The 53,609-nt window shown below is 36.0% G+C and overlaps 3 protein-coding genes across 3 annotated transcripts; 2 read left to right on the top strand and 1 right to left on the bottom strand.

The window, feature by feature from the left end:
• The first annotated feature begins 1,909 nt into the window (after positions 1-1,909).
• On the top strand, positions 1,910-10,932 carry LOC131939756 (uncharacterized). Its single transcript, XM_059298275.1, has 16 exons — positions 1,910-1,991; positions 3,181-3,244; positions 3,609-3,774; positions 4,041-4,152; positions 4,235-4,414; positions 4,642-4,894; positions 5,272-5,445; positions 5,549-5,659; positions 6,108-6,224; positions 6,692-6,743; positions 7,394-7,527; positions 8,005-8,243; positions 8,999-9,172; positions 9,747-9,879; positions 10,304-10,380; positions 10,618-10,932. Exons 2-16 carry the CDS (start codon positions 3,187-3,189, stop codon positions 10,663-10,665), a joined length of 2,028 nt encoding a protein of 675 aa, XP_059154258.1. The 5' UTR covers positions 1,910-1,991; positions 3,181-3,186; the 3' UTR covers positions 10,666-10,932.
• Positions 10,933-31,737: 20,805 nt separating this feature from the next.
• Positions 31,738-38,135, top strand: LOC131939625 (uncharacterized). Its single transcript, XM_059298090.1, has 6 exons — positions 31,738-31,845; positions 33,189-33,224; positions 34,775-34,883; positions 35,203-35,279; positions 36,879-37,399; positions 37,910-38,135. Exons 1-5 carry the CDS (start codon positions 31,791-31,793, stop codon positions 36,968-36,970), a joined length of 369 nt encoding a protein of 122 aa, XP_059154073.1. The 5' UTR covers positions 31,738-31,790; the 3' UTR covers positions 36,971-37,399; positions 37,910-38,135.
• Positions 38,136-39,113: 978 nt separating this feature from the next.
• Positions 39,114-47,111, bottom strand: LOC131938686 (uncharacterized). Its single transcript, XM_059296851.1, has 10 exons — positions 47,088-47,111; positions 46,841-46,928; positions 46,460-46,631; positions 44,756-44,864; positions 44,506-44,685; positions 42,719-42,983; positions 42,109-42,268; positions 41,757-41,856; positions 41,171-41,353; positions 39,114-39,895 (listed from the first exon to the last, which is right to left on the bottom strand). Exons 2-10 carry the CDS (start codon positions 46,899-46,901, stop codon positions 39,704-39,706), a joined length of 1,422 nt encoding a protein of 473 aa, XP_059152834.1. The 5' UTR covers positions 46,902-46,928; positions 47,088-47,111; the 3' UTR covers positions 39,114-39,703.
• Positions 47,112-53,609: the final 6,498 nt, after the last annotated feature.

The following is a 53,609-nucleotide window of genomic DNA, read 5'->3' as shown; positions in this document are numbered from 1 at the left end:
TAGGTCTCAGCGGTTCTTAAAGTGTATGCAATATTTTATGTGAATTGAAGATAAGTAATCAAAATAAAATACTTAAAAAAAACTTTTTAAAAAACCACGTTTTTCTTGTGGACTAAAAAGTAGAAAATAAATTTTCATACATTTGATGACAAAAAACGTGGGTCGGGCAGATGGGTCGGGAAATTTGATGGTGAACGTACCCACGTTTTTTGTCATCAAATGTATGAAAATTTATTTTCTACTTTTTAGTCCACAAGAAAAACGTGGTTTTTTAAAAAGTTTTTTTTAAGTATTTTATTTTCTCCTTTTTAGTCCGTTGCTACACATGAAAAACGTGTTTTTTAAAAAAGTTTTTTATATAGTTTATTTTCTACTTTATCTAATGACTTGATTAAGTATGAATTGACTAAGTGTTTATAAATACACGGACTAAAAAAATCTTGAGCGACCAGGATTCGAACCTGGGTTGTCGCGGCCACAACGCGAAGTACTAACCACTATACGATCACGGCCAGCGCGCTCACATCGATTGGGGCCGAAGTAACTGTGTCAACAAGCCTCCAGTCTTGTCGGTATCTTTAGAAATCATGTCCTCAATTTTATGGTCCTTTGGGCGTAATTAAATTAAACTAATTACGGTCTCTAATTGCTAGTTTTTATGATTGCATCTGAAATTGTTAGGCGAAAGTAACCTGCATGCCAAATTTCAGATCTATAGAGCAATCAGAAGTGGGCTAATTTTCGATGTCAATTTTAACAACAAACACATCCACGCGAAGCTGAGTTAATAAAAACGTGTTAATAAAAACGATGTAAAGGATAACGCTTTTTATTAAATTACAGGACTTTAACAAATTTTGTTTTCTATTACATTCAAGAAAATACATAATATAATAAAATTAGCAGATGAAATAAATGATTATTTTAACATGTGAAAACAACGAATATATTTTTATTTTAACTGATAAATTAGCTTATAAATTTAACACACATTATAATTTTTTTTTTTTAATTTTTGAAAAGACAATATTTATTTCAAGTAAGTCAATTACAGCTCAAACAAATGCACTTGTATCCTGGTCAGATCATAGTAGAAACCAGAAAATTATTATATTTTAAATAATGTACATTAAATTCACTCTGTCATTCTAAGCATTAAATATACATTCTTTTATCATTTTCACATGTAAAATCAAGCGCATAATGAAAAATAACAGAAAAGGGCATTAAATCCTTAATTTGAATACAATTTACCTGATAACTACATGTGGTAGGCCTAGGTTTTTATAATGAAAATAGTTTTTAAGAAATAAATCTTAAAGAAAATGAGTAGACATACATGCTAATTTAAACTGCAAATAATGAACAGTAGAAAAATAAATCTTGGTTGAAATTTTGTGTAATTCTGCAAGTTCATTTCTCCATTTTTAGCTCATGCATCACAATCACAGCGCTGTTTTGTAAATTCTTCATTCTGGGACTTTATCAAAAGCTTCCATCAATTTTGTTTGCTTTACTGACAACATTGTATATGCATAAATTCCAATTAAATAAATAAACCATCTTATTTTTTTTTTTTACACACATTATAATCACTTAGCTAACAAAAGGGTCACTGAAAATAAATTTATTCGAAAAATTATTGTTGAGACATCAATAAAAATGCATTTAAAAAACATACAGCCTAAAGAGCCGAGAGCCCGACTAATTTTAACATACATTTAATATTGTGTGAAATGATTTAGCCAACTTATTTTTAAAAATTACATAGTTCATGTGTGCATGTTAATTTAGAATTTTTGCTCTTAATATTGTATCCATTTGATGACTTATGAGGACACTTGCAAGAATCAAAAATCGTGCAGATTATCCCCCTTAAGGAAAAACATTATGTAAATACCAAGAGAAGAGCACCCACGTATAAATTCGCGAACGGCAACTCGAGCTGTGAAAAGGGGACACGACCGGTGGATTGTTTTGATAACGAGTGGGTGAGTGTTTGTACGTGCGCACCTTAAAGTATTGTAAGTAGTTTTGGTGCGGTGTATTATGCATATGTTGTAAGCCCAGGTTCACTTAGGGTAAACAGGGTAGGTCGTATATAAAGCTTAATTTGGGCCTGGTCTCTTTAAGCTAGCGTGGAACTTTTGGGCACCAAGTCCAATAAGAACTATCAGAAAAATAGAAGGATTTTACAAGTGAATTTCTTAAATCTAGTTAATAAGTTAAAGATATATTTTATTTTGAAAGTTTTATTAAATTTAGTTCAATAACTCATTTTCTAAATCGGATACAATCCAAAGTAAGTAGTTACGTTATTCAATCTATAAGTTGTAAACAATGTGTTCTTTTAATGCCAAAAATATAACTAAAAATCGGTCATATTCTATGCTAATCTAAAGAAATTTAAGTAAATAAAATAAAATAATTCTTTTGTGACACAAGCTATAATGAAAATAATATAATTAGAAATACACATAAATTGTTTTCAACTACTACTCTGTTTATCTGTATTGTTGGATTTGTGTGATCCACTAATTTCAACAAAATGAGGACAATAAAGAATTTATTTTTCATTTTGTTGAAGAAATATTTTCGCAATAAATTAACAAAGAGTAGGCCTATTAATATTTGCGTTTAATGCGATAAAACATGGTGTTGTGTAAGCTTGTATAAAAATGCACGGATAAGTTGTCTTCATTTATTATTTTGGAATACTTTGTAACTTTACGTTACATCTGCGGGGGTACATTATGTTTTAACTTTGTTTTACATACGATCTGAAAACAACATAACCGTGGAAAACACCTTAAAAATAATTTGTTTTCAAGAAATAAAGTTAAAATACCTATATTTTCATAAGGAAAATAAAAGTAGTATTTGAGCAATTAGTAAACATATATTTTAAAAGGATCATTTATAATTTTAAAAGGGCTAGAAATACATTTTTTCCTAATCTACTAGAAAATCACTGAAGTATTTAAATTATTTTCTGCTTATATCATATTTTCCATTTTAATCATGTACAACTAAATGTATAATATTAAAAGGGTTGAAAAAATATTTTTTTCAGTTTCTAATCTATTAGAAATCATTAAGTTTTTAAATTATTATACCGATATATATTGTATTTTCCATTTTAATAATGTAAAAAATTAATTATCTTGTGGGACCTTTCAGACCGAGATGCATCTCCTGCACATCCTAACGTTCGCCTGCATCGCGGCAACATCCCTAGCCCAAGGTAAAACGACTTATTTAAACTATTGTAGTGTACACATTTGTAAGGGAATGGCTAATTTTGATATAGCAAGATCTGAAGACAGGTCATCCAATAGTTTACTGGCAGCAGTAGGCTACTAAATCAATGAGCAATCGTAAAATTTAAAATGGCAATGACAAAAAATGGCCGATCTTTATTAGGATTTAAAGTAAAATTAAGAATTTACAGTACAGCTTTTGAGAAAAGCTAATACGTCCTTACCCTAAGGTAACTTTATGCCGTCAGTTCTGTTGTGCAACAAAATAAAATAGATTTAGTTTTTCTCATATTTCAAAAAACTATAGAAAATTAATTGTATAATTTCTAAAATCGGTTAATCTTACAGTCTGCCAAAATGGAGAAATTGTTTTCCTCATCGACCAGTCCGAGAACGCCAAGTTCGCCGCGTCCTCTAGTGATACCCCTACAGATAACGACAAATTTGATTTATTGAGAAGTGCTCTCAACACAGCCTTGTCGGATCAGCTGATTGCTACGTCAAACACCTTTAGGTTCGAGCAGAAGCTCTTTAATTATATAAATTGAAGTTTTTATATAGTTAAGTTTTAATATTCAGTCGCTAAAGAATACGATTATTTAGATCTACTTGAAAGTAAAAAACGACAAATGAGAAACATTGTTCAAAACCATAAGATCTGTCTGTGGGAGCTAATGTTAAATTTAATAAGTGCTTTTATCCTGCAATAACACACTCAGTATTGTTTGTATCAGCATAAAACTTTGCTATCAAATCTACAATTTACATCTATCATTACAGGATCGGAGCCTTTGGCTACAGTAGCTCCGACCCCCAGACGACCGTTATACCAATAGGGACAACCCCAGCTAACGCAAGAAACAACCTGGATAACCTTTTACTGAGCTCCAATGTAAGTTTTTATTTTAGTACTCACGGTCAAGTTTTAACGTCCAAGTTCAATATTTTATCTTTCAAAATTTTGCGCATTCCAGGCTGGCTCCTGGACCTTCAGAGGTCTGGAAATGGTACAAACTACCCCAGCATACGCCAACAACAGGCTGGTCATCTTGTCAACTCAAGGATCTGGGTCGGTTTCCAGAAGGACGCAGGCTCTAACTAGTTACAACAGAGTTAAAGGCCTTGGCTGGAACCCTTACGTCATAGTTTTAAAGGTGAGCGTGTCTTGGGTGTAAAACCTAAATAGTAAAATAGTCACGACTGTTTTAATTGGCTCTGTCAAATATATTTATTTAAATTGAATTTATATCAAAATTAGAAAGCGGGAGTGATTATCATACAATTTCGTGTATAATCAGTGCAATAGAGCTATTAAAATATAGATACAATATACTTACTATTTAAGCAGTTGTTTTAACGCATATGATTTTACCATTTCCAGGGAAAGAACGATGTCGACTACGAAGAGCTTTACTTTGGCACTGGCAGTGTTAATGCTACCATAACAGACCCCTTCAGCACAACAAACCCAAAGAGCTACAGGTATCTGGCCGCAGAGCTCGCCAAGGTCATCCTAGCCCTGTGTCCGGCAATCAGCACCACAACCCCTACAACCACTAGCACCACCACAACAACTACCACGACGACCACCACCACATCAACACCCCGACCACCAACACAAAAACCAACCGGATGTAAGTGCTCTTTAAACGTGTTGTATTTTTTAATTTTTTAAAAAGAGTTTTAAATTTATATATTTAACTCTATCGTTTTTTTTCACATTAAATGATAATATAATATATTAAAAATTCGCCTCTTAGATTTTTATTTAAACATCAGATTATACTATGGAAGATGACGGCTTTTTAACAGTCTGTACCTCTTTAAGATTTCTGAAGTTGCCAGTTCTGGCAAAATCTGTATAATAAGAGCGATAAAAAGATAACTGAGCTTCACATCAAATAATATAAATACTCTGGCCAAATGTTGCTTGCAATAAATAAATACATAATCTGTAGCTTTTAACCAACCGATTAAAAAACCTCTGACATTTTCTCAACCATCCCCGCAGTGTGCAGCCAGTGTCTGTTTGAGGGCGGCTACGGGTTCGACTTTGACCCCCAGTACTGCGACTCTTTCTACCAGTGCATGCCAGACCTGACCCCCATCAGGAAAATGTGTCCTTCTGGAACCTTCTGGGACGGTGCTCAGTGCAACTTTATCGACTTCGTCAAGTGCTCCTATGGTAAGTGCCACTCAACAAGGGCAGGTAACAAGACAATGGTGGTTATTTCCCTTGTATTTCCCTTGTGTCACTTAGTTCCAGCCCGTGTTTTGTTTGCTTCCAGCCGTGTGTAATGCTGGGACACCAAGAGGAACGAGGTACCCCAGTGGCAGGTGCTGCAACAAGTACTTTGAGTGTGCCAACGGAAAACTCTACGAGATGAACTGCCCAATAGGCGAGTTAAAAGATTTAATGTGTTTTTAGATCACTTAAAACGTCGACATCGACACCTGTAATACATTTAAAATTTGAACGTTGGCTGATGAATTTGGACACTGTTTATTTGGACAGTGACAAGTAGGCATAGACTTCAGTCTGATCATTTCGACAGACTATTGGACTTTTGCAATAAGCAACATTGGGAATTTACCTTCGGACAAAAATATTTGGGCATTTACGTTTCGATAAAGACATTTGGGCATTAACCTTTGGCCAAAGACATTTGTATTATGACGTTTAGAATTTCAAATCACCTAATGTTTTTATTAATTACGTTATTATTGAGGTATGCTTTAAGCGCTTCAGTTCTAGTTTTCAATCTATTACGTAATGTTCCGGTCCTAGTTTTCAATCTATTATTCAATGTTTTAGTTCTAGTTTTTAACCTTTCTCTAACTATTCAGGCCAAGTTTTCAACAACGTGTCCAGACTGTGTGTTACTGTCTCCGCCGCCGAGAAGATGGCCGCTTGTGACTTTACCGGCAGATTCGAATGTGAGGTCAGCAGGCAGGGACCTGTAGGTGAGTACTGTCTTATCACACACACACACACACACACACACACACACACACACACACACACACACACACACACACACACACACACTGTGAAGTAATCAGAATAGAGCTGATTCTAAAACCTCGCAATTTAAATAACATAGTTTTTAAAATAACAGATTTACTATCTACGTTTTGGGGTGTTTTGTACTACTAGATTTTTTGTGTGAGTGACATGTGATTCTGTTTACAATATGATGCGTCGGGCATTAAATGATGGCTACCTTTTCTCTCGTTTGGCATTAAGAGATAATTGTTTTTTAAATATATCGAAATCTTAATATATTGATTCTGGAAGTTTTCTAGGGTTTTATTGGTATACATCAGCTAAGATAAAGCCTACGCAGGATCATTTTAAACATCTTTACCATGCATGATTTTAAAATCAATGCTTGATTTCAAACACTGTTTTACAATGATCTTGACCTCAGGGCCTGCCGCTTGTGCTGGATACGCCCCTGACCCTGTTGGAAACCCATGCAAGTACGTTCAGATTTTCTCATAACGTTTTTCTCATGTATGTGGTCTTAGATTCCTTTCGGTACTGATCACATTTTGCGAACACGAGAGCCAGAGTAATATATAATGAACGAGAAGTGGACATTCACAATATGTAGTGGATCTATGATCAAATAACGTAAAAAGTAAAACATAAGCAAGGTATGTAAAACATTACATAATGTAGAGTGCACTTTCGGTCCTCGCGGGCCATGGGGCAGGTGAAGTTGAGTTCACCTGTTTCAGTGCCATCGGAACATGAAGTGATTTTGTTGTTAGCACTACCCCCACTCCCACTGCCTTTACTTTCCGTAACGCAAGCCTAAAACCCATCTGAGCTGAGTGGACTCATGGGCGTTTCACTGGCCAGAACAATTTCATTGACACAGAAAGAGACTGGTTGCAGCTATTAAATGTGTAAAAAAAAGCAGATATTATATGTCTAAATAGGTTTAATTTCAAGAGGTGAATTGGTTAATGTTAAAACCAACTGCATGAATAGGATATTTAATGTTCGCAATTAGTAGTTTGAATAAGTACGCTCCTACATGTACTGCTATTAATGTTCCAATAGTTCCATGTACATAAATAAAGCTTTAATAGGCGGCTATGTTACGAGTGTAATTTTACCTTAGGTTCATGTTCAATGGGGAGTCTCTGCAAGTTGCCCGTGGAACATTCTGGAACCAAACCAAATGTTCTCTGGACTTCTCCGCTACTGACCGTTGCTACACAACCACACTGAACGACAGAGACTACCTGGGCCCAAGTGAGTTGAGACGATTAAAGATTAATAAGGATTAACTTACTGTAATATCTTAGAGATTAAGACACGATAAGAGGTCAATTAGTGACTGTTGCACACACATGCACACACACACACACACACACATATATATATATATATATATATATATATATATATATATATATATATATATATATATATATATATATATATATATATATATATATATATAATGTTTATAAGTTAGTTATTGAAAATTTTTAATTTTCATTACTCAATATTCTATTTTGTTGTTGTTACAGGAATTAGTGGATATTTCACATTTCCCTACACAAATCATAACATAGCATCCCGCCTTACTTTTTGTTTCCAAATTTTACAGCTACTCATCACCAATCATAAATATAACATCATGCCTTTCCTTTTGTTTCAAAGGTTACCAGCTACCCAACACAGATAATAACCTTAACATCACACGTTCCTTGTTGTTCTCGCTAGATCCAGCATCAACCTGTAACGCCGTCTTCAGCGCCAACTTCAACGGAGGCAGCAGGAGAGTCTTCAGCGAGAGGCTCAACGCCGACCTTGACGTGTACTCCTTCTCCCAGGAGGTCGCCTACAGCAACGATGCCCTGACCTTCACCTCTAGCATGGTCAAGCCCTTCACCTATTACTATTACTTCAACAACATGGACATGGGCCTCAATGTGGCTTTCAGGATCCGATTCAGACTGGATGTAAGTTTTATGCGTAGCGTCTTTAGGGCTGGCAGTCTTCAACTAGACCACGTAGGTCCTTAAGGAAAACATGGGCATTTAACTAGTTCCATATATATTAACCCTATTCCTAACGTATACTCTTGTCTTAATCCAAACTGTTACCTTAGACAATGTACTAATTAGTCCCAATCACAACTGAATGTGCAAACCCTATTATGATGCCATATAACCTAGAAGTTCTAATCTATTATTGACTTTTACATACAAACCTTAATAAGTTAACCATCTATTACTCTGTACATATTTTGTTACATAAACATCTAATGTTGTTGACTCTCCATGTAACCAACTGTAACCCTGTACATTTTTCCGGCACCCAACCCTCACCCTCTGCATATTTCCGGTACTCAACCATCGCCTGTGTATGTTTCCCGACCACCAACCTATACATATTTCCGGTACCCAACCATCACCCTGTACATATTTCCGGTACCCAACCATCACCCTGTGCATGTTTCCGGTACCCAACCATCACACTGTACATATTTCCGTTACGCAACCATTACCCTATACATATTTCCGTTACCCAACCATCACCCTGTACATATTTCTGGTACCCAACCATCACACTGTATATAGTTCAGTACCCAACCATCACCCTGTACATATTTCCGGTACCCAACCATAACCCTGTACATATTACCGGTACCCAACCATCACCCTGTACATGTTTCCGATACCCAACATCTAACGTTGCTTATTTCCTATCCTAGAACCCCGAGTTCAACAAGGAGTACGACATCCTCTCCAACAACTACTGCGCCCTGTGTCCTGACACCATCCGTTTCTCCGTGGCCGCTACGTCATCAACCAACCGTGTCGTCACCGCCATGTTTGTCACCACTGACCTCACGACCATCACCACCTCCGCGCTAATGGACAAAAGGGTGAGTACTTGTGCTGATATTTGAGACTTTCTGTAGCTTGAATAGAAATAAGCATGAAAAACATGTTAGGTACCTCCACAGATATTTGAGACTTACTGTAGCTTGAATAGAAATAAGCACTGAAAAATGTGTTAGTTACTTCCACAGATATATGAGCGTTACTGTTCCTAATACAGAAAAATATGATGTAAAACATTTTTGTCCCCTTTAACAGATTTATGAGAGCTCTGTTACTTGAATAGAACAATTGACACCTTGACTAATATTTGAGAGTTTTAGTTCCTTGAATGCAAAATTTAAGCTACGCTATTATGATAGCTATGATACATTTTATATATATATATATATATATATATATATATATATATATATATATATATATATATATATAATTCTATAGAACAGTTAGTTTGGGAATTATGTTGTAGGCAGAAGGTTAACAGCATGACAAGTATATGAAAGTTAACGTTGCTTAAATTGGAAGAATCTAATTTTGACGAACATAATTTGCTTTACTAACAAACACAACAACGCAGCATGTATTAACGTCACCCTATGCCTTGTTGGTCCACAGAACGCCAACGAAATCATGGAACTGATCGTCATCTTCGGCAGCACCGCCGTCTACGGACAGGTCAACTCCTTGACCTCCTCCAACACCGTCTCGCAGACTGCCAACTTCAACAGGATCTCCAAATCAGAGACAGGTACCTCATCCTTCACCTGTAGCTGACTACCTGTTTCACCTGATCTCGGCTATAACTTATCTTGAGAACCACACCTGACTTATACTATATACTACACCCTGTCTTGATTTCTCCTCTCTCTACCACACTCCACCCATTTAGAAATATAAGCCTTTTTCTGTTTCATTAAACACTAGTACTTTTCCGTCGATTCAGTTGAACACACTTCTGTTGTCTTAATATTTTTTTTCGTTTTTTCTCTATCTCCCCCCACTCTCTTTCTCTTTCTTGATATATATATATATATATATATATATATATATATATATATATATATATATATATATATATATATATATATATATATAAATGTGTATGTATGTGAGTGTGGGTATAAAGACAGCTGAGTCTTGAGATGGTACCTCTACTGCCCTATCTCCCACAGCCCGTATCGCTGTCAACAAATGTGGTATCCAGCTCGGTAGAGGTCCCAACAACCACTTCATTGGCATCATCGATGACGTAAGTTTTATTGTTATTTTATTTATGTGTTAACGCTAGTGTCCATTGGTTTTGACATTTTATAATTTATTAACGGTAAAATAATTACCTTGTTGCACTATTCTTTAACTGTCTCATGTTTTTACAGCTTGTAATGAATAGTCTTACAAATAAACAGCAGCTTTTACGAAGTTAGGTCTAGAAAGATGAACTAAATCTCGATAAAACACATTAATTACTTCCATACTCTCATTTCAGTTTGCCGTCTATCAGAACTGCAAAGACATCAACACTGTCCTCCGATAAATCCCAGTATCTACTTCAAGCCTAAAACCTTTGTAACTAACTTCTAACTTATTAACCCAAACCTTCCCATGAGAAATATTTACAGTCAGGAGATGTCAACCAAACTCTAAGCTGATGTGCCATGAAATGTTGTTTGAAGTGAGTGTTGTTGTTGTTGAACAGCGGTGAGGAATGACGTCAATGGTATAAAAAATTGGAATATCCGATGTGTCGGTTTTATTTTATTATCAAGAGAACAAAATTAAAATGAAAAATATTTCATTTAAACGTTGTGTTTATTACTTTGATTTATTTGAATCAGGATGTATGAATAATGTTGCTTTCAAATATGGCACTTGTAGGCTTGGCAATATCTGTATAGAAATGATAATTTAATGATTTTACGAAATATTTAAAGATCATTCTTGTAGAATGATTTTCTTGAATATTTTTGAAAATATTTTTTTTTCTAGAATGGTAGGACACTAACTAAATTAGTGTTAACAATTCTAAGTACTGAACTATGTATAAAATCGTGAATTCCAACAAGTCCATATTTAGCTCGGCTGAAATCTTAGTGTTTTTATTGATAACACAATTATACAGGTGAGCAAATAGCTTAAATTAATGAGTCAATAACTCGTATTTGCATAGGAGGTTTCGTTTCGTTTAAGCCACTACAAGTTACACTTTTGAGATAGTCAAGAATGTGGGGGGTAAGTCTAAGTAAATTTTATGAGTTAGCTTGGTAAACAAAGATTTAACTAACGTATTCTTATTGTTCAGTTCGATAGGTAGAATAAGGAAAAAACTAAGTAATAGATTAAAAACAAATATTAAATACTAAATACAGTTACCATTGGCTAAAAGCAAGCCAGAAAAAAATAAATTTCTCATACAAACCGTAACACAGGGCAGTTTGACCTAGTCATTTTGGAGACTTTAGTAAGCAACTCTAGAGAATATTTGTTTTGGTTTTTAACTTTTATAGGAATATACAGTTACGTATGTGAAAATAAACTATGTTTCCGAATAGCTATACACAGATTCATACATACACACACACACACCCATAAATATATATATATATATATATATATATATATATATATATATATATATATATATATATATATATATATATATATATATATATATATATATATATATATATATATTATTAATGTATATATATATATATATATATATATATATATATATATATATATATATATATATATATATATATATATATATATATATATATATATATATATATTTTTTTTTTATATATATATATATAAAGCGATGTGTGTATATATCATGGTCAAATATCGGTTAAATATTGTCAAATAGACATAAATGTATGCACCATATCAAAAGCGCCGTATGTACATAAGACCAAATGTGTACATACAGCCCACTGTGTACACAGTCCCGTGTGTACTTAGAGTCGAAAGTTTGCTCATTACGTTCTGAAAGGAAGTGTTTCAAACAGCGCAGGTAGCTTGGCAGGTACCCATCCTTTAGTGCGTCTCGCCCTGTCAAGTGCACCTTTCTGTCACATCTCGCCCCGTCAAGTGCACCTTTCTGTCACATCTCGCCCCGTCAAGTGCACCTTTCTGTCACATCTCGCCCCGTCAAGTGCACCTTCTGTCATGAAGGGACGTATGACTTAGCTTAAAAGATGGGGAGGGGGGATGGTGTTTTATTAAGTATGTTTGTCTTGTGAGCTCAAACAGATAACTAGTGAATCAGTCTCTTTGCTTATGTTCAGCCGTCCGCAGCTAATGAAAGGTCGATTAATATTTGCTGTATGCAGAAGAGCAACGCTTCACTTGCTCAAAAGTTATAGTTTGACTATGACAGGTAAAGTGCTGCTATGACAGGTACAGCATCATAAAAGACAGGTATTTGAGGTATGCATAACGCGTTCATTATAGTGAACGGCTCTGACGCGTATAACGTCTTATCATGTAAAGCTATATCAATATGGGTGCGGTGTCATCATTACTAGTGTAGTATCACCATTATAGGTGCAGTATTACCATTACAGGTGCAGTGTCACCATTACAGGTGCAGTGTCACCATTAGACGTGCAATGTCACCATTACAGGTGCAGTAACACCATTGCAGTTTCACCATTACAGGTGTAGTGTCACTATTAAATCTGTAGTATCATTATTACAGGTAGTTTTATAACATTTCAGAATTCTATGGCTCCAGTATAGCAAGTCTAATGTTGATTGCCCACCATTAGCACTCAATAGGTCAACAGGTCTCTGCCTGGTTTACTGACATGACCTAATCATAATTGGTAACCTGGACCAAACGGGTTTTTTTTTTAATTTAGTCCTCTAAATACCTTATTTTACACTTAGGAAAAAATTGGAAAAATAGAAAATTTACAAATGAACAGCAACAACTGTAAATACAAAGAACTTTGAGATTTTCTGTTTACTTTATAACATCCCACTGTAAACTTGCTAGTTTTTGGTCGTAACACCTATGGAATAGTCTTTCAATGTTTAATCTTATCAATTGCTTAAACTCTCCTTTAAGAAGCAACATATCTTAGTGCCAATTTAACACAACATTTTGATGGGTCTGGTGTACCAATACTATTGCGCATTTATCAAATAACAATCAATACTGATTGGTCTCAGTTAGCACAATTAATGTATTATCAATATGGATTGTCCACGTTAGACACTGTTAATACGAAAGATTGATCTTTATTATTAAAAACTAATAGATAGGTCAAGATAAAAGGTCGTTTGTTTTTGCTGTAATTTGTGGTTTATTAAGCCAATCGAAAGAGCTAATAAAAAGTTAGTGTAAAATGAATGCACGTTTTGCCTGAAAATGAGGGAAGCTTGTGATTTTAAAAAAATTACCGACGTAAAAAACCTATCTGTGACCATCAAGTAGAGACACAACGAATATGCCAACTGCTTTAATTTTGTTCGAGCTAACTGTATATTACCAAATTTCAACAAAAATGTATTATAATATGTGCTCACACACCAAATGGCGGCCCATGCCGTTTAGGGGGCCTACAGCCGACCAAAATTATTTTTTTTTAAGTTACAAAAATTAAATTTTCTAGAAATTTTTGACTTGATGGTTGTTTTGTAACAAAGATATGGTAGCTGCGGTTGAATTATCTTTATTCTATTAAAACCATCCCACATTTGTGTATATACTTTTCCCTTTTGTTTTTTAACCATTGCGAAAGCCGAGTACTCTTTCTCCTACAATCAAACACACGCTGCTGTCGGCAAAATTCTTTTGAAAAAAAGAATCAAAGTTCATTGCGCGAGAGGCCGCTAGATATTAAGACTTTTGCTTCTTTATAGCGTTGGTTAGGGGTCCAAAATTCATTGTGATTTTACAATGTAAAATGAACGTTTGTTGTATTGGTAGAACTACTATTTTGTACTATCCTGTATTCTACAAATGATCAATATATATATATATATATATATATATATATATATACATTCACTTCAGTAGTGATGTTCTACAGTTGCGTAAAAGAAGAAACTAATATATACATGAGCTGTGGTGTGAAAGATAGACAACCGTTCAAACCACTTCCATGACTTATTTCCCTTTTTAAATAGTCAAATAGAGATTCTCAAAAACTTATTTAAAAAAAATTGTACTTAAAACATTAAAAAGCAATTTTTTCTCTAAATTTTTATTTTCCTAAAAATACTTAATAAAGAATGGCATAGTATAAAAAGGAAATGTATTTAAAATTAATAATATAATTACAAAACAAATTTAAAAAATAAACATAACGGGAAAATCCAATACACTTACAAAGCTTACATATTTTTATACTTTCGACCACCTTGATTATTGGAAGCATTACGGCAGACATAAAATGAAACATGTAAACGGTAAAATTAAATTGTACTGTGTTACAATATATATAATTCAAACCGTAAGGGTCTGAGCCACCCCTCTATTGTGAATACAGCACAACTGATATTAAAATAATAACAATAATAATCCATAAGAGTATCAATAGATTTATTACAGATTTTTTGTGTGTAATAAGTGTTGCTTTACTTATACATTTTTGTAATACGTATCGAATGTACACAACTTTATAATATCTTGGGATTCCAGCGCGTACACATGCGCTCGCCTTGTCTTAACATAAACAACATTACTAGAGTTACATGTGTCGGATAGAACAATGTTGTGGGATATAGTAATGAGAGATAATCATTAAAGACAACTCAAGTTGATGGAAAATTACAACCATATAGATAATAGTAAATAATTATCATTAAAAAAGTTTTTAAAAACCCACGTTTTCTGATTGAACTAAAAAGTAGAAAATAAATGCTATACATCGCAATAATGCAAGCGATCACTCTACTATAAGCGATCGCAAACTGCGTGCGCATTATGACAAAAAATGAAAAACGTGGGGCGCCGAAGTAAAAGTTTTTTTATCGGTCATTGTTAATATAAGATGTAAAAGTTATATTACTATTGATTAATTAATACTATTGAGTTTTATTAGGGAGCTTGTCAACAGTATTAAAAACTGTAAGAAAATCACGTGGGTTTTTAAAAACTTTTTTAATGATAATTATTTTCTACTTTTAAGTCTTTGTCTGCTTGTTTGCATTCAAATCTTGCTATCGATTTTATCTTCTCGCATTCACTTTTTTTTTGGGTAAACGAAGACAACTCGTAAACAAGTGAACGCCCAATAAAAAAGCGCATAATAGTGCGCAATATTATTAGTACTTTTAAAATTTACATTAGTTTTTTGAGAAATCGGAAGTAGCGTAAATTACTACTTCCAGTCAACGGAAATTACTCAAAATTTAACAGAAGGTAGAGAATTAGATCTTTTACTTACATGTGAAATGTCATTTATCTATCTGAAATAGTACTCAAGTTATAGGCTTTTGAAAAATTCAAAGTAGGAAAAGTACCACTTCCGGTTATCGGAAATCGCTCAAAAGTTGATACGGATCTACGATTTTGATATAATACTTATATATGAAATTTCATGAACCTAGCTGTAACGGTACTCAAGTTATCGTGTTTACACACGGACACACAGACAGACACACACACACACACACACACAGACATACGGACAAGATTGCAAAATTATGTTTTTCCGTATCAGTGAGGTGTAAAACGTCGAGATCTGTAAAAATCTCGATTTTTTTTTGCACGATTACAATACTTTCTCTATACTTCGTATATACGAGAAAGTAAAAAACATTTGCCTTTTCCAATCGACGTTTCTTCTGTGTTGCCGTTTCTTTCACCATTTTGCCCTCGCGTGCAAACCATTCGACCATCAACATTCTACTTCCTGATCAGTCAGATTTGCATAGGTTTGTACACAAACACCGCGTGACCACTACTCAGCCAATCGCGTGCTCGCCAGAAGAGGGAAAGTACCGAACCTTGTTTTATCAAATTACAATTACAATTACTAGGTTATGTCCCTTTTTGTACAAAACAATAAGGGTCTAAAATGATCAATAAAATTTTTCCATGGATCAATTTAGTAATAATAATAATTGAATATTGTATTGTCATCGGAAACAAAGCTTCCCTGAAAATTTCAGCGCGCTAGCTAACTGGGAAGTGCCCGAAATTTCGATCGCCAGATTTGATTGGAAAAACAAACAAATAAACAAATAAACAGACGCGAAAGCAAGTTAAAGAAAACGTGGGAAAATACATCAAATGCTGACAATAAATACATATGACACTAAAGTTCGATATTATAGATTTCTAGTTTCTTAAAATAATCAAAAACCTTCTGTTAAGAAGCGATCACTGCTAATTTCGTGGACGCAACTATACCCTGGGTGAGGGTTAGCGTGCAGGTGCGCTGAGCAAGGGCAGCGATCAGGGTAAAAAGTACCGAGTTTATCGGTAATCGGCCCGTTTATCGCACCAGCGACGGCGTGTCCCATAAGCCTTTTCAGCTTGGCGTGAGTCACAATGTAGATCTAGTGACTGACCAGTCTAACGGTCCTGTGATTCCAGCTGACCGGGGGGGGGGGGGGTGGGAGAGGGGAGGAAGAGGCGGAGCACAGGTAGGGTGGAGGTTGTAACGACGATGGCGGTAGAATAACATTACCGTTACAACACACATGACATGTTGTACGTATATATGTATATATATATATATATATATATATATATATATATATATATATATATATATATATATATATATATATATATATATATATATATATATATATATATATATATATATATATATATAGGGGTATGGGGAGGGAGGGGAGTGGTGGGGGGGGGGGGTGGGATGATGGCTAAAAATTTGTTTTTGCGAGGTGACCCTTTTATCCTAGTTCCGCCACTGCGTCAACAATATCATTGCATGGCCAACTTTTTACATCAGTTGTTTAATGCTATCCTCCAGGAGACACTCACTCTCAGATGACTGGATATTTAGAAAAACATTAAGAATACTATAAGTATTTGGTCATTATAATGAACGAGAACAAAATCATAACATCATACAACATAGTTTTGATTTTGATACAGGCTTAACTAACAGTATGCACCACAAAATATAGGCCTACTGAAAAAGAAGACCGAGTTATTCAGTACACCACTAATTAGAAAATAAATACCCTCATGGTATAGTATTACTAGTGGGGTATAATAAAACTAAGTGCCATGTTTACCTTTTAGTTGAAGGGCCAATTGTGTCATCCTCCTTGATAAGAAATACTATCATCAGTTGTGTCACTATTTGATGGTAAATCATCAAGAAGACGTTCAATCTCTTTTCCATAAAGGAACATCTAAGACGGCATGATACCTAGATAAAGATATGAATAACTTTTAGCATTTGTTCAAGAATGGGAAACATTTGGAGACAAAATAATGAAACAGTTCTTGTTAATATCAAACTAACCTTTAGTTTTAGTTGGGAAAAAAAGCCTAGTCATTCAGTACACTACTAGTTTGATTGTAGCCTACTAAAATGTTTGCCAGGCCTACACTAAAATGAAAAATTAAAATTGGAAGTTAGCTAAACTATGTGTAATTAAAACAGGTTTAGTAGCCTACTGTTTTAGGTCTACTGATTTGAAGTAACCGTAAGATCTATAACTTTTACCAGTCTCCGCCCCCCCCCCCCCGGAAAATGTTGATTTCCCCCCCCCCCCCAGCCCTAGAAAATATCAAGTGCCCCCCCCCCCCCCCCTCCGGATAAAATTTCAGGAAAAAACACTGCCTCTAACACAATTAAGTAATACAAGTCAACTGGTTATGCGCCATTTAGGCCGCTGACTCCGATTTCAGCCTGCTTTTCTTTTTGGATTTGCTTCCACAACCTTTATCCAACAAAGAACAAACTACAAGGCATCAGTTGTTTGATGTTGGATTTGTCTCTCCTAGAAGAGTAGCTGTTCCCAGCTATCGAGACTCATCTGCCCAAGGGTTCGAACTTTTCTGTTTAACAACCATAAGCTTTACCGACTCGACCACGCCCACTCCTACTCGACATCGAAAATTTTCAAGAAATCCTAAATTTAAAAAAAATGACTGGGTGCCCTGACGGTAAATAGAAGCTATACACACTTACCTGACAATGAAGATGCCAATTAAAAAATGTCGGCTTGAAAACTTGAATATTGAGGTAAAACGAAGGAAAATTAAGAAAAAACAAAATTCGATTCCGCCACCCACCATTGATTCAGGGGAGATAATACTAAACGTTTTAGCAATAAAAATAATACAAGCATTTAATTAAAGTGGCACTTATAAGTACCCTCAGTAGATAAAGGTTTAAGATTAACAGATTTAAATAAAAATATAGTTAGGTATCTTTTAGAAAAATTAGCAAAACTAAATGTGTGTGTTGCTGTTAAGTTATAAAAGCTAACATCAAGAGAGGTGAGTGGTAGAATAAATGTGCACTTGTCAAACTTTATACTAGTGTTACCATCGATTTCCATCATACTAAATTTTACAGTATTTCAGCTCCTAATTCTCTTGAGCATAAAGATCGGTCGTCGTTTGTCATTGTCATTTTTTAACCTTAAGATCACTCATTGTCTAAGTAGCCTGTTATTACTAGTAATTTAAAGATCTGCCATTCTAAATATTCTTGTGTCAAGATTAGCCGGATGAGTACGGTGCAATAGACGATAAAAAAGCCACAGTGAGCTGAATGTTCTTATTGTTAAAGAATTTACATACAAATTCTGATTTTTACTAAAACAAAAATAAAACAACCTTTATAAAAACAAACTTTTAAATGCACTAAAAATAAATTAAATTTTTTTTTCTTTTTAATAAAAGTTTTAGTCGCTAGAATTTGTAAGAGATCTTATGAGGTTTTATATTCCACTTTTTAGTCATTTATTCTAAATGAAATTCAAACTAGATCTGTATAAGCTTCGACTAGAAATAATTGTGTTTAAACCCGATAACTAATTTGCAATCTCTTTAAGACAGTTGTCTGCCCCTTCTTCGTAGTCAACCGTGGCAATAGTTCACCCTCTGTTGCGAGCTTATCGCTAGGTCGTCAGCAAGGATTGTTATCGCGCTATTGTTTTCTCCCCTTTAGTTTTGAATTAGTTTCATTAGATTTTCATGACTAATCTCATGTCTAATTACATTACAAAATTAGATATTCATGCATAGCCATTAAAGAAGAAGATATCTGGAAAATTTGAACGAAATCGTCGCATTAGAAGTTGGTCAAAATTGAGTTACAAGTTTTGCGAATAACCCACAAACAAACGGACGTTGAGAACTAAATTTAAGCTTGTGATAAAGATGAAACTAAAAAAAACAATTTACTTTCTTTATTAACAGCTTTTATGGCTAGTTATCCCTTTTGTTATTGAATATAGAAATCTATTTAGTGATTTACTTTTTGTTATCTCCCCTCAGTTTGGAAACCGTTTAATTAATCTTTTACGACTAACTAAAAATCTAATTAAACATCCAATTAAATTTAAAAATACATGTACTAATATTGTCATAGAGTGGAACATAACTGGAAAGTTTGAACGAAATCGCTGTACTAGAAAAGGGTCAACATTGAGTTACAAGATTTGCCGCAAACCTATAAACAGACTAATAAAGCAAAGGTAATAAAGCATATGCAGTTCTATAATTCAACATTAAAACAAATACAAATTCAATAATACTTGAAGAGCACTTACATAATTGGGCGAATTTTGTTATTAGTGGTTGTGGTAGGGATGTGGTGGTGGTCGTTTTGGTAGTTGTGGTTGTTGTGGTTGTAAGGGTGGTGGTGCTGATTGCCGGACACAGGGCTAGGATGACCTTGGCTAGCTCTGCGGCCAGATACATGTAGCTCTTTGGGTTTGTTGAGCTGAAGGGGTCTGTTATGGTAGCATCAACTCGGCCGGTGCCAAAGTTCAACTCTTCGTAGTCAACGTCGTTCTTTCCCTGGAGAATGCAACACCACATGCGTGAAAACGTTTGACCAATATGTATGTATATGCAAATTTATTACCTGGTATCTTAGGTTAAATAACAATTAGTTTTATTCTCGGTTTAGTACTAATTTGTAAGGGTACTCATTCTTATAACCCTGCTGTCTTTGACCGAACTAAGTATTTAAGTATGAAATATTCCAGACGAAATATATTAGGATAAACTGTCACTGAATATTTAACAATAGATATTTTATAATTTGAATCTGTTAAAAATCATCATGATTTTTAAATTTGTATCTAAATTCATTTTAAAAAATAATATATTTCACGAGACAAATTTAAATTGTCGTGTCTTTTGTAGCATTTTCATCTAAGAGGCGCTCACCTTTAAAACTATGATGTAAGGATTCCAACCAAGAGCTTTAACCCTGTTGTAACTAGTTTGAGCTAACTCCCTCTTGGGTACTGACCCAGATCCTTGCGATGTCAAGATGACCAGCCTGTTGTTGTTTGGGTATGTTGGGGGTGATGTGACCATATCCAGACCTCTGTAGGTCCAGGAGCCGGTCTGGAATAAGTTCAATTTTAAAAAGATTTAATGCTTCACCTGGAATGTAATTAAAAACTTAATTGTGAGTATGATAAGTCAAACTTACATTTGAGGCCAGTAAAATATTACCCAGGTTGTTCCTTGCGTTGGCTGGGGTTGTCCCTATTGGTATTACTGTCGTCTGGGGGTCGGAGCTGCTATAGCCAAAGGCACCAATTCTGTAATGGCAGTTGTAGATTTGATAGGTAAGCCATATAATAAGTTGTTTTTTTTTTTACTTAGAAGTCATACTAACACTGTTGATTCTAGAGCTACTGAAAGAAAACAGTTAATTTCATTAAAAAATTTTAATTAAAATAAAAAAAAAAAAACTCCTGCTTGAACCTAAAAGTTGCAATCAGCTGATTTCTGAAGGTTATGTCCAAGACACTTCTCAATAAATCAAATTTGTCAGTATCTGTAGGTGTATCACTAGAGGACGCGGCAAACTTGGCGTTCTCAGATTCGTCGATAAGGAAGAGAATTTCTCCATTTTCACAAACTGTAAGATATATTTAACTAATTATGTACTTAGTTATTAAAAGTTTACAAGCATTAGTAAAACTAAATCGTGTGTGTGTTGTTATGTAATCAAACTGACTGCAGTATGTCACGTGAGAATTAGGACACTTGTCAAATATTCTACCAGAGATTACATCCTTCTAAATAATACATTTTGCTATATTTTGCTCCCAATGTTGTTGAACATATAGATCGGCTTTAGTTTGTCTCTGTCATTTGACATCTTACTATCGATCATTGACTTAAAAGCCTATTGTTATGAATAAACTAAAGACCTACCAGTCTTCAAATATTGCATTGTCTAGACTTGCCGGATTATTACAGTGCAACAGATGATAAAAAGCCAACGTTAAATGAACTTTTTACTTTTTGTTTTTAAAACAATTTGTTTCTTAAAGTTGCATTTTTTTTGGAAATATATAGTTTTATAACTCAATATTAAACAAAACAAATATTTGAATGTATGCATTTAAAGTATTTTTATTCAATTTAATTTCGATATATTTGAAGAGCACTTACATCGTGACGATTTTGGTGTTGGTGACCGGGTTGTTGATGTGGTGCTGGTTATTTTTGTGGTGCTGGTGGTTGTGGGGGTGGTGGTGGTTGTGGGGGTGGTGGTGCTGATTGCAGGACACAGGGCTAGGATGACCTTGGCAAGCTCTGCGGCCAGATACCTGTAGCTCTTTGGGTTTGTTGAGCTGAAGGGGTCTGTTATGGTAGCATCCACTCGGCCGGTGCCAAAGTTCAACTCTTCGTAGTCAACGTCGTTCTTTCCCTGGAGAAAACAACATCACATACGTTAAAACACTTGACTTAAGTGTATGCATATTGTATCTAATAAATATATAGCCTGGTTTTTTATGTTAAATAACTATCATTTTTATGCTTGGTTAAGTACGTAAAGTACTTATTAATAAAGCATCTAGTTTATTAACCCTGCTGCCTTTTAGCTACTCCAAACGAAAAAATCAGGCGAAACTATCACAGAAAATGTAATAACAGAAGTAAGCCTTTATAAACAATATGACAAATCATAGTCCAAGCTGGAGCTATAAAAAAAGACTAAAAATAATATAAAGCTCCTACAGTAGAACTGTTTGTTCTACCAGTAATCTAACTTTCCTCAATTGAAACATAAATAAGCAAACCTAAGAAAATAATGTCGCGCTATGTTCGAAGAAGATGGATCAACTCTCACTAGCATGACAACGTGTTTACGCCTCAGTAATAAGCTGTCATGTAAGGGTTTGCTAATAATTTCTATAGTCCCAGTGAAAAACTTTTCAGTTTTGAAATTTTTATAATTTGAAACAATAAGTTTAACAAAAATCATCATTATTTTTACATTGTTATTTAAATTAAAATTGAAAAGGAAATATATGTCACGAGGCAAATATAAATCGTCGGTCGAGTCTTTTTTAACATTTACATATAGGAGGTGCTCACCTTTAAAACTATGACGTAAGGATTCCAGCCAAGAGCTTTCACCCTGTTGTAAATAGTTAGTGCAAGCCCCCGCCTGGTCGATGACCCAGATCCTTGTGTAGACAAGATGACCAGCCTGTTGTTGGCATATGTTGGGGCACTTGTGACCATATCCAGACCTCTGTAGGTCCAGGACCCGGCCTGGGATAAGTAGAGTTTTAAAAGATTTACTATTTCAATAGGACTTTACTTAAAAGCTTGACCATAATGATTAAAACACAAACTTACATTTGAGATCAGTAAAAGATTATTAAGGTTGTTCCTTGCGTTGGCTGGGGTTGTCCCTATTGGTATAATGGTCGTCTGGGGGTCGGGGCTACTGTAGCCAAAAGCTCCGATCCTGTTGAAAATTATAGATTTGGTAGATAAGTCTTAAGCTGGTACAAAAAAATTCTTAGAGTGTTATTGCAGGAAAAAAAAACTTCAAAATTTTCTCACACAGACCAAGCCTATGGTCTGGAGGATTGTTTCTCGTTAGTCTTATTTACAAGAGCCGTTCTAAATAAGTTAACTGAATCAAACTAAAACTTATGGCTTAATTTTAACTGATGTTTAAGTTGAATTAAAATATAAAAAACAAACAACCCGTCCTCTGACCAAACCTAAAGGTTGTTGAGGTTGAAATCAGCTGATCTGACAAGGCTGTGTTGAGAGCACTTCTCAATAAATCAAATTTGTCAGTATCTGTTGGTGTATCACTAGAGGACGCGGCAAACTTGGCGTTCTCGGACTGGTCGATGAGGAAAACAATTTCTCCATTTTGGCAGACTGTAAGTATTTTGAAAATAAAATGTCGATTTGACACAAGTTGATCGAATAATAATTATAGTATGAGTAACTTTACTCTTTAAATATAAAAAAACATATTAAAGTCATATACAATCAAAACCAGAAAAAAACACTAAGAATATTAGAGTTAAGTCAATGGCGTAACGAGGACGAGTGTCGCTCGGTGCGGCAACTGAGGGTACTACGCCACTCATCCTATACGTTTGTATTTTCAGTTTGGTGTCGCCCCTGCCCTCATCTGTTTTATTTTCAAATTGATTAAAAAAAAATTAACAGAAATTTATCAACCTAAAAACCTGGTGTCTTCACCTAAATGGTAAGTCATGTACAAATATCAGTTTCATAAACATGTTGTACTCTTATAACATTACGAGAAAAATGGCCCGTTGAGGAAGGGTACAACGGGCGCTAGGCTGATAGTGCTGTCTCTTTTCTCTAAACTAAAACCAACACCCCCCCCCCCACACACACCCCCCACCCCCCACACCACCCCCACCCCCCACACACACCCCCCACACACACCACCCCCTCCACACACCGCCCCCCACCCCCCACCCCTGCACCCCCCCCTCCACCTCCCCCCCCAAAAAAAACATGTCTACCGTCCCATTCAACGAAATATAATTATATACTTTTTCCAGTGTCCGCCCCCTCCCAGAAAATTCTACCCCCGCCCCCGAAAATTTCAAGTACCCCCACCCCTCTCCGGGGAGGAAAAAGTCTGAAAGAAACACTGAAACCAACCCACCCCCCCCCCCCACACACACCACCCCCCACCCCCCCCACCCCTCCACCCCCCCCCCACCCCTCCACCCCCCCCACCCCCACACACCCCCCACCCCTCCCCCCCCATCCCTCCACCCCCCCCCTCCACCCCCCCCCAAAAAAAAAACATGTCTACCGTCCCATTGCAAGAAAACCACTTTTTAGATTAGACACATTAATTAGGCGGTAATTTTATTATAGAGTATCAATAAAGAAATTTCTTTTGAGTTAGGGAGGGGGGGTGGGCTCAGACGTTCTTACACGGGGGTGGGGCTTCGCCCCTACCCAAAGAATTCTATGAAAGAAACTCTTCACGCAAACCACTTAGATTAGATAAAATTTGCTTTTTTCAATGTTTACGCGATAATCAATGACGTCATATTACTGTGTGCACTCTCTGGTTTGAGATTATGTTCTACTCTACGCTAAATGTGTCGACGTCATACTTCGTTTTTCGAATTACTGTGCATGTTTTTATTTTGCTTGTGTTTTCTCTAGAGCGTTCTTGTCAGACAGAGCGTTCTTGTCAGATAGACAGACAGCGAAACTATATATTAGTATTAACGAGAAAAATGGCCCGTTGAGGAAGGGTACAACGGGCGCTAGGCTGATAGTGCTGTCTCTTTTCTCTAAACTAAAACCAACCCACCCCCCCACACACCACCCCCACCCCACCCCCACACACCACCCCCACCCCCACCCCCACCACACACCACCCCCAACCCAACCCCTCAACCCCACACACCACCCCCACCCCCCACCACACACCACCCCCACCCCTCACCCCCACACACCACCCCCTCCACACACCGCCCCCCCACCCCCCACCCCCCCCCCCCCAAAAAAAAACATGTCTACCGTCCCATTCAACGAAATATAATTATATACTTTTTCCAGTGTCCGCCCCCTCCCAGAAAATTCTACCCCCGCCCCCGAAAATTTCAAGTACCCCCCACCCCTCTCCGGGGAGGAAAAAGTCTGAAAGAAACACTGAAACCAACCCACCCCCCCACACACCACCCCCCACCCCCCCCCACACACACCACCCCCCCCCCACACACCACCCCCCCACCCCCCCCCCCACACACCACCCCCCCCACACACCACCCCCCACCCCCACCCCCCCCCCCACACACCACCCCCCCCACCCCTCCACCACCCCCCACCCCCAAAAAAAACATGTCTACCGTCCCATTCAACGAAATATAATTATATACTTTTTCCAGTGTCCGCCCCCTCCCAGAAAATTCTACCCCCGCCCCCGAAAATTTCAAGTACCCCCACCCCTCTCCGGGGAGGAAAAAGTCTGAAAGAAACACTGAAACCAACCCACACACCACACACCACCCCCAACCCCCCCCACCCCCACACACCACCCCAACCCCCCCCCCCCCCCCCACACCCACCCCCACACCCACCCCTCCACCCCCCCCCCCCCCCCCAAAAAAAAAACATGTCTACCGTCCCATTGCAAGAAAACCACTTTTTAGATTAGACACATTAATTAGGCGGTAATTTTATTATAGAGTATCGATGAGGAAATTTCTTTTGAGTTGTGGAGGGGGGGGGGGCTCAGACGTTCTTACGCGGGGGGTGGGGCTTCGCCCCTACCCGAAGAATTGTATGCAAGAAACTCTTCACGCAAACCATTTAGATTAGACAAAATTTCCTTTTTTTCAATGTTTACGCGATAATCAATGACGTCATTTTACTGTGTGCACTCTCTGGTTTGAGATTATGTTCTACTCTACGCTAAATGTGTCGACGTCATATTTCGTTTTTCGAATTACTGTGCATGTTTTTATTTTGCTTGTGTTTTCTCTAGAGCGTTCTTGTCAGACAAAGCGTTCTTGTCAGACAGAGCGTTCTTGACAGACAGCGAAACTATTATTATAGACTAGATAAATGGCCCGTTGAGGAAGGGTACAACGGGCGCTAGGCTGATAGTGCTGTCTCTTTTCTCTAAACTAAAACCATCCCACCCCTCCCACACACACCCCCCCACCCCCACCCCCACACACCACCCCCCACCCCCCACACACACCTCCACCCCCCACACACCACCCACCCCCACCCCCACACACACCACCCCCACCCCCCACACACCACCCCCCACCCACCCCCACCCACCCACCCCCACCCCCCAAAAAAACATGTCTACCGTCCCATTCAACGAAATATAATTATATACTTTTTCCAGTGTCCGCCCCCTTCCCGAAAATTCTACCCCCGCCCCCGAAAACCTCAAGTACCCCCACCCCTCTCCGGGGAGGAAAAAGTCTGAAAGAAACACTGGTGTCGCGCTTAGCCACTACGCGAAGAATTGCATTAAAGAAATTGCGAGAAAACCACTTTTTAGATTAGACACATTAATTAGGCGGTAATTTTATTATAGAGTATCGATGAGGAAACCACCCCACCCCACCCCCCCCACACACACACCTCCACACACCACCCACCCCCACCCCCACACACACCACCCCCACCCCCCCCCACACCACCCCCCAACCCCCCCCCCCCCACACCCCCCCCCACCCCCCGCCACCCCCCACCTCCCACACCCCACCCCCCACTCTCAAAAAAATCATGTCTACCGTCCCATTCAACGAAATATAATTATATACTTTTTCCAGTGTCCGCCCCCCTTCCCGAAAATTCTACCCCCGTCCCCGAAAATTTCAATTACCCCCACCCCTCTCCGGGGAGGAAAAAGTCTGAAAGAAACACTGGTGTCGCGCTTAGCCACTACCCGAACGGGCGCTAGGCTGAAAGTGCTGTCTCTTATCTCTAAACTAAAACCAACCCACCCCCCCACACACCACCCTCACCCCACCCCCCACCCCCACACACCACCCCCACCCTCACCCCCCACCACACACCACCCCCACCCCCACCCCTCACCCCCACACACCACCCCCTCCACACACCGCCCCCCCACCCCCCACCCCCCCCCCCCCCCCCAAAAACATGTCTACCGTCCCATTCAACGAAATATAATTATATTTTTTCCAGTGTCCGCCCCCTCCCAGAAAATTCTACCCCCGCCCCCAAAAATTTCAAGTACCCCCACCCCTCTCCGGGGAGGAAAAAGTCTGAAAGAAACACTGAAACCAACCCACCCCCCCCACACACCACCCCCCCCCCCCCACACACCCCCCCCCACCCCCCCACACACACCCCCCACCCCCCCCCCCACACACACCACCCCCCCACCCCTCCACCACCCCCCACCCCCAAAAAAAAACATGTCTACCGTCCCATTCAACGAAATATAATTATATACTTTTTCCAGTGTCCGCCCCCTCCCAGAAAATTCTACCCCCGCCCCCGAAAATTTCAAGTACCCCCGCCCCTCTCCGGGGAGGAAAAAGTCTGAAAGAAACACTGAAACCAACCCACCCCCCCACACACCACCCCCCACCCCCCCACCCCCACACCCCCCCCCCCCACCCCCACACCCCACCCGGGGGGTGGGGCTTCGCCCCTACCCGAAGAATTGTATGCAAGAAACTCTTCACGCAAACCATTTAGATTAAACAACATTTCCTTTTTATTCAATGTTTACGCGATAATCAATGACGTCATTATATTACTGTGTGCACTTTCCGCCTTGAGATTATTTTCTACTCTGTGCTAAATGTGTCGACGTCATACTTCGTTTTTCGAAATACTATGCATGTTTTTAAATTGCTTGTGTTTTCTCTAGAGCGTTCTTGTCAGACAGAGCGTTCTTGTCAGACAGACAGCGAAACTATTATTATAGATGGTTAGACTGGCATTAGAATTGTTTTTAATTTGGATTATTAAACATATTTACTGTTTTGCAGTTTCAAAGTTGAAAAAAATAATGATCAATTTAAGCTTAGCTGTATTTAAGTAGTATAATTCTAAACTAAAATTCAATGCGAAAAATGTGTATTTTGTTTAAAAAGATAGTTAAAAACATATTTTCAGCTAGTCATAACTAAACGTTGATTATTATCAAAGTAAAAATAATGATCAACTTAAGGTTAGCTGTAGTTTATTAGTTTATTAATCAAACTTCAATACATAGGTGTTAATACATGTGTATGCTTACCTTGTGAAATACAAGTTGTAATAATACTAAATAAAATCACCAGCAGTACATTAGTCATCATGGTAGTTGTATTTTTATTTGGCGTCAGGTACTTTAAACAAAAGGGTGAAAATAAGGTTAATTGATACATATAACCTACAAAAACATACTATCACTTTAGACACAGTGTATATATATAGACTTTAAATATATGAATATGCTTATTTATATATATACCTATATGTATGTATATGTATAAGTTTATATATATGTATATATATATTTACAAATATATATATATATAAGTATATATATATATATATATATATATATATATATATATATATTTATATATATAAGTATATATATATATATATATATATATATATATATATATATATATATATATATATATATAAATTTGTATAACAGCACTTGCCCCAATACGAATATGCCAACAAAAATCTTAAAATTGTGCAAGACTAAATTGGAAGATCCAACTCCTCATTTACCGACTGTAACATCGTCTTTATTTTACTTGCGTTTATCTTAAGCCTCTTTAAACTTCCGCGTTAGCTCCTTTCATCCTTGTCAATATTTGACACGACTGTACCAAGGCATACACTCTAGTTTACTTATGCTCTTATATTAAAATTAATTATGTAAATCACCAATAACAATTAATAATATATAATAAAATCCTTAATTTGCGAAAGACGTGTGTTAATGGTGTGAAACGATTCAAAATAATACATATTTTACAAAAAAAAAACGATTTCTCAATTTGAATCAACTAATTCAGTGAAATATAACTCAACTTCTAGTACATGTTATTAATGTTGTAACCATATCTGCTTTAGTTAACTATCTTACTGCCTCTATAGACAACTATCTCACACTACCACTATAGTCAACTATCTCACACTGACTCTATAGTCAACTATCTCACACTGACTCTATAGTCAACTATCTCACACTACCTCTATAGTCAACTATCTCACACTGCCTCTAGTCAACTATCTCACACTACCACTATAGTCAACTATCTCACACTGACTCTATAGTCAACTATCTCACACTGCCTTTATCACACTGCCTCTATAGTCAACTATCTCACACTGCCTCTATAGTCAACTATCTCACACTGACTCTATAGTCAACTATCTCACACTGCCTCTATAGTCAACTATCTCACACTGCCACTATAGTCAACTATCTCACACTGCCTTTATCACACTGCCTCTATAGTCAACTATCTCACACTACCTCTATAGTCAACTATCTCACACTGCCTCTATAGTCAACTATCTCACACTGCCTTTATCACACTGCCTCTATAGTCAACTATCTCATCCTGCCTCTATAGTCAACTATCTCACACTACCTCTATAGTCAACTATCTCACACTGCCTCTATAGTCAACTATCTCACACTGCCTTTATCACACTGCCTCTATAGTCAACTATCTCATCCTGCCTCTATAGTCAACTATCTCACACTACCTCTATAGTCAACTATCTCACACTGCCTCTATAGTCAACTATCTCACACTGACTCTATAGTCAACTATCTCACACTGCCTCTATAGACAACTATCTCACACTACCTCTATAGTCAACTATCTCACACTGCCTCTATAGTCAACTATCTCACACTGCCTTTATCACACTGCCTCTATAGTCAACTATCTCATCCTGCCTCTATAGTCAACTATCTCACACTACCACTATAGTCAACTGTCTCACACTGCCACTATAGTCAACTATCTCACACTGCCTTTATCACACTGCCTCTATAGTCAACTATCTCATACTGCCTCTATAGTCAACTATCTCACACTGCCTCTATAGACAACTATCTCACACTACCTCTATAGTCAACTATCTCACACTGCCTCTATAGTCAACTATCTCACACTGCCTTTATCACACTGCCTCTATAGTCAACTATCTCACACAGCCTCTATAGTCAACTATCTCACACTGCCTCTATAGACAACTATCTCACACTACCTCTATAGTCAACTATCTCACACTGCCTCTATAGTCAACTATCTCACACTGCCTTTATCACACTGCCTCTATAGTCAACTATCTCACACTGCCTCTATAGTCAACTATCTCACACTGCCTTTATCACACTGCCTCTATAGTCAACTATCTCATCCTGCCTCTATAGTCAACTATCTCACACTACCTCTATAGTCAACTATCTCACACTGCCTCTATAGTCAACTATCTCACACTGCCTTTATCACACTGCCTCTATAGTCAACTATCTCATCCTGCCTCTATAGTCAACTATCTCACACTGCCTCTATAGTCAACTATCTCACACTGCCTCTATAGTCAACTATCTCACACTACCACTATAGTCAACTATCTCACACTGCCTATATAGTCAACTGTCTCACACTGCCACTATAGTCAACTATCTCACACTGCCTTTATCACACTGCCTCTATAGTCAACTATCTCACACTGCCTCTATAGTCAACTATCTCACACTGCCTTTATCACACTGCCTCTATAGTCAACTATCTCATACTGCCTCTATAGTCAACTATCTCACACTGCCTCTATAGACAACTATCTCACACTACCTCTATAGTCAACTATCTCACACTGCCTCTATAGTCAACTATCTCACACTGCCTTTATCACACTGCCTCTATAGTCAACTATCTCATCCTGCCTCTATAGACAACTATCTCACACTACCTCTATAGTCAACTATCTCACACTGCCTATAGTCAACTATCTCACACTGCCTCTAGTCAACTATCTCACACTGACTCTAGTCAACTATCTCACACTGACTCTATAGTCAACTATCTCACACTGCCTCTATAGTCAACTATCTCACACTGCCTCTAGTCAACTATCTCACACTGACTCTATAGTCAACTATCTCACACTGCCTATAGTCAACTATCTCACACTGCCTCTAGTCAACTATCTCACACTGACTCTATAGTCAACTATCTCACACTGACTCTATAGTCAACTATCTCACACTGCCTATATAGTCAACTGTCTCACACTGCCACTATAGTCAACTATCTCACACTGCCGCTAGTCAACTATTTCACACTACCTCTATAGTCAACTACTAATAACCCTGGCCAATGGTCAGCAGAGCTCCTACTCTTGAGATACTTCTTTTACCGGCAACCTCCGCGTCTTGCCCTACATGTATCTCCAACAAACGGCTACGGATGTTTGTTTTTTTCTATTTTTACAAGTGTTGAATCTACAGTAGAGGCCCACAGATAGTTTAACATGGTCACGTGATTTGATCTGCCGTGAAATTTAATTTTCTGCCACGACCTGAAGAACACATAAAGCCTCGGTAAAATTATGTCGTATATATTTTTTATTTTTATTTTAAAAGTAACTTTGGCGCAAAATTACTTTCTGGCAACAATTCCATGACGACTGTGTTTTGAAAAACTGACACTTCCGTAATTTCATAGCTACTGTAAACAATGAAGAGAATAATCTTCCGCTTGATACTACTGTTTCCAGTGATCGTAGTCTATGGTATGTAGGCTGCCACGTTCACTCATTATTTGTGACAATGTCAGTCTTTTTGTGGTGTCAGCCAAATGGTAATGCTAGGATCGTTGAAATATTCACGGACGAAAAACATGTTTTTGTATATGTGTCACATTTACCTACTAAACAATATATATAGGTAGACAGATTTTGTTAGCGGTAGTCACAATACAGGTTCAGTCAAGGGTAGCCACAATACAGGTAGACAGGTTTAGTCAGGGGTAGCCACAATACAGGTAGACAGGTTTAGTCAGGGGTTGTCACAATACAGGTGTAGTCAGGTTTAGTCAGGGGTAGCACAATACAGGTAGAAAGGTTTAGTCAGGGGTTGTCACAATACAGGTAGACAGGTTTAGTCAGGGGTAGGCACAATACAGGTAAACAGGTTTAGTCAGGGGTTGTCACAATACAGGTGTAGTCAGGTTTAGTCAGGGGTAGCACAATACAGGTAGACAGGTTTAGTCAGGGGTTGTCACAATACAGGTGTAGTCAGGTTTAGTCAGGGGTAGCACAATACAGGTAGACAGGTTTAGTCAGGGGTTGTCACAATACAGGTGTAGTCAGGTTTAGTCAGGGGTAGCACAATACAGGTAGACAGGTTTAGTCAGGGGTTGTCACAATACAGGTGTAGTCAGGTTTAGTCAGGGGTAGCACAATACAGGTAGAAAGGTTTAGTCAGCGGTAGCCACAATACAGGTAGACAGGTTTAGTCAGGTGTAGCCACAAAACAGGTAGACAGGTTTAGTATGGGGTAGGCACAATACAGGTAGACAGGTTTAGTCAGGGGTAGCCACGATACAGGTAGAAAGGTTTAGTCAGGGATAGCCACAATAGGGGTTTAGTCAGGGTTAGTCAATGTACAGGTTTAGTCAGGGGTAGCCACAATACAGTTAGACAGGTTTAGTCAGGGGTAGTCATAGTACAGGTCTAGTCAGGGGTATTCACAATACAGGTAGAAAGATTTAGTCAGGGGTATTCACAATACAGGTAGAAATATTTAGTCAGGGGTAGCCACAAAACAGATAGACAGGTTTAGTCAGGGGTAGGCACAATACAGGTAAACAGGTTTAGTCAGGGGTTGTCACAATACAGGTAGACTCATATAGATACCATACAGGTAGACACAGGTAGTTACTATACATGTAGACACATGTATTCACAATACCTTTAGACACAGGTAGTTACCATACAGATCACAAAGCTCCAGCTGGGTAGACATAAGGGAACTAATGATCGAACGGTGTAGACCTTAAGCCGCTAAATTCTTTTTATAACCAGACGTAAAGATGTGATAAAAGAATTAAAAGAAAATATTTTTACCTCCGCAGTTGTGGCGCTGAAGACTTTGTTTAGAGAAATCAAAGGTAACATATATATTATAAAGCAAACTTATTTCGTGACAATTATTTTTACATGCAATATAGGTTTTAAATTTGAAATTATATTCAATTAAGCTCTACAAGAACTTATTGAATATTCGGGGTAATCAAGAGAGGCTTTTATTAGAATACTAGACTACCCGTTATCCGTTGGATAACTGTGGATTTCGGGCGTCATCCATAAAAAAACATCTCGTCTGTCACTCAGAGGTGTATCGACCCTTCCCGCGCCCGGGGACAGTTTTTCGATTTGAAGCCCCCCCCCCCCCCCCGCAAGATTTTGATTTGCACCTCCCCACTCAAACTTTCGATTTGCACCCCCCTCAACCTTTCAATTTATTTTTCCAACCCATTTTGGCGCCCCCTAAGGTCGGCGCCCGGGGACATATGTCGTCCCCCCCCCCCTCGCTACGCTATTGCAGTGTCACTTATCGTCACAAAAAAACAGACCCCACATTCAAAAATATGTTTTTTATCTTTTAAAAACACCGAAAACACCGATTTCGGACTATCCCTTTATATACTGACGTCACAGGTGACCTACTCAACTCTACTTCACCTGTCCAGTGTCTCGCAAAGTCTCAGACAACATGTTTTTATCGTTTAAACGACGATTCCAGCCGATCATGTCTCTGACCACACTATCCCTTCATATACTTAGTAGAATCTAGTATTTGCGTAACTCTTGCTAGATTCTAAGAATCTAGAAATTCTAGATCTAGAATCTAGATCTAGATAGATAAATCACAAAGATTTATATCAAGTATTTAAGGATTAAAAATGTATTATGATTATAAAATGGATTGTATTTTTATTTAAGTAATCTTTTGTATGTATCTAATTAATATTTTGTTTGACCTAGATTCTAGATCTAGATCTATAAATAACTTGCTTGGCCATATGATATTTTTAGATCTATAAATAACTTTCTTGCACAGATTGTAGAGCTAGAGAAATTTATTGTAAAACTAAAAGAAAAAGACAGTTGAAAATTAATATAAGTGTTGGAACGTAATAAAAACAGCAAACGGACGTATTGTTAAAGTTATGGCCGACAGAAAATTAGATGTAGAACGCGTTAAACTTTTGAATGGGCCTATGATGGAAGCCGCCATTTTATTGTACAAAAAGTAAACAAAAAACTGTGACGTCACTGTTTCGTCGAGTCTAGTGGTTTTTCTAATCTTTTACAAAATTGTGGTTAATCTACCTATGAATAAATCAATAAATTAATTAACGTATTTAAATAAATGTGTGATTAACAGTCTGTCTGAAAAGACACATTGGTCTCTACCTAAATACTATTTTACAGCTCTCCATAATGAGTAGAACTATTTACAATACTCTATCAGACAAACAAAAAAAAAAACAAAAAAATAAATATTCAAACATGTAAACAAACTTGAGTTTTAGTAGTATATAGAAGATTACAGAGTGAATGAAAAGATCAAGCACTACCAAAAACAAACTAAAATTCAATGCGTAAAAGGGGTATTTTGTTATAGTCAAATCTAAACAATGGTTATTGTCAACAGTGAGAATCTGCCGTTCTTCGGAGAGAAGGTCATCGCCATTTACAATTTTTTTCTCCACGTGCTTGTTCGGCTGTTGCGGTCCTGCAGAAAACCAACACTGTTGTCGATGGTTGGTGGTTTTATTGGATTTATTGTTTGATAAATGGGTGTATATATATATATATATATATATATATATATATATATATATATATATATATATATATATATGTATATTTATTTATTTATTTATTTATTTATTTATACGTACCAGTACCTGCAAGTGTACTTGTATGTAACAGTGTCTTCTAGTTGACCTGCACTTGATCATGTACCTTAACATATAAACATAAGCACTGCTGTTTGTTTTTATACAGTTTGTATACAGGAAAAAACGTAGACAGACATCACCCGTGTAAAGTTGATATCATGTATTGCTTTACCCACAGGGAACCATTCAGTCTGTTTGGCACGCTGGCGCTAATAGGTGGAAGCTTTTTAATCGTGGTATACTATGTGTTTATTGGTAAGAAACATTTTAGCTGTTTATTTAATTTCTTATGCATTAAAATCCACATCGGGATTCTGATGTATTTCCCTATTGAAGTTTTATATATTATATTTAGAAATATAATCCATATTTCCGAAGAAAGGATATTAATCTCTATCCCTTTAATACATAAACCAAAGATAATTATCCTATTTGTTCCTTTTTATTCGTTTTAAGGCTTCAATCATTATTGAACTATATCTAAATACACGTAGGAAGAAACATACAATATACACGTATACAAAAAGAAACAAACTAACAAACCATATATGTGATATAGGAATACACCACTAGTTAGAAATTCAGCTTAAGCGGCGGGTCTAAGTTCAGGAAAATAAATGGATACCCAAACAGTTCATGAAATAATTTATTGGCATGCAAATAAATACAATTGCGGTGATGAACCTCGAGAAGGTGGGGTGAATAAAGAGTTCACTCTTTCAAAAAATAAAAGAGAATATAGTAACAGATAAGAGTTAACAGTATCTAGAACGGACACGATCTACTAACCTACTATTTATTGTGATTGATCCACTTTACTAGTTAGTGGTTTTTATGTGCACTGGTATTGTGTGTGGGTGGGGAACTATGATCTACGTCACTGTGAATATAGTCACTTGAGAATATGTTCAGTTGGGCAGACTAAACTTTATACATAAGTATAAGATACAATAGTATACTTTAATTCCTGAATTATTTTGATATGCATAATTAAAATTTATACTAACATTAGAATACAAAAACAAAAAATCAAGTAACAGATTTAGGATAATTCCTAAAATACATTACATTTAGATATTTAATTTCTAATCAAGGAAACAAAAAAAATGATATTTAAAAATGTATTATTATGTAAATAATTATATAATAATAAATTTATAAATATCATTTTTAGTACATTTCTATAGGTTATTATTTACATAATATCTATTACTCATAAGGAGGCCTATTCATGTAAACATTGATCTTATACAAAGACAATTAAGTAGAAATGATATAAATAGAACTTACCTAAATATTGCTGATGACATTTAAAAATATCTCTACTTGAAAACTTTAATGCATTATTCATTGTTAAGCCAATGTCGTATCGTTCAAGCTTTGTTTTCCTTGTGTTGTGCTATTTATGTGTTTTTACTACTTTTTTCTTTTTTTTAAAATGTGTTTTTACTTAGTTGCGTTCGTTTTTTTTTTTTTTTTTGTGCATTAGAATATTTAAGACGTCTTTCGGCATCAATTTACATAAATTATAATTGCTAAATTTGAAACATTTTCTTTTTATTAAATTATAAAAAAAATTCATGTGAAAATATTATTTAATTCGTTCAGCTTAAAAAAGAACCAGCTTAAAACAAACGAACTACTACAACTACTGGAATTTGAGAATTGTAAACGAGTTAATTGATTTGTTTGTGGATAATGCAAAAAAAAATTCGTTTTTTTTTAACATTGAAAATTTTATTTCGTTTATTAAAAAAATGCTTTGTTTATATAACCAGAAAACAGGTGAATGTGCTTCAAACCATTCCAATTATATTTCGTTTGTAAAAGAATCTGTTTTGTTTACATTTCCAGAGAACATAAGGATTGTCAACGACGGGAAAAAAATAGTGATCTTTAATTCGATGGTTTCGTTGTTAATTATTTTAGCGTTTTTTCGTTTTTGATTTTTAAAGATCTTTTTTTATCCCCTGATGCCACCGAAAACAACCTTTACTGATCGTCTCCCTTTTAATGCTTATTTATACAGTACATTTGTTCCATATTTAGGGAGATTCGAGTTTTATTTGAATTAGAATTTCTAATTATAAAAAAAGAACACGAACTGTTTAATATGTTGGATTATGTTTGGTGGTTTTTTTTTCGCTACTACTTTGTTTTTAACTTTTTCACATTTTATTTGAAATAATTTATATACACCCAATATTTTGGATTCTATATTTTATGTGGTATGATGTGGGCTTGTCTGCAACCCCTGTCCCAGTGCCAAGTTCAAATTCTTCATGCGGGCATCAACCAAAAAAGTGTTTGAATTAAACTTGACTTCTATAGCACCGCCTCTCTGTATGGATACGACGGTTTTTGAATAATTTCTGGTAAGATAAACAACTACTAGTCTCTTGGGATTGTAGGTCTTAGTTCATAAATTTATAACGAACCTAAACTAAAAGGAAATAGATTCATTGCTCACTTATCTTATAACTCCTTTGGCAAACTAGTATTAGCCTCCCGAGATGTCACTGTCCACATCGGACTCAATGTGCCATAGTTATCTTGTATTATTTATTGTAAAGATGGATAATCTTCATTTTTCTTTCTCTTATTTTGTGTATTGCTAGGTTTTTGGTAAGATTGTTAATGTTATGATCGGAAAGTATAAACACGCCGCCTGTTTTAAGGGAATAAAATTCCAGCTTATATGTAGAAAAGCTAACAGCACATACATACAGTATGGGAAAGGACATTAGTCAGAGTAGCAATAGAACACTACCTCTGCCTTTAACTAACTGGACTTTTGAAAAAAGCATTATATTTTCTTTAAACTATTTAAATATAGGTCTTATAATGTATGTATATCTAAACGGTTTGAATTTATTAAATTGCAGAAGTTGTATAAAAGGAACACATGGGAAAAACAGGTGTTTCGAAAAGTTGCTGAAGGTGTTGCCCTTATAAACTATGGACAACAACATAACTGAATCCTCGTGCCTATAAAAGAAGAGCAGTGGGCCTAAATCGATTGAACTGGTTAAAAAGCATGATCAAAACTAAAAGGAAAACATATCAGCACAGGATTAATTCATCTTTTTCGGGTTGAGAGTTATCTGAAAAAATTGGTGGTTTTTAATGATTTCATTTTGTATAATAAAGATGTATAACTCGTTTTGTTTTTCCATTATACGTTAATGTGTTACCAAAAAACGTGTAGTATTCAAGTGTGTATATACTTTGTTCACCTTTCATGTATACTTTAACTGCTTTACAGCGTTTAGACATTTTAAAATTAAAGGTTTTGTTAATTTTATGGGATTTATAGTTTTGGGGGTTTCTAACAATAGCAAGGAATTAACCTGCATTCAGTAGAGAAACAAATGCCATACAGCATTAGTAAATCCCATCGAATCCTGCCATTATTACAAGTTTTCATTTAGTTCGCATTGTGTGTTTGTTTGTTTGTTTGTGGGTTTGTGGAAAATCGTGTAACTTAATTTTGAAAAACTTCCAATCCAGCGATTTCGTTTAGATTTTCTATATGCTTTTCACTTCGAAGACAACACAAGCTTTTCTATATTTTGATTTAATAAGATTTTTAATTTTTTTCATCAAAGATTAATTAAATAGTTTCGAAACTAAAGGGAGATAACAAAATTAAATCGCTCGCTATATTACTATATTCAATAACAGAAGGGGAGATAAATAGCTAGACGCGATCATCCTAACAGTCTGGTGTGCTGTGGTGCACGAGAATGTTTTAAATCGTAGAATTAATCGATCTAGTGAAGACTATTAGGGGCAAATAATATAGTTTTTAATTGATTTAAAATTATGGGTTGGTAACATGATCTACTTAATCTGGTTGCTGTCGTCTGTAAACTGTCGTCACGGATGGCTGCTTTCGCAAGGGAAGAGAGGGGTGGGGAGAGGGAGGATAATCATCTCTCACAGGCTACAGATAGTGTTTTTAAAAAAATAATTTTAGTTGCAGAATTGGTGAATATAGATTATGAATGACTTAAAAGTAGAAAATAAAACAAATATAAAAACCTTTTAGAAAGCAAGTTAATTTTATTTTCGTATTTTCAGTGCATTTAAAAGCCTGTTGCTGTAAAAAAAAAAGAGTTTTTATATTTGTTTTATAAAGATTTGACTGGGTTTAAAAGTACTGTGGTTAGGGGCGTTTAATTTGGCTGGCAGACAAAAACTTCTGACGTGTGGCACTTCGCCATTTTATTTTACATTTTAATCTACTTTAACCTAACTGACTGTTTACTAAAGTTTAAATCTTGTCAAAAATAACATCACCTAAACATCTAATGGAGATCATATTAATAATAATGTCACAATATTTTAAACAGGTAACACTATAACATATTTCTCTTGTGCATGCTGTCTAGATGAATTTATACAGGAGCGCTTCGTTATTTTAGAAGTCGAAATATTGCTCTACTTCAAAGTTGTTTTTTTTATTTTGTAAACTGTTGTATTTAAGTACAATTTTTAGATGCTAAATATGTCTTACGGTGAAATCAGACAATGTGCATGTATGTTTGTGTGTGTGTATGTGGGATTAAGTGGATGCATATTTCAATGAAAATAAGACAAATAGTAATGATTAAAGATTAATGTTTCCAGGTCATGCAGTATGACATTTGTATTTCTCTCCATTCAATCAAGGGCCTCTACTCTACACAAAGGTTCTTCAAGACATCCGACTGCATGCCCTGACAGAAGACATTGTCCAGCAGTAGTTGAAGGGCCATCGGCAAGAGGCGGTAACTCTGCGGATTTTTGTCGTTCAAGTCATCAAGGATTATCGGTCTTCTCCCGCCATTTATACACGTTAGTTCATCCAAATTCAATTCATTTTCACCCTGAAAAGTGTACGTTTAAAGTTAATTAAAAGTAAAGTTTCCCTTTCAAACCTGATGGTCTATGGGGCGAGTGAAGTAGAGTTAACTTCTTTCTGTGACCTCGGCATATGATGATATAGTGTGGTCAGCACTATTCCCATCCGCCTTTACTCTCCCTATCTTGAGTTAGGTAACCATCACAGTTGGGTTGACTCAGGGACGGTCTACTGACTTGAACCCGGATTCGAACTCGAGACTTACGGGTCAGCAGTTCAGCTCTCTACCGCTAGACCAATCCGTCCCCTAAAGTGAAGTACAGAAGGTCGAAAAAAAACCCCACACATTTTAAAGTTAATAGGGGGTTTATGCCACGAGTATTTGTCCAGGGGGTTTACGTCCACGGGGTAGCTAGACCGGGGGTTTTATAAACGGACACAATATTTTGATGGTAATTTTTTTTAACACAGCTGAGATTCTAGCCTTTTACCTAATGCAGAATTAGCGAGGGGGGGGGGGGTAGTTATGTCCCCGGGCGCCGACCCTAGAGGGCGCCAAAATGGGTTTGAAAAAAAAATCAAAGGCTCATTTTAGCTGCAGTTTTGCATTATAAATATGAAAAAATATATTGGGGGGGGGGGGGGGGGGCAAATTGAAAGTTTTTCCCAGGTGCGGGGTGGGGGGGGGGGGGCAAATTGAAAGTTTATTCCCAGGGGTGGGGAGGGGGGGGCACCAAATTGAAAGTTTGTCCCCGGGCGCCCGGAATTGTCGTTACGCCTCTGACCTTATGTACCAGAAGATCATCCGTATTTCAAAATACGACAGTGAAGCCATCATTACACTTCGTCACCAATTTTAAAAACATCCAATATTTTACAAATATGAAACCTCATATTAGATAGAAATATTTCAAATTGAAAGTTTTTCCCATGTGTGGGGTGGGGGGGGGGGCAAATTGAAAGTTTATTCCCAGGGGTGGGGAGGGGGGGCACCAAATTGAAAGTTTGTCCCCGGGCGCCCGGAATTGTCATTACGCCTCTGACCTTATGTACCGGAAGATCCTCCGTATTTCAAAATACGACAGTGAAGCCATCATTACACTTCGTCATCAATTTTAAAAACATCCAATATTTTACAAATATGAAACCTCATATTAGATAGAAATATTTCAATGTGTTTGATCAGTTTCCAGGAAGCCCTTGCCTTGACATTAACGACCACCGTTAACTTGTCAACAATGACCACCCTTACCTTAACAGCAATGACCACCCTTACCATAACAGCAATGACCACCCTTACCTTAACAGCAATGACCAGGGGTATCCAGCCCAAAGCCTGGACCCTGCTCAGCTCTCTCTGTGTGTGTAGTCTCACGGCGGTGTTCTCTGACGTTTGGCTGGTGATGATGACCAGGCGGTTGTTTGTGTGGGTCGGGCGGTAGTCGATCACCTCCAGCCCCTTATACAGCCACGTCTCTTTGTTCTAGAAGTTTCGATCGTCAAATATTACAAGTAAATAAAATTCTGTTATTGCCATTCTCAAAATTTTATCAAGTAAGCTGTTCTACAATTATTTTGATGATTATAGTAAAACGTTTAATCTGTATTATACTCGATAGCATTTTTAACCATTTTGTAATAATTAGTAAAAAAAACATTTACATTGATATATGAAATCTATGTTTTTGTGTACGTATTTAAAATTAAAATAATACAGTCCATCAACATTTTACAGCTTTTTATAACAAACGATATGTAAAAAATATTGTAAAAATGTCTTTATTTTCGTGTAGGTAAAATAGCAATACCATGGGAAATCCATTTGTTTATATTTTAAATATATTATACATTAAATATATTATTTTCTCTACGCGAATCTTACTTACATTTTTAATATTGTCCATTAGAAACAGAGAAACTTCAGGGTAGGATCTTCGGCTGTAAAACGTCACACTGCTGTTTCCACTAAAACCATAAATGTCGATTCTGATAGAGAAGAAACATTTGCAAGTTTAATACACTTAAAAGCATCATAAGACATCTTGTCTCGCGTTTAGAATTTTTGTTTTATATTTTACCCGATCCAGACGGGCATATATTATGTACTTGAAATCTGATAACCCGAAATAAACATAGGTCTTTCTATTGCTTAACAGTCAGAGTTTCTTCGAGGCATCTCTTCGATGTCTGGAAGTAACACTGTTTACCGTGTTAGATTTTTCTTTTATTTTTAGTTACCTCAGTTCATAAAGGGCAATAAGAACATCAGGTTGCCATAAAAAACGTTGAATGGCATCTCGGAGAAAGTTGAATTGCCTCCCGCTTGATTTATCCGTGGAGGCTTTTCTCGCGTTTTCTGATTGGTCCAGCAAGAAAACTATTTCTATTGGTTGACACGCTTTGAAACAAATTTTGAATGTAAGTATACAACTGTGAAAACGCGAGTTAGGGAACTACTGAATAATGTGTATCAACAATTTAAAAACATTAGAATAGAGAACACATTAATAGTTTGCATCGTTCAATAGGGCTGGTAAGTAGGTCACCAACCAGTTCTATTGCTCAATAAAACCTACATGAGCCATAGAACTGGTTGGTGACCTACTTGCCAACCCTATTAGGATGAAAATCATCATAAATTTGGCTAGAAACTGAAATTATGTTTTTCATTTTAATCTTTTTTAAGCCTGGCGTATTCGTCCCTGACAGAAATATGTTGTGTTCAAATATTATAAAATAAAAAGAATTCGCCATTTTATTTTTGTTATCAGAGATCACGTGTATATTATTCGATATAGATCCAACTACAACTTTCAGAACATTAAATACTAATTGAATTTACACCCACCTGATGGCGTGGTAGTTCTTGTTGTAGTTGTTGAAGGTGTTGTCGTTGACGTCGCTGTTGTCTTGGTAGTTGCTGTTGTTTGTATTACAGGTTTAGTGGTACTTGTAGTAGCCACAGGAAGACACACTGAATTGATTTGTTTGGTGAGCTCTGGAGCCAGGTACCTGTAGCTCTTAGGGTTCGATGGGTTAATCGGGTCTGTGACATTAGCAACCACGGCATTTGCACCAAAGTTCAACTCTTCATAGTCAACAGTGTTCTTTCCCTTAATTTGTAATACAATATCTTTTTAATAATGATACAGCTATAGTAATGCTAAGGCCAAACGAATTTAGAATACGCTACTTGACAAAGGTCTAAAGAAATCTTATCAACATAGCTTATTGTTTGCATATTTAGTTGTTTTTTTTTTAAATCTTCATTCTAAGTTAGTATTATTATTAATTATTATTATACAAAAAATTAATGTAAAATAAACCGGGAGTGATCCCCCCTAAACTTTCTAAAATATTCTTATATAAAACAACAGGGGATGAGAACTCGGGCTATAGACATGATTTTTAATCCATTTTAAATACTTAAAGTTTTAAACATAGAATAAAATCTCGTAGACAAAAGAATTGCACATCAAGTGAACGCCAAATAAAAAAGTGCATAATAGTGCGCAATTTTTATTAGTACTTTATAAATTTAACCGAAGGTAGAGAATTAGATCTTTTACTTACATGTGAAATTTCATTTATCTATCTGAAATAGTACTCAAATTATAGGCTTTTGAAAAATTGAAAGTAGAAAAAGTACCATTTCCGGTGATCGTAAATCGCTCAAAAGTTGATACGGATCTACGATTTTGATAAAATACTTATATATGAAATTTCATCAACCTAGCTGTAACGGTACTCAAGATATCGTGTTTACAGACAGACAGACAGACAGACAGACAGTCAGGCAGACAGACAGACAGACAGACAGACAGACAGACAGACAGACAGACAGACAGACAGACAGACAGACAGACAGACAGACAGACAGACAGACAGACAGACAGTCAGACAGACAGACAGACAGACAGACAGACAGACAGACAGACAGACAGACAGACAGACAGACAGACAGACAGACAGACAGACAGACAGACAGACAGACAGACAGACAGACAGACAGGCAGGCAGACAGACAGACAGACACACAGTCATACGGACAAGATTGCAAAATTATGTTTTTCCGTATCAGTGAGGTGTAAAACGTCGAGATTTGTAAAAATCTCGATTTTTTTTTTTGCACGATTACAAGACTTTCGCTATACTTCGTATATACGAGAAAGTAAAAATAAGGTACCATTATTTCTCTTATCTATAAGCTATAATCTTGGTAAAAGGGTTTTAAAGAAGAAAATACGTTTTTCTTTCTTTAACGTAGCAAAGTATCGGCATTAAATGATTGGATAAAAATATGCTCAGAAATGTAAAAAATTATTCTTTTATCCTTATCTTTTGATTCGATTCAATTTTTTGTTTTTATTGTGGATTTAATCCAGTTAGTTTATACTTGGCAATGTGTTTTATTTCGTTGAAAAATATTACATATTAAACAGGCTCACAGCAGCAAAGCAACTGACAAAGACAGGACTATCTGTTTTGGATTGCCCAAACAATTACCATAGACGGGCAAAAGTGGACAGAACTTTCTGTGGCGACCCCGTTTCTCTTGGGCACAAAAGAGAATAGATGATGATAATATTTAATAAAAATTAAAAAAAAAACATTTGAGAAACTATTTTTCCATACCTTTATAACAATGACGAAAATATTCCAGCCAAGTGCTTTAACTCTGTTATAACTAGTTTGAGCCAAAAACCTCCTTGTGGATTTGAAAGATCCTTGAGTTGACAAGATGACCAGCCTGTTGTTTGATGTGGTTGGGGGTGATAGGATCATATCCAGTCCTCTGTAGGTCCAGGACCCACCCTACACACAGATATATAATTTATCAATTGTATCTAAATAGCTACTTCTAATAAGTAGAGATGTAACTTACATTAGGACCAGACACCCAAATACGAAGCATATTTCGAGCATTGGTTGGGCTTGTTCCGAATGGTATTATTGTTGGTTGGTAGTCAGAACTGTAGCCAAAAGCACCGATTCTATGGTTGATATGAAAAATAAACAATTAGTTAAGCTTCTATTGCGTTGTTAATTTTTCGTGTATCAATTATAAAGAAGTATTGAAATCGAGATTTTAACAAATCGCGACGTATCACCCATCCTGAGTTGGAAGAATCCAGCTATGTAGTCATGTCTCTGACGCCTGACTGTGTGTAAAAACGATAAATTGAGTTCCGGCTCATGAGATCTCTTACATGTCTTAGCGACCAAACCATGCATTAAAGAAATGCAAGTTTGCTTTATTTTTCAGTGCATTTAAACGCATATTAATTTAAAGGTTTTTAAATATATTTTTTAAGGATAGGAATTTTTTAAAAATTTAATACATGTATGGGTGTTTAATAAGTTCATATGTTTATAGTTGTTAAACTATAGATAAAAATAATATATATAGTATTTACATTCGTTGCTAGCATACCCTGTGTGGAGAGATGGGCATACATATTAACACATGTGTCGTATACAGTCCGATGTAAAGCCTGATAAACGAGTTCAAGCCTATCACAGCATGCCGTAACTAGATTATAAACCGGCCGTTGGTTGAATGGCGAGAAGGGGATGAGGGGGATAAAGGGGATGGACAGTACATTCTTCAAACTGACAGACATGTTAATGACGCATTGTTTCAGCTTAGTATAAAGCGTACGAAACAGTGTTTAATAGTGTTCCATTGACAATCAACAGTATCAAAAGTTGACACTACATAAGCTACCACAATAAACATTTGCGTTAAAACCCAGTAACGTCCAATCCTTCTTAGTCCTCTAAGCAGAAAAACACTTAGCCGTGACAATAAGAATATTTCCCGAGGTAAACAGCCTGCTGATACTCTGATAGAGTGATTGCTAGTATTAAATCTTACCCATTGTGATTACATGTAGTAATTAAAAAAAATAACGAATAAAAAAAGTATAGTACATTTTCGAACCTGATGGTTCATGGGAGTTAACCAGTTTCAGTTTCCTCGGCATAGGAAGGGATACTGTGGTCAACACTATAGCCAGCCGTCTTTACTTTCATTAACCTGAGTCAGGTACCCATCAGAGCTGGGTAGAATCAGGGATGTCCTACAGACTCGAACCCGCGACTTAAACTCTAGATTTTCGGGTTAGCAGCCAAACAATCTACTTACTATACGACCACGCCATTAATGACAAATCTAATGGCTAATTGGGTTAAAAAAATATATTTTTGCATTTTCATTGGAGAGATGTGTACTCGTAAAGTTGGAAAGAAATCGCCATAATAGATGTGGGTCAAAATTAAGTTTCAATATTAGTCATACACAATATACACAAACAACAAAAAAAAAATAGTGTTAACTAAAAAAAAAGCTTATTAAAACAATAAACCCGCGTGATCTAGCGGTAGTGCACATGATTGCTAACCGAAAATTCTCAAGTTTAGCTTTATAAGAGAAAGAGCTGATCACACTATTCCCTTGTAACTAGATGCGATAGCTGCTTGCAAGCCCTACGCTTTTCAATGATTGTCACCATAATTTATAGTAAATTAGTCGTCACTTTACAATACGTTTCAATTTTATTCAATTAAATCTCTTCAGTTTTCTTACCTAAATGTACTTGATGATGCAATCAAATTATTTGATAAAGCCGTGTCCAAAGCACTTCTCAATAAATCAAATCTGTCTAGATCTAGATCTGTTGGGCTATCATTAGTTGAAGCGGCGAACTTTGCGTTTTCGGAAAGGTCGACGAGGAAGACAATTTCTCCATTTTGGCAGACTGTAAGACAAAATGATGTAGAATGTCAAACCTTATTGGAATATATAACACGCCACAAAATTTATTATTATGCCTTTATTAATTTACTCTTTAAAATAATAGTTTGATATAACAGTCTTACTTTTATATAATTTAGAAACCGAAAATCTTTAGAAATATTGGAATTCACGATTAGCCGGGATCGTTTAAAAAATATTTGTTTGGCTTACCCTGCGTTAGAGAAGTTGTAATTAAACTTGCTAAAATTGTAAAGAGGAATGTTGGCATCATTGCAGGGAGCAGTTTGGAAAAACTAGACTGTAAAAATTAATATACGTTAGTCGTAATTAACTAGAATCAGTTGTTATAAAGAATATATATATATATATATATATATATATATATATATATATATATATATATATATATATATATATATATATATATATATATATATTTAATAATATTTTATTGTACCTTTTATAATTTCATGTGTTGGCTTACTTTCTTGTATATCCATGTACCTTTCCATGGCTCTGTATTTATAGGTTTCAAAATTTCTGGGAAACCCCCTAATGTAACTTCCCTTTCTGTTACATAGAAATCCCCCAATATCTTTTATATATGATATTCAAATATTTGATACCGAAATTTTAGTATATTTTTCGATCTCACGACTATTTTCCCACGCAATTATTTATATATTAAACACTTTGAACATCCTGATCTTTCTTCCTTCTATACGAATGAGAAAACCCAAGAACTATTTATAGATTCCCAAAGTAAACATCCTTACGCTTCCAACAGAACACACCCTTTTATTTACTTTAAGATTCTCACACTCGGTGTCTAATTATATAAGCGTGTTTGTTGACGGGGGCAGACAGTCCAAGGGGCAGAAATATCACATGGTTCCTTCTCTGATCTGCCTATCTATACCAATATTGAGATTGGTAGTGACCTCTTGTACCGCAGTAGGAACGTCCTTTTGATTGTGGCTAATTATATTTTTGGTCACTGTATCTACAACTTGATACATTGTTTATTCTTTCCTTATAAAGACTTTAAACCTCACCATAGTCTTTCTTTTTATGACGATAGCTTCTTTGAGTGCGTGCTTTGCCAAATACATTGAAGTTTCTTCTTCTGGTATATTTTTTAACTGCCATGGGTTTCGTAATTGCCTCTAATTCACTTAAATATTTCTGTGTTAAATTAACCATTTCTCCAGCACAATTACAAATCTAAAAGCTGAAAAGTGCCACTTTCCCTGCCCCAACACAACACCGTTTGTTTTTGTAAAAGACTGTATTTGGTGAATTGCATTTGGAGTTAATCAGTTCCGTCTTGACAATCAGGAACCCCATCACATATGCGCCTATTTAAAACACAATGCTGGTCGCAAAGGAAGCTGTCTGTACAGTTCCCTGATGAGGATTTCAATTTCAACTAAAATTGTTGCCAAGCATGGACTAAATCTATGTTTAACATAACATTAGAAAAGAAAAAAATCGAGTAATTTTAGTGTTTAGGCAGATCTTAATTAATAAGCCTTTTTTTCATATTTTTATATGTGTATATCGTATATAATATAAAATATTTGCATATATCAGTTACTCTTCTTAAATTTAGTATACATTTTTATGGTATTTCAACACACCAAATTTTGTTAATTAAAAAACTTCTCAAGGTTTTTCTGCTACAAAAACTAGCCATATGACTCTATTAAAGTTAGTAAAGAAATGATTAATGATTATTATATGATCAATATATATGTTAGTTTTAAATCTTAAGACATTCACAAAACTACATAATTGAATATTTAATTGTTTTTTATTTGTTTGTTTTTTTTTTGTTTTTTTTTTGCTTGTCCGTTTGGTTACAGGAGAGAATCTGCAATCTGTGTAGAGCTCTACAATACATAATTAGGTAAAGAACAATTTTCTGTTTTAAACAACCTGTTAATCAGAAATTAATTTAAAGATGTTTAATTAATTTATTTAAATCTTCATTGGTAGACAAACCACATTAATTATAAAAGTTTAGAACAATGACTTTACTTATAGAGACGCCACATGATTTATTTAATTTTTATAACAATAATGGCGGCTTCCATTGAAGATTTCGTTGCTTATTCAAAAGTATAACGCATTCTATATCTAATTTCAATTTTCTGCAGGATATAGCTATAACGATATTTCCGTTTTCTGTTTCTATTAGGTTCCAACACTGTTATCAATTTTCAACCGTCCTTTTCATTTAAGTATACAATAAATTTCTCTAGATCTAGAATCTAAAGATCAGCTGTCGAAGGAAAGAAAAGTTATAGACTAGATCTAGAATCTAGGTCAAACCAAAATTATTTAGTTAACATTAAAAATCACAAGAAATTATTGTATTTCTTTGTTAAATTATGTTAGTCCTTAAATATTTGATATAAATCTTTGCTTTTTTAGCTTCAATTATCATCTAATTCGAGAATACATGGGATTTATCTATCTAGGTTCTAGATCTAGAGTTACGGCAAAAACTAGACTTAACATATATTCTACATCTAGAACTAGACTTAACGTAAATTCTATATCTAGAATCTAGATATAGAATCTATATATTAAACTATTTCAGGCGTTAATTATTTTATATAAATCTTTGTTTGTTTAGCTAAGGAATTGGCTAATTTGGGATATAGGCCACTAATTTAATTTAAAATAATAAGTCATATTCACGAAACCGGTTTCTTACTTTGATGTAGATTATAGTACAAATTCTACGTTAGATAGACAGTGCCCATACAGCTAAGTTGATAGTGTAATGGCTACCATGCGTGTGGTACGGTTTAGAGACACATCATGACAATTTATTTTCAATTTAAAAAAACAACAACGTGAATGATAAGGTTGCCTATCGAAACATCGCGGTACACAGGGCAGGTGAAGTAGAGTTTATCTGTTTCTGTGTCCTTAGAATATGACGTGGATAAACTGGTCTGAACCATGCTTGTCCGAAATCGTTTTTCTAACGATTAAAACATGTAGTCTGAGACTTGGCAGGACACTTGGCAGTTGAAGTTGAAGTAGAGTTGGGTAGGTATAGAGTTCGCCTGTGACGTCAGCATATGAAGTATGTATAAGCTAGATCAATCAATTATTCGCCTTTAATGTTTACAGGTTAACTGGTTTACATAACATTACATCAGATGGATGCCTCCGTAACTGAGTTCAAAGCAGTTGCGTAGCGAGGGGGGGGGGGGGGGGCGGGGGGGGGGGCATATGTCCCCGGGCGCCGAATGGGTTGAAAAAATGAATTGAAAGGTCGAGGGGGTGCAAATCGAAAGTTTGAGGGGGGATGGGGTGCAAATAAAAATCTTGAGAGGGGGTGCAAAACGAAAAGTTTGTCGCCGGGTGCCGGTAAGGGTCGCTACGCATCTGGTTCAAAGTAATGTTAGAATATAGTTTTGTATGGTTTACTGGTTTGCATAATGCTTGCTTGCGATAATAACTAATGCAGTGTGACATTTGTAAATTTCAAAGGACGATTAAAACGAGTGAGATTGTTTTAAATTTTCTAGACAATAAAACTGTTGAGGGGCAAAGAGTTCATGTGTAACAGGTGGCTGTGAATAACGGGCAGTGTGGTGTAGATGTGGATGTGAATGAAGTGTAAGATGATGCTGATGACGGGCAGTGTGGTGTAGATGTGGATGTGAATGAAGTGTAAGATGATGCTGATGACGGACAGTGTGGTGTACATGTGGATGTGTATAAAGTGTAAGATAATACTAAAAACGCGAAGTTTAATGTTAATACGAGTGGCGTGTTTTATTCTGTTGTTATGGATGGCCAGTAGTGTGGTGTGGATGTTGTTGGTGCATAAATCTGTGTAGACTCATGAGAGTAGATTGTGATAAAATATTAAATTAAATAATAAAGAAATGATTGATCTGATTAAATTAGTTGTTAACTTGTCTTACATATCCTTTTTTAACTAGCGGCTAAGGAAATAAGTAGGTAAAATGCACGTACATTAGTGAGTGTACAATTTGAAATGTGTTTTGTTGTTTTAAAAAAGAATTCCGTATTACAAAATTGGTTGGTGTCATTGAGTTATTTTTTTTTTAAATAAGACAAAATGGCTGTTTGATATGCACTTAACATCCAGATGCATGAATTTGAAAGCATGAAAAAAGGCGCTAAAAATGCGCCGATTCGTTTTCAAATACTTTTTAGAACTACCATGTTGAGGGGTAAAGAATTCATGAGAGCACACATAGAAAAGCAGAATCATTTCTAAAGTGTCACATGTTTAAAGAAGTAGGGCCTATAGCACAGCATACAACATCACAGTACATCATACAACATCAAAGCACAGCGCAGCACTAAGATACAAACAAATGAAGCATATCCCGTTTCAGTGTTCAGCTCAGGGGCGGAAATGAAATATTCGTTGAAGAGAATAGCCCATTTACTTTCACATATACAAATTATAGAGAAAGTATTGTAATTGTGTAAATAAAATAAACCGGGAGTGATCTCCCCTAAACTTTCTCGAATATTTTTATATAAAATAACAGGGGATGGGAACTCGGGCTATAGACATGATTTTTAATCCATTTTAAATACTTAAAGTTTTAAAAATAGAATAAAATCTCTTAGACAAAAGAATTGCACTCCAAGTGAACGCTAAATAAAATAGTGCATAATAAGGCGCAATATTATTAGTACTTTAAAAATTTACATTAGTTTTTTGAGAAATCGGAAGTAGCGTAAATTACTACTTCCGTTCAACGGAAATGACTCAAAATTTAACAGAAGGTAGAGAATTAGATCTTTTACTTACATGTGAAATTTTGTTTATCGATCTGAAATAGTACTTAAGTTATAGGCTTTTGAAAATTTCAAAGTAGAAAAAGTACCACTTCCGGTTATCAGAAATCGCTCAAAAGTTGATACGGATCTACGATTTTGATAAAATACTTATATATGAAATTTCATCAACCTAGCTGTCACAGTACTCAAGTTATCGTGTTTACACACGGACAGACAGACAGACAGACACACAGACAGACACACAGACATACGGACAAGATTGCAAAATTATGTTTTTCCGTATCAGTGAGATGTAAAACGTCGAGATTTGTAAAAATCTCGATTTTTTTTTGCACGATTACAATACTTTCTCTATACTTCGTATATACGAGAAAGTAAAAATAAAGATTTTTACAAATCTCGAAGTTTTACACCTCCCTGAGTCGGAAAAACATAGTTTTGCAGTCTTGTCCGTATGTCTGTGTGTAGTGTGTGTGTGTGTGTGTGTGTGTGTGTGTGTGTGTGTGTGTGTATGTAAACACAATAAGCTGATTGCCATTTCAGCTAGGTTGGGGAAATGAAATTTCATATATAAGTAGTTTATCAAAGTTTTAGATCTCTCCAGCGATTTCCGACAACCGAAAGTGGAACTTTTCTAGTTTTCATTTTTCAAAAGACTACATCTTAAGTACTATTGCAGATAGATAAATGCCATTTTACAAGTAAGTGAGAGTTCTAATCCTCTGCCATCTGTGAAATTTTGAGTAATTTCCCATGACCGAAAGTAGTAATGTACGCTATTTCCGATTTCTCAAAAAAAAAAAAAAAATTATAAAGTACTAACAATATTCCGCACTATTATACACATTTTGTTTGGCGTTTACTTGGTACGCAATTCTTTTTTCTACGAAATTCTATTCTATTTTTAAAAGTTTAAGTGATTAAAAATGGATTAAAAAGTATGTCTATATCCCGAGTAGTGTTATATTAGAATATTCGAGAAAGTTTAGGGGAGATCACTCCCGGTTTGTTTTATAAGCTTTTATTTAACTCATTGTCTCTGTCCTCCGTCTAAATCGAAACGCCCGAGCAAAAACATCGGGCACTTCTCCCTGACAGATGCGGTTCAACGTTGGCACGTAGATTTAGACATGAAGTCAATGCAACATGACATTAACTTTGACTGAATTGGTAGCCAAATTAATTTTTTATGAATTAAGTCACGTTAGTATCCATTTGATACCTTTACTAATATTTTGGAAGAGACCCACCCTTTTCTTTATAGTTATTAAAATAGTAGTGTATAATTTATTTTCTCCTTTTTTAGTGCATTATTACATAAAAGCATGCTATCAAAACGTTTTTTATTAAATTTATTTTACAAGCTTTTATTGAAAGCTTTTATTGAACACACTATCTCTGTCTGTCTGTCGTCAGTTTGTCTAGATCAAAACGCCGGAGCAAAAATTCGGACACTTCTAACTGACGGATACGGTTCAAAGATGGTACATTGTTCAAGACACGAAGACAATGCAATCTGACATTAAAATTGACTTAATTAATAGCCTAATTAAGCTTTTATGAATTTATTAAAAATTTGTCCAAATTAGTAGGCTGTATCATCAAACCGCACCATTTTACACGCGTCATCACGTTCATTAGGTGCGAATGGTTTTTATATAAATATAAAGAAAAGCATGGGTCGCTTCCTAAATATTAGTAAAAGTATCCAAATGATAATAAAGTGTCCCATCCTTTTCCTTATAGTTATATAAATGGTAGTGTATTAAATATTTTACGAAATTTATTTATTTTCTACTTTTTAGTGCATTATTACAAAAAGCTTGTTATTAAAACCATTTTTCGAATTTTTTTCTTGCCTTAAAACTATTCTGATATTCATTCAAAGTTGGAGGCAGAGGTTGGAATGCTAATTACAACTTTTTAAAGTGTATAATATAATTATTTGATCTTGTGGTGAGTGGCAAAGTGGGTGTTTAATTGAATCTTTTTTTCTTATCACAATTGTATTTCAATATATATAATTTATCACAGAAGTTATAAATACGCTAAAATTGAAAATGAAATAAGACAAAACAATCTTTAAAATCTTGTTTGTTTATTTACTGCAAAGCATAATCCTATGTGTTCTTATATGGTTTGTTCCGTAAATAAGTAGTGCATTGCTAAAATG

Source organism: Physella acuta, unplaced genomic scaffold, assembly GCF_028476545.2.
Source record: "Physella acuta isolate Inbredline_101_S28 unplaced genomic scaffold, ASM2847654v3 ptg000006l, whole genome shotgun sequence".
Classification (NCBI taxonomy): Eukaryota; Metazoa; Mollusca; class Gastropoda; family Physidae; genus Physella; species Physella acuta.
The sequence above is the reverse complement of the archived record's forward strand: the minus strand, read 5'-3'. Positions and strand labels throughout refer to the sequence as shown.

Coding starts and splice junctions, on each gene's coding strand:
- LOC131939625 (XM_059298090.1), top strand. CDS start 31,791: ATGAAGAGAATAATCTTCCGCTTGATACTACTGTTTCCAGTGATCGTA. Junction 34,884..35,202: donor AACCAACACTGTTGTCGATG/GTTGGTGGTTTT, acceptor CTTTACCCACAG/GGAACCATTCAGTCTGTTTG. Junction 35,280..36,878: donor GGTATACTATGTGTTTATTG/GTAAGAAACATT, acceptor TTACATTTCCAG/AGAACATAAGGATTGTCAAC.
- LOC131938686 (XM_059296851.1), bottom strand. CDS start 46,901: ATGATGCCAACATTCCTCTTTACAATTTTAGCAAGTTTAATTACAACT. Junction 46,632..46,840: donor TACAACTTCTCTAACGCAGG/GTAAGCCAAACA, acceptor TTTGTCTTACAG/TCTGCCAAAATGGAGAAATT. Junction 41,354..41,756: donor TAATGGACAATATTAAAAAT/GTAAGTAAGATT, acceptor CGAAACTTCTAG/AACAAAGAGACGTGGCTGTA.
- LOC131939756 (XM_059298275.1), top strand. CDS start 3,187: ATGCATCTCCTGCACATCCTAACGTTCGCCTGCATCGCGGCAACATCC. Junction 7,528..8,004: donor CAGAGACTACCTGGGCCCAA/GTGAGTTGAGAC, acceptor TGTTCTCGCTAG/ATCCAGCATCAACCTGTAAC. Junction 10,381..10,617: donor TCATTGGCATCATCGATGAC/GTAAGTTTTATT, acceptor CTCTCATTTCAG/TTTGCCGTCTATCAGAACTG.